This window comes from Anabas testudineus, chromosome 18 (genome assembly GCF_900324465.2).
Source record: "Anabas testudineus chromosome 18, fAnaTes1.2, whole genome shotgun sequence".
Lineage (NCBI taxonomy): Eukaryota > Metazoa > Chordata > Actinopteri > Anabantiformes > Anabantidae > Anabas > Anabas testudineus.
The window spans coordinates 3271404-3343492 of NC_046627.1; the positions used below are offsets into that span (position 1 = coordinate 3271404).

General features: G+C 39.2%; 2 protein-coding genes, 1 long non-coding RNA gene and 1 pseudogene across 5 annotated transcripts; 1 reads left to right on the plus strand and 3 right to left on the minus strand.

Annotated features, from left to right (window-relative positions):
- Nucleotides 1-9373: 9373 nt before the first annotated feature.
- Nucleotides 9374-11459, minus strand: LOC113168696 (annotated as a pseudogene).
- A 5927-nt stretch (nt 11460-17386) lies between these two features.
- Nucleotides 17387-30616, minus strand: LOC113168695 (high affinity immunoglobulin epsilon receptor subunit alpha-like). Of its 2 annotated transcripts, XR_004463470.1 has the most exons (10): nt 30580-30616; nt 30022-30057; nt 29556-29819; nt 29231-29476; nt 28860-28991; nt 28529-28597; nt 26853-26945; nt 19987-20047; nt 19432-19538; nt 17387-17860 (listed from the first exon to the last, which is right to left on the minus strand). XR_004463470.1 is itself a non-coding variant. In XM_033326688.1 (9 exons), the coding sequence occupies exons 1-9, from the start codon at nt 30608-30610 to the stop codon at nt 19526-19528; spliced, it is 945 nt and encodes a 314-aa protein (XP_033182579.1). In that variant the 5' UTR covers nt 30611-30616; the 3' UTR covers nt 18702-19525. The 2 variants fall into 2 exon arrangements, 1 of the variants encoding a protein (XP_033182579.1); XM_033326688.1 differs by lacking the exon at nt 17387-17860 and having other exon boundaries at nt 18702-19538.
- Nucleotides 30617-44815: 14199 nt separating this feature from the next.
- LOC113168464 (coxsackievirus and adenovirus receptor homolog) lies at nt 44816-52967 on the plus strand. The gene is made up of 4 exons (XM_026369480.2): nt 44816-45340; nt 46601-46960; nt 51438-51803; nt 52137-52967. The coding sequence occupies exons 1-4, from the start codon at nt 45265-45267 to the stop codon at nt 52349-52351; spliced, it is 1017 nt and encodes a 338-aa protein (XP_026225265.1). The 5' UTR covers nt 44816-45264; the 3' UTR covers nt 52352-52967.
- An 8087-nt stretch (nt 52968-61054) lies between these two features.
- LOC113168465 lies at nt 61055-65126 on the minus strand. Of its 2 annotated transcripts, XR_003299436.2 has the most exons (4): nt 65081-65126; nt 64925-64978; nt 64587-64733; nt 61055-63725 (listed from the first exon to the last, which is right to left on the minus strand). It is a non-coding gene; the product is annotated as an uncharacterized LOC113168465 (long non-coding RNA). The 2 variants fall into 2 exon arrangements; XR_004463493.1 differs by lacking the exon at nt 65081-65126 and having other exon boundaries at nt 64925-65013.
- Between the last annotated feature and the right edge of the window lie 6963 nt (nt 65127-72089).

Genomic DNA, 72089 nt, shown 5'->3' on the forward strand with positions numbered 1-72089 from the left:
AGCATGAATCTTTTAAGAACCGAGTGCAGCTGAAGGACAGTGAGATGAGAGATGGAGAAATGTCTGTGATTCTGAGAAATGTGAACTTTTCTGACACTGGAATATATAGTTGTCATGCCTATTATGGACACACAAGTTCACATCAGCTCATCAGCATCATCCACCTGGAGGTTCATCCACCAGGTGAGTTAGTGTGTGTGGATTAGAGTTGAAGCTGCTGTTGAGGTCATCAGGACCAGGACTTGTTCTAGCTTTACAGTACGTGAAAGTCTGCACACCTGTTGTTTCTCAAAGATAGAGCTTACATGATAAGAATTATTCATTCTATTTTCAACAGTGGTTGAAGTCTCCAATTAAAAAAATATAAAGTTTTAATGACTATAATGACTTTATCTGTACTAAGAACTAAAGCAGAAAGTCTGAAACTTAGTCTGGAGTGTTACTTTGAACCTTTAACCTCTCTCCTCTGTTTTTCTTCTCTCCTTCAGCCCAGATCATCACAGCAGAACCTGGTGACACTGTCACTCTGCCATGTGAACAGCCTGGGAACACCAACATCTCTGCTGTTCACTGGATCAGACCTGACCTGGGAAGAAGGGCAGAAAATATATTTTTCTTCCCAACCGACCCATACTTAAAGTCTTATGTTGGCTATGGTCCAGATTATCAGCATATATCTTTTAAGAACCGAGTGCAGCTGGAGGACAGTGAGATGAGAGATGGTGAAATGTCTCTGATTCTGAGAAATGTGAACTTTTTTGACACTGGAACATATGGGTGTGAAGCCTACTATGGACACACAAGTTCACATCAGCTCATCAGCATCATCCACCTGGAGGTTCGTCCACCAGGTGAGTTAGTGTGTGTGGATTAGAGTTGAAGCTGCTGTTGAGGTCATCAGGACCAGGACTTGTTTCAGCATAGTCTGCAAACCTGTTGTTACTCAAAGACAGAGCTTACATCATCCAGACTATGTTTAATCCGGAGAGCAGTGTTTGAAGTCTCCCATAACACAAGTTAATACACAGCAACATGAGCTTCTGAACTGTCTGTAGGATAAGAGTTAAGGCAGCGCTTACATTTTACCTTTGGGTGTCTATAAACCACAGGTAGATAAAATGGCAGCAGAAGAAGGAAAGAGACAGTGATTCTGCACAATGTGACTGTTAATGACACTGGGACATTCAAGTGTCGTGTTGTTTAGATTGAAACAAAACACAGACACATCATTTACCTGGATGTTAACTGCTAACAGGCTAACATGCGCTGACTCTACTTTGCGACACTGTAAATTAACAAATCTGACGAACCCCAAATCTTCCAGTTGGTCTGTAGTTCAGTGTTTACAGGAAGAGGCGTCGAACCAGCTGCTTATATTACACAGAGTGAATGTAAATCAAGTTAGAAGACTCTGATTTTAGTCATTATCTAACCAAGTGTGTTTCTTTTCTTTGCTTCCAATGTCGTAACTCCAGCTGATCCAAATCTGTCTGTGGTGAGAATCGTCCTCCACCTGGTGGTGTTCTGTCCATTCGTCATCTCCACTTTCCTCATGGTGTCTTTATATGAGTGCAGATCTACAGGTAACACTCTGAATCAGTCACTGACTCTCATCAAAGTTTACACGTAATGAGTCACAATACGTTTCCTGTTTTAAACTCTCTGTCCAGGTTGAAACAGCACGTTTCCATGACGATGTCTCATGGATGATGTCACCATGGAGCATCATTTCTGATATCAAGTGTAAAAATTTTCTGTGTTTTATGTTTTGCCTCCTTTTCTACTCTTCATTCTGTTTTTTGTGTAACATGTTAAAATATGAACTTTCATCATGTGCAGATTTGTTCAGATTTCTGAACCTGATACTTCAGCAGCATAAATACTATTGTTAGATGATGAATCACACTTCAAAAGTAACTGTGTGATAAAAGTAGATAATTAAATTACTGCTTTCACATTTGATCATTTAGAATCAAATTAATTCAATCAATAATCAACATCCTTGATCTGTGTTTTAAAGTAGTGACTGCATGCTAAAGTTAAAAACATTAAGCAAATTAATCTCATGTAAAATATTAATTAATTAAATTAAAGTTAAAGAGTCAGTTGAATGTTACAAACCAAAGGCCTGAACATTAAAAACGTTTATTTAAGTTGATCTTTTTTCTGCTTACTCTTGATATTTTGTATAATCTGCTTTTGGTTCTTGTCCAGCTCGTGTCTTTGGAAGACGGAGGAATTTACTCCCCATCAACAGTTAGCTTAGCATCAGCCCTGCTATTTCTCCACTGCAGAACAGAAATCACAACAACCCAAATAAAGCTGCTTGACTCCTGAATGTAGTCCAGGGTGGAAAGTGATTCTCCTCTGTGGTGTGTATGTACACAGCTTGTGTTTCTGTAAATCTGACGACATTTTTAAAGTTTGATGTTTCAAAAGTGAATAAACCAGAGTTTGAGTTGAAGCTCCCACCTTTGTCACATGATGTAGCTGCTGACTCACAGACGTTTGTATTGTTGAACGACGGTGAGGATGTGTGGCCTCCTGTTGGCAGCTTCCTGTCACTGCTCATCCTGAAAAACTACATGAACAACTGTGTCAGGATCGGCTCTCTGACCCACACTTTTCCACAGACCATTTGTTCTTGTGTAATTAATTTCCTTATTGTCTACTTCATATTAGTAATATTAACACCATCCATCATCCAACCACTTGTCATTTGAAGGGTCGCAGGAATGCTGGAACCTATCCCAGCTGTCACAGGGCGAGAGGCAGGTTACACCTGGACAGGTAACAAGTCTAGCGCAAGGCAGAAATATAGAATCACCAATTAATCAAACATGCATGTAAGAGGAAGCCAGAGTACCCGGAGAGAACCAACACAGACACAGGGAGAACAGACACGGGAGAAATTATGAGAAGTATCTTATAATAAAAATGTAAGAAAATAGTGGAAGTTTCTTATTGTTGACTATAGAGACCATGAACCAGGTGTTTATCTCCGGTTGTGCATCTGTAACACCTCACTGTGACACGGTCGTGGGTTTAAATTTACTGACTTCCTTTTACTGATGAAGTAAAGACAATAATTCAGGGGGCTCAGGTTCTGTCCTGGTTAAACCTTAGAAGACATTTAACCCCTAAAGCTGTGGCTTAAACTGCATCTGTGGTTTAGTGTGAACCTGCTTTACTGCATTGTCCTGTAGAAGTCTCTAGAGGTCACTGTAGCTGCAGTTGACCTTATTGTTTCACCACGTTCAGGGAATTATAGGAAATTATATGTTACTTGAATTCACTACCACACCTTTTCTAAATGATTACAGACTCTATTATATAAAAGTTCTACACTATTTTAACAAAGTGTAGAAGAAACAATTTTAAATAAATTAAAATAAAATAAATAAGGTACAAATATCTTATTAGAACATGTACTGTTTGCTGACCATGTTAGGAGCAGAGTTAATTAATTAACGTGATCTGCACTAAAAATGAATTGAACTGTAATGCTGTCAGTTTTTTAAAACTAAAGATGTTAATCTTAAACCAAAAAGTCTTTTTTTTTTGTTTGTTTTTCCCATTTTCTGACAGTGTGATGATACAGTTCAATTACAGCTTCAACGTCTAGTAGAAATAGACGTGGACACAGACCTGCTGTTTATTTCTTTACTAGACGTGATGAGTGAGTTTTAAGACTCTTAAGAGAATTGGAGTACTAAGTTTGCTCCACATTAGTTTTATTTATATGCGAGGTTTTTTATGTCAACTTGATCATAAATCAAAGACATTTAAAGTACAATTTATTTAAAACTGTCTAAATATATCTACCCAGTGGTTTGTTGCATTTAAGTCCAGCAGAGGGCAGCACAGACCTACAGTAGGAACCACAGTGTCACTGTGTTTACATTTAACAGCCTGTAGTAAATCACACAGTGACAACTATGGGTCACCTCCAGGTATTAGATCTGTGTAAAAGACTTTTATAAAAAACATAAAATAAGCAGTCAGTACCACAACACCATGATCTACAGCAACAGAACTGATGTATGTGACAAGAGTTTTATTTTTCTTTCCACATTCTAACTTTGAGAAACACACGACCTTGATAACAAGAAAAACAGAAAAGACAGGAAATGACATTGTTGTTTAATTGTTCTCTTTTCTTCAGAAATGTGTAATAGTTCCTTTTTATCCGCCCTAGTCTTGTTTTGTTCTGCTGTTTCTTTATTTGAGTGTCAGTAGATATATTTTATTTCAATTGAAATATTTGTGAGAATATTTTTATGACGCAGTGAACAGTGGTAGGAAGCCGGAGTACACAAGACTTTCAGTCCAGCATAAAACCCTTCAGCCTCGTGTCATGTCTTTGTAATGTCATTTTTTTTTTAAACTCTAATACATTTATTTAGTGCCTAAACCCAACTCAGGTGCGTTTCTGCTTAATTCAAACCAAATCCTTTGTGAGCACAGCTATTATTTAGTGTCTTGACTGTTTAGGGTGAAAATAAATTGTTGTACCAGGTGTCATTTTGCTGATGGTAAAACGGGACATGCACAACAAATGCTGATATGGCCTACATGAGAGTAAGTATTCTTCTAATAAATGTCCATCCTCTATTTTATTTTTTTCCACTTTCTCAACCCAAACTACAAATAAACTCCACCCACTGTCAGAGGAGGTACTGGACTTCATAAACTACTGCTCTTCATAAACTTTTGGGAAGGAAGGTGTAATGTTTCTCTGTTACCTGCGAGTTATCCGTGCTCAGACTATCATCCATCGGCCGGATTAACGGGATCAGACGGTAGAAGATGGCTTCTGCGTCGCTGTGTTGGATTTTACTGACCGTGTTTTGCACATGTTTGCTGCTGAAATGCTCAAATGGGATTGTTGGGTTTTCTCTATAATTTATTTTGTATAAATATTTTCTTTAAGGTCTTAAACCTTAAACACTGTAAAGTGCCTTGAGATAACTTCTGTTGTAAATTGGCACTATACAAATAAAACTGAATTGAATTGAATTGAATTGATTAAGAGTGAGAGTGAAGCAAAATGCAGAAAGAGAAATATTGATGAGAACACTGATCCTATCAACTGCATCAACCTGACAGTTGAACCAAGTGAGTTAGTGTGTGTGTGTGTGTGTGTGTGTGTGTGTGTGTGTATTATAAACAGCTGATTTATAATTCAGTTTACTAGCTACTTGTTATGTAAGTAAACATACACCACCCCCACTATTTCTGGTCTGAGTCAGCAAATGGTTTCAACACTGAACTGACTTCCTCTTATTTTTAATAGTAAATGTTACAGAACGAAATTGAAAACTCAGCACTTTACTCACAAACTCTAATAAGGAACACATTTCATAACGGTGACATTTGTCTCTGTAAATGTGAATAAAATGATGATGATGAATTTGTCAGATTTCCAGTTTGATAGTCACCACTTTAATATGAATGTTTATCTTCTAAAATAACTTAATCTAGATAAACTACAGTAATATGGATCTGTCTGTGCTTAAAATAAATATGAAACATGTACATTTTAATTTAAAACACGTTCTCTAATAACCACTTTGATTTATGTTGATTCTTCTCTCCTTCAGACATCTCAGCCCAACCTGGAGACACTGTTATTCTATCGTGTCAAGCTCCTTGTAACACAGACATTAGCTAAGTATTTCTTACATGTTCCACATTAGTGCAGATGTGTATGTTTCATTGATCAGATACAAGCAGTTGAACCCATTAACGTCTCTGCTTTGTTGATTCTTCTCTACTTTAAACCTTTTAGCTAAGTTTGGAGACACTGTTATTCTACCGTGTCAAGCTCCCAGTAACACGGAAATAAGCTCTGTGGAGTGGAAGAGAGTGGAAGACATTTTGTGTCTTAACTGGAATCCTGACCAGACAGACCAGTGTGAGGAAGAGGAGCTCCCTCTGTCTTTTGTGGGCCGAGTGCAGTTGAATCAGAGCTGGATGAAGAAAGGAAACGTGTCTTTGATTCTGAAGAATGTGATGATTAGTGATAGTGGAACATATGAGTGTCAAGTTAAACAAAATGGTTCAAACCATCACCATCATCAAGCTGACTGTTAAATCAGGTGAGTTAGTGTGTGTGTGTGTGTGTGTGTGTGTGTGTGTGTGGATCAGAGTTGAAGCTGCTTCCTGGTTGTTGATGTGAGAGTGAAACATCACAGATCAGATGTTGGTGTTGATGAGACTTTGTAGAAAACAGCTGGTATGAGTGATGGGATCAAAGTGCAGTAGATAATGTCTGACAGGAGTTTGAAGAGGAAATGGATTCTGTTGTGTTCTTCACTCATCACCTACCTGACACCTGCTGACTCACTGCTGCTTCTCATCTGCAGGTGATGCTGCTGGACGCAAGGGGGATGAAGAAAACTCTGAAACTATTGTTGGTCTGATAGTTGGTCTGTCTGTTGTTGTTTTTGTTTTTTTGGTCTTTAGAAAGATTAAAGGACAGAAATACCAAACTCCTGCTGATACAACAGAAGAATATTAGCAGGTCTGAAACATTTCTGATCTCTTACTCCCTAATGTTTGTTTCCTACTGCTGGATTTTACAATGGGATCAGTATCTGCTTCAATATAATTAACAGCTCCAGTTCACAGTGTAGATGATTTTACCAGATGACTAAATATAAATAAAAACTCGGTAAAGTAGAGTCTATAAATAGTTGTCAACCAATTACAGGAAATTACACAGAACTAATTTTGTATAAATCCTGTAAAGAAATGTTTGTCTGAAAGTTTGTCTTTGCACCAATTGTGCTTTATGTGGATTTGGAGCCAATTTAATCTATAGCAAAGCATTATGTATAATAAGCATGTACAATAGTTACCTGCAGAGTGACATGTAACTGAGGCTGTTAGATGAATGTAATGCAGTAAACATAATAATGAGGAAGTTAAAGAACCTTAAAATTGTGTTTAAAGTATAACTTTGGTCAACTTTACCTGTGAGTAGAGGCAACGTTAGTGTCTGTTTGTGGATTGTTGAAAACACTGTTAATTTAGGAAATGACAGAAAGTAAAGTGTTAATATTAAATATTCATTTGGCAAAAGCTGTTTATCAGGAAGTATCTGCATGGAGGAAATGGAACTTAGGGCAAGTTTTGTTGTCTTTTTTTGGTCATTTAGCAGCTTTTAACTGAAATCTGTGACTTTCTAATGAGAAATATCAATAGTTGCTTTGACTGCTCAGTTGCCCTGTTCATTAATTCATCTAACTATCTGAGCTGTTCAACCTTTTATTTGACCGCTTTTTCTGTTTGTGTAAAAAATGTACCACAACAATAACGGTATACACCTCCCCCAATATTTCAATCTGAGTCAGGAAATGGTTTCAACACTGAACTGACTTCCTTCTCTTATTCACAGTAAATGTTGTAGGACATGTATATCACAGGACAGAGTTCAGATCACAAGTTAGAGTTGATGGCGTAATCAACTTGATCTAACTTGATCTATCTAAGGGACATTATCTAATTGTAAGTAACACCATGTTGTTTTCTCTACCTGTAACTTGGGTTTTTACCGAGAAGGGAAGGAAGAGGCTCATGTTTTGAAAAAGATTTGTGTGGGATGTAAGAAATTAAGTAAATGTTGTACCCCCAGTAAGTACAGTACATCCATATAATGTTGTTCAGGTATTTCTCTCAAAACTACAAAACTGAACATCATGGTGAGACTGCAGAAACAATTAGATCATGGATCATATGGATTCATTCTGAGGGGACACAAATGTCAGTGTTAGATTACATTTCCCTCCGCAGAGCTGCTGCTGGTGTGACTGACAGAGTAACAGTTTCTATTACAACTTTAATTAAGTCTGATTTGTTTCGTGTTGTAGCCCAATGACTAAAAGATTACAAATTCCAATCAGCTCCAGCTCCACCCCAAGTACTTAAAGATTCAAAAGTGAAAATGTTCACTATGGCATGTCCCAGTTTATTCAATAAATTCAATTCATTGGAATTTTTTTTTGTATAGCACCAAATCAAAACAGAAGCCATCTCAAGGCATTTCACCTTCAGCAGAACCAGGCTCATGGTGGGCATGGTGAAATGTACAGCTCCAGTTCGAGGATACCTGCAGAAAAGTACAGAGAGAGGGAGACAGAGAGGAGGAAACACAACTAAAAGAGAGAGAAGACACAGAGTTAATGACACGAAATGGTAGAATTAGAATGGATAGAGGAGAAAGGAGAGAGGAGAGGAGCTCAGTTTATCAGAAGAGGTCCCCTAGCAGACTAAGCTATAGCAGCATAACTAAGAGATAGTTCAGAGTCACCTGATCCATCTCTAACTATAAGCTTTATAAAAAAGGAAAGTTTTAAGTCTAGTCTTAAATGTAGAGAAGGTGTCTGCCTCCAGAACCTGAACTGGGAGCTGGTTCCACAGGAGAGGGGCTTGGTAGCTAAAGGCTCTGCCTCCCATTCTACATTTGGAAACTCTAGGAACCACAAGTAAACCTGCAGCCTGAGAACGTAGAGTTCTGCTGGGAAAATATGGAACTATGAGGTCTTTGCTTTCACATCTACAGGATTAAATAGGACTCAAGTTCATTTTCCCTCCTAGTGTGGTTCGTTTTGTTTGGTGTGAACACGTCAATCACAAAAACAACTGCACCGAGACCCCCAAAATGAGGTGGTCTCGATCCGAATCATCTATTGAACTCTGGTGTGGTCCTCCTGGTGAGAACGTGCACCCAACCAAAACGGGACCAATGACTTGAGGACTTGGGGTAGTGTGTAGATTATCCTCTTATTTGTTTGTCCAACAAAAACATGCTGTCTGATTAATGGAGGACAAACGTAGAGACGTGAGGAGGTGAAGTGTCTCACAGACACCAGGTCTGATGACTCTGCAGGTGATGTAACGTAATAAACAATAATGAACGGGATGATCGATCTGCATTAACATTTATAGTTAAAAATCACCTCTCTCCTGTCACACAAACAACACTTTATCTTCTTCCTGTATTTACCTTTTTATTTCCGCGGCAGAAACAATCTGACCAATAAGAGGAGAGGACATTCTCACGTAGTTTGAAGTGACGTGTTTTGGTTTGTTTGGATTTTTCTTGGTGTGAAATGAAACCGAACCGAAGAGAAATTGATACAATGTTAGAAAGTCATCAGCTGATTCGGACCAAAGCAAAAGAATTAAGGTGTGAAAGCAACAAATGTCTATTAAAAGTCTGACAGTGCTGCTCTTTGGACACATTTTTGCATCCAAAATTGTTTTTCCATCAAAGTTGTTTTTCCTTCAGACAGAGATGAAGAAAAATATGAAACAAGTTTCTATTAACAGGTGCACATCCGGGCTGTGACTGCTGACTCTGCGAGCTGTGGATAAAATGACAGCGACATTGTGCTGTCCTCACAACACGTGACTTGGTGTATCTAGACAGCCAGCTAACAAAAAGTAGGAGACTCCAAACAAGGCTTGCTTTTCTCGTCTTTACTGGAGTTGTGTATGGAGCGGTACATTGCTCTTAAATACACGTTATCCTATCTTTACCTTATATTTTTGTAACTGAAATAAAACAGAAAGAAAATAAATTAACAATAATACACATCATTACACACTTCATATGTTACACTCGCACACGCTAGCTTGACATAAATTAAGCTAATTACAATAACACGCACACGCAACCTACCACATACACAGGTAACAACCAACATACTTCTAATGACAATAAACATGTTCACACTTACAAAGACAAATGTTTTCCGAGGCACAAACGTAAAAAGCACATTCAGCATGGACATGAACTACTTCGCTTTACCGTCGAAACTAGCTTAGTGCACCGACGGCGAAAATACGTCAAAGATATGTTATTGAACAGAGAGTGGGAAGAGCGCTCACTCTGCAACTAATTATATTAACAAAGCTCCACTAAAATACACCACTCTCACTCTGACTAATTTCTAGAACAATACCAAAATACTTTTTAGCTGCCTCATTACCTATGAACTAATTATGAACTGAAAGGCATGACACTCCCCGCTTGATATAATCACATTATATCACTACAAATAACACTTTCAAAGAATTTTACTTAACATCAAAGTATACTTAGGGAGTCTGTTAAAAAAGAACAACAATTTCTGAGATTGGTCTTAAGAACAGTTTGGCAGTCCCTTCTTTTACAATCCGCACTTCTACCTTGCGGACTTTGTTGTCATTGCTAGGGAGGGCTTTCACAACCACTCCCATAGGCCATTCATTCCTGTTGACCTGGGCGTCTTTTAACAGGACTACATCTCCTTCTTGAACATTCTGTCTGTTTTCAGTCCACTTTGTGCGATTCTGTAAGGTAGACAAATATTCTCCTCGCCACCTTTTCCAAAAGGTGTCTGCGAGGTTCTGAACATATTTCCACTGCTTTCCAACAACTGTCCTGAGGAAAAGTTCCCAGAAGGGGCGGAAACTGTGTCCATCTTCTGAGTGAGTAACATAGCTGGGGTGAGTACTACAGGACATTCTGGGTCAGTGGATACTGGAACAAGAGGTCTTGCATTAATAATTGCCATTACCTCTGCCATAAAGGTGCTTAAGACTTCATGAGTGAGATGTGTCGATACATGTTGTACCAGCATTGCATCCAGAATGCGCCTGGCCACTCCAATCAAACGCTCCCAGGATCCTCCCATGTAAGAAGCGTGAGGAGGGTTAAACATCCAAGTGCAGCCTCTCTCCTTTAGGTATTTTCCTACGACGCTGTTATCTGTGTGTAACCCTAATTCCTTACAAGCTCCCACGAAATTGGTTCCTCTGTCTGAACGCAGAAGCTTTGCTGGTCCGCGAATAGAAAAGAACCTTCGTAGAGCATTGATGAAACTGTCTGTTGACATGGTTTCAATCAGTTCGATGTGTACAGCCCTAGTAGACATGCATGTAAAAAGTACAGCCCATCGTTTGCTCTGAGCACAACCTCCTCTTGTGCGACGAGTAACAACTGTCCATGGTCCAAAAACATCTAGACCAACAGTAGTGAAAGGAGGTTCAGGAGTGACTCTGTCTGCAGGAAGGTCTGCCATTTTCTGAGCCTCCACCTTGCCTCTGAGTTTGCGGCAAGTAACACACTTATGAATGACTGAAGACACAAGACGCTTACCTCCAAGTATCCAGTATCCAGCACTACGGACTGCCCCTTCAGTAATGTGACGTCCTTGATGAGCCACTTGCTCATGGAAGTGTCTTACAAGCAATGTGGCGACGTGATTGGTAGATGGGATGATTAGAGGATGTTTTTCATTTTCTGTGAGGTCGGCAGAAGAGAGACGACCACCAACTCGTAGGAGACCATTCTTATCCATAATCGGATTGAGCTTTGCAAGAGTGTCGTGTTTTGTTTTTGTCTGTTTTCCTCCTTCAATGTTTTTGAATGTCTCTTTCATTGTATCCTAACCACTCTCACTCTGACTAATTTCTAGAACAATACCAAAATACTTTTTAGCTGCCTCATTACCTATGAACTAATTACTTATGAACTGAAAGGCATGACAGACATGAGTTTGTAAAAAAAAATGTTCAGACCATTGCAAACATTGTTTTATTATCTCGGGTCCAGTTTGATCTGGATCCTGATCTGAGAGACAGGTTTAGTTAGTTAGGTTACAGCAGGTTTTTCTTTGACATTCAGAGATTTGCAGATTTGTTAAATCATAACAAATAAAAACTTTGATACAACTCAACAAGGCTCTGTGGTCACATGATGTGGTTTCCTGTTTCTCGTTGTTGTTTCACACTGACTCTGTGTTAAGTTAAAGTACAGCGTTGTAAAATCACTCACAATAAATACTAAACTGTGACCTCTTAGGGACTCAAAGGCTTTTGCTGGCTACAGATTTGAAGTTTGAATTAAACACATGAAACTGGGTCTGTACTGTAAAGAAGCAGTAGGTGTCAAAGTGCCATGGGTTGTTGGAGAAACTGGAGAAGCTCCTCTGCTGCCCCCTGCTGGATCCCTGCTGTCACTGTTCAGTCTGTTTTTATCTGAAAAGAAACTTCATAATTGAAAAAAAGGCCAATTCATAGAGTTGTTTTGCACATAACAGCATCACTGGGTCAACAGCTGACAACATGTATTAAATATTGATACTAACAATTAAAGAAAATTCTGTTCACATATAAGTGTCTTTAGTTTCTTATCTAAATAAATATGTCAACACTTGATGGTGTTGAAACGCATCTGATCTCACCTGAAAACCTGCTGAACCCCGTCCCACAGAAAACACAACACAGACCTCCCAACAGAGCCCATCAGTTAATCTTCTGTGTGCATTCTGACTTCTTACTCTATATAACATATAAAAGAAGACCATAAACCAGACTTCACTTCAGTTTTATTTGTTTGTCCTGCTTAAACAGATCTAACCAATCAGTCAACATGACAAGTGTGATTCTCCTAAATCCAGACAAGACAGAGGTTATACTGTTTGGGCCTAAAAATCTCAGAGACACTATGTCTAATCACATTCTCACCGTTGATGACTTAGTATTGGCCTCAAGTAATATTGTAAGAAATCTCGGAGTTATCTTTGATCAGGATATCTCCTTCACTTCATACATCAAAGAAATCTCTAGAACTGCCTTTTTTCATCTGAGAAACATTAAAGTTAAAATTAGGAGCATCCTGTCCCAAAGTGATGCTGAAAAACTAGTCCATGCATTTGTTACTTCCAGACTGGACTATTGTAATTCATTATTAATAGTTTGTCCCAATGACTCATTAAAAAGCCTCCAGTTAATCCAAAATGCTGCAGCCAGAGTTCTGACTGGAATTAGTAAGAGAGATCATATTTCCCCTACGTTCGCTTCTCTCCATTGGCTCCCTGTTAAATCCAGAATTGAATTTAAAATTCTTCTCCTAACTTATAAATCCCTTACTAATCAGGCTCCATCTTATCTTAAAGACCTCATAGTTCTATATCTTCCAAGCAGAACTCTCCGTTCTCAGGCTGCAGGTTTACTTGTGGTTCCTAGAGTTTCCAAATGTAGAATGGGAGGCAGAGCCTTTAGATATCAAGCCCCTCTCCTGTGGAACCAGCTCCCAGTTCAGGTTCTGGAGGCAGACACCCTCTCCACATTTAAGACTAGACTTAAAACTTTCCTTTTTTATAAAGCTTATAGTTAGAGATGGATCAGGTGACTCTGAACCATCTCTTAGTTATGCTGATATAGGTTAGTCTGCTGGGGGACCTCTACTGATACACTGAGCTCCTCTCCTCTCTCCTTTCTCCTCTATCCATTCAAATTCTACCATTTCGTGTCATTAACTTTGTGTCTTCTCTCTCCTTTAGTTGTGTTTCCTCCTCTCTGTCTCCCTCTCTCTGTACTTTTCTGCAGGCATCCTCGGCCTGGAGCTGTACATCTCCAGAATCCAGTTGACCTGCCCAATGTTCTTGCTGCTTGTTGTTGTCTTTATTGCCTGCTGTTCTTTTCTCTCTTCTCTTTCCACCCCAACCGGTCGAGGCAGATGGCCGCCCACTATGAGCCTGGTTCTGCTGGAGGTTTCTTCCTCTAAAGGGAGTTTTTCCTCTCCACTGTTGCCTAAAGCTTGTTTAAATGGGATTGTTGGGTTTTCTCTATAATTTTTGTATAAATATTTTCTGTAAGGTCTTAAACCTTACACTGTAAAGTGCCTTGAGATAACTTCTGTTGTAAATTGGCGCTATACAAATAAAAAATTTAAAAAAATTGAATTGACAAAGGCTCTGATCTGGATCACACGTTCAGATACCGTCTGTGTGGGCCTGTTTGTGTATTTACAGACAAAAACATGGAGGAATTGCAGTTTGAAGCTTCTGTAAATTCCAGCATTGTCACACCTTCCTCACTATTTTTGTATAAATGATGATGTTGAGACCGACTTAGTCTTCTAAACTGTTCTGTAGTTTAAACATATGTTGGCTGATGTGAACTCCACACTAATACACTGAAATTTCATCAACATGTGCTGACAAATGGAAAAGTCACGTTTCACACTGCACTTTTTGTCTTCATACTTATTAATGTGTTCATTTATTGTTTATTTAATTGATATTTAGTGGATCTGCTGTAACATTCACACTGCAGGAATGATTTCTAGTTGCTTACTATAACAGCAAGTATCATATTTATAGTTTTCTGCTCTTGAATGGTTAAAGGTCAAAGGGGAAATCATGCAGTCTCTAGATGTTTGTTCCTCTGCTTCCTCCTGCTGGTTACTTCCTGTCACTGTTAAGTTTGAAAATCCTCACCTACAACGTCACTGCACAAACAGCATGTAGTTGTAATACTGTATATGAACAAATAGTACATTAGGTGAAGAAGCCCACACAGTCCACAAAACAGACACGACACTTTGCTAACTGTTGCACTCATGAAAAACACTTAAACAGGGACCTGTACACCAGTGTACAATGTCCATTAATATTGTTATCACAATTGGTTTTGGTTGGGGCTAAAAATTGTCTAGTGTTTCATTTCAATCAATGTTTTATCTGTAAGTTTTTAATTCAGCACCACTGTCAGTTCCTCATAAACTAGACATTTAACTACTTGCAGCATTTCACCATCAACTAACATCTTCTAAATGTTACTGCAGCCTTGATATACCTGCAGCAGCTCACTTTAGCAATGACTCATATGATGAGACCACTGTAGTCATGCTCTACGTCATGTCTGTTTATTCTGGTTTTCTTTATTCCATGGTTTTGCGCTACTTTCTGCCTCTGCTTCATACTCACCTGGACACAACCCTGCTGCCTGCCCCCTACCCTCTTCTCATTTCCTCCTGTGCCACAAACCTTCCCATTACCAGCTACAGCAACTGGCAGATTGTCTATTGTATTTCTTATGGTCACACGATCCTTGACTAGTTTCATGCCCTTGATGCCTTAGACATTTTAATATGTCTGGTTGTCTCATTTAGACCATGAAGACAAAAGAACACTCCCAGCGATTCAGAGAACAGGTCATTGAAAAGCATAAGTCAGGGGATGGCTCCAAAAAAAATTCCAAGGCACTGAACATACCCCAGAGTTTAGTGAAATCCATCATCAAGATACAATAGGAATAAGAAACACGTCTCAATCTGCCTAGATGAGGCTGTCCACACATACTGAGTGACACGACTCCATGGTCCAGTGAAACACAGTGGTGGCAGCATCATGCTGTGGGGATGCTTCTTGGCAGCCGGCCCTGGAACACTTGTTAAGGTAGAGGGTAAGATAAATGCAGCAAAATATAGGACAGTCCTTGAGAACAATCTTATTGATTCGTCAAGACTACTACGGGTTGGGAGCAGACTTGTTGTCCAGCAAGACAACGACCTGAAGCATTCAGAGAAAACTGCAAAGAAATGATTTACAGACAACAAGGTAAATGTTCTAAAGTGGCCGAGTCAAAGTCCAGACCTCAATCCAATAGAGAATTAGTGGATGGACTTGAAAAGGGCTGTTCACACCTGATCTCCACACAACCTGACAGAGCTTGAGCAAAATTCCAGTGTCCAGATGTGCAAGTGTAATTGAGACCTATTCACACAGACTCCATGCTGTGATTGCAGCCAAAGGTGCATCAATTAAATACTGACCTGAAGGAGGTGAATATTAATGCACACTAACTTTACCTTAAATATTTTTGTTCAATTGACATTACTTTGTAGAAACCTGTTTTCCCATTGAAATTTATGAGTTTATTTCTGAATTTTGTCACTGACTTTTATTGACCATAATTGATTTACAATGTAAATAAAAGGGTGAAACTGAAGATGTTAATGTTAAACCAAAAAATCCTAGTTTTTACAAATTTTCCGATAGTGTGATGATATAGTTGGATGTTTCATCAATTACACCAACATCAGGGAAGCCTGCTAAGTAAGGTTTGAACATCTTGTGGAAAGAAACGAGGACACAGACCTGCTGTTCATTTTTTTACCGGAAGTGATAAGTGACATTTTAAAACATGACCAACAGTATTTGAGTACTAAGTTTGCTCCACATTAGTTTTATTTATATATACGTTATTTTTTATGTCAACTTGATCATAAATCAAAGACATTTAAAGTACAATTTGTTTAAAACAGTCTAAATATTTCTCTACAGTGGTTTGTTGCATTTCAGTCCAACAGAGAGCAGCACAGACCTACAGCAGGAACCACAGTGTCACTGTGTTTACATTAAATAGCCTGTAGTAAATCACACAGTGACATCTATGGGTCACCTCCAGGTATTAGATTTGTGTAAAAGACTTTTATAAAAACCAGAAAATATGCAGTCAGTACCACAACAACACCATGATCTACAGCAACAGAACTGTTGTATGTGACAGGAATTGTATTTTTCTTGGCACATTCTAACTTTGAGAAACACACGACCCTGACGTCTTAATGCGCACGTGTCCTGTTGACTTCCTGATTAACAGTGGAGAAAACAGACCCGGAAACAGATGTATCCAGCAGTAAATCATCAACCTGCCTGCTCAGATACGCCTGTTCCTCCTATGATGGTGACGGATACTGATGGTTATCTCAGGACGTTGCTGCAGAAATGCCAACATGACTGAAAAAAACCGAGGCAACGGGTTTAACTTTTAAAAATGACCATATACCCTAAATTATTACTTCCTCTGTAAGAGTCACAACTTTATAGACAGTAACAGAATGAAAACTAGTTGTACCATCAACACTGGTTGGTACAAAATGGATTCTGGGGATGCAACAAGTTCACAGTATCCTGAAACAAGTTGAACAGGTCATTGGAGCTGAACTTGATTAAACATGAACTTCTAATGTGAACAGAAGAGGTAATTTTATCCCACATAGTCTTGTTTTGTTCTGCTGTTTTTTTAGTGTAAAGATATACATTTTAATTAAATTTAAATATTTATGTGAATATTCATCTGACGCAGTAAACATCAATGAGCCACCAGGTGGCGTTAATGTACATTTACGAGTAACATGATAGAGATGGTGGAGTTTACAGCAGGTGTAGATTAGGACTACAGAACAGCCCTGGAGCTTTGTTCCATAAAAAACATCGAAAACTACAGTGAGTTCATCTAGTGGATCTAAACACTTCAGTTTTGTTACTATCATGATCAAACAGTCCCACTCTGCACTCACTCAATTTGTTCCTTTTCTTTTTTCACCTTATCCTTTTTATCCATCAGAACCTCTCTTCTAACTCAGACTAACAGATCAACTTTGGAACATATTACAACATAAAACGATCACTGTCAATCGTCTCCTCCATCACTGATATTTGTAGCAGGTTCAGAAGGTGGAAAAGGAAGAATAATTACAGCAGGAAAAACAGTTTCAACTTCAGAGGAACCTTAATGGATGATAAAAATGTGAATTCCTCCAGAATCACTTCATGATGTAGCTGCAATTCTGAGCTTCACCTTAAAGAGGGTGTCACGTTGAGAACAAAACTTTATTGGATCATTTATTTAAATCATCATGAATCGTCTCAATAGTTCACTGACTAATACAAAAACATAGACACTGTGCCAATGCTTTTTCTGTGAAGTGTTTTCAGTTGCTGAGTTGTTTTTACTGTCTGCAGTTGCTTTGTTTGTACATTTGAGATGTTAATCAGTTCGCTACACCCAAAAAAGAAGAAGTCAAATTTTCCATCTAATAAATTTGTGAAACCCACAGAAGCACATTAGTCACTGAGTTTTTTCATCACCACTGCAGCAAAAAGAGGAAGTTCAACAGCAATGAAGTCCATGATCACATTAGCCACAAACATTTATTATTAGATTTAGCAAGTTAGTCGTGTACAAAACATGGATAAACATGTCAAATGAAGCTGTTGTGCACTGCATTCAAACACTGCAAAGAAAGAACAAGATACTTTAAGAAATGATGAAGAATGCCAGTTACAGGCAGCAGGTGGACGTCAGTGATTTGACTGCTGTAAAGACTAATTCAGTGAGGAGCAGATGATCTGCTTCAGGTGGAACCTGTGACCACAAATAGACACAGTTCAATACTGCACAGGACAAGTACTGTCTCATGGAACAGCAGCTATATTTTGTAGGTTATGTGAAGCCAGTTAGATCAAATTTAGTGAATGTTGTTATTAATGGAAAATCATTCTATAGTATCTGCCTATGGTAACTCCACTGTGGTTCAGTTTTTATAGATTGTACTTATATATTTTATTGCAGGTTTTACGGGACCTGAACTCTCGTGTCCTATCTGACATGGAACACATTCATCTACTATTTCGACCAGCACTTACTTATGGAATGAACACACTTCCTGCAGATCCTCTGGATGTACAGTAATCTCTAAGAGACCAGGCCAGTCTGTATGTTTAGTATGTTGTATTTTAGCTGTTTGTTTTCAGTATATTTGGACAATGAGACAGTTTTCATCGTTTAGTTGGATCAACTTTTTAGGAATTACAGTCATTTATGTACACAGACATATCATTTTGGGGCTTTAAAGTATCTGAACATCTGTTCTCTGGAGATTTCCGTTTTATTGCTATGTCAGTAATTTGCAATAAAGCTGATAAAAGGCTATCAGTTGATTTAATGTTAAATGGTTTGAATTTATATGTCCTGTAACTCAAAGCCTCTCATTCATTTTGGTTCATCTAATGCCGCCAGGATGCACCTCAGACTGTCTGGAAGATCAGTGATGTCTCACTCCAGATCTGGGAGGAGATACACCTGGGCATTATCTGTCGTCTCATTAAGAGCATCTCTCAACGTTGTCCGACATACCAAACTACTGAGGACCATTTTGAGTTACTGAAATGAAATTTCAATAAAATGGACTAAACTGCTATTTGTCACATCTGAATTACTATGTATGCCATGTAAAAATATAATCAGGGGGAAATAGAAAATAGAAAAATGGGATAGAGAGTTTTATCCTTTTTAATCCTTTTGATTCTTGTTTATCTCATGAATAAGAACCCGAATTCTTATCTTAGGAAGTCTGACAGAATGTTCCAGCATGGAAATCACCTAAAAGAAATTAATTGCAATTATAATGCCACAGCTGCCAGCTGATAAAGGGCTATGCCTTTTTCATGCAAACACAACACATCTACCTCCCATCTGAAATCTATAAGAACAGCTGTATGAGAAACCTTAAGTGTGCCCCTGTCAGCTGGTACTCCAAGGACCGCATGTTCCCTTGCTCAAGAGAAAATAAAGTACTGCCTTATTAAATCTTATCAGTGGTTCTGAGAAGTTATTTTCCTATCAGGTATAAAGAAAGTTCATGAATGCAAAAACACCTGAATGCTATCATTAAATCAAATTAAATGTATAAATAAAAATATATCAAAACCAGTCAAATGTAGTTTCAACTTAAACAAGTTTCTAACCTCATATTTTCCAAAGCCACTGTTTTTACACTAAAAACATCTTTAAAAAATGCCCTACATTGAAGTTTTTGTCTCCCTGTAGACCCAGCAGGTGGTTGGACTGTTGTGTCTGTCTTAAGGTCTACTTCAGTGAAAAGTAGACAACTTCTGTTTCAGTTGTAAGATCTAAACATAAAACATATAGTTCAACACTGCACAGAACCAGAACTGTCTGGTGGACATAACATTTATATACTGTACTACTAAATTACAAATAAATTACTCATTCTAATACAATATGAAAGAACGACAAACATCAACAAAACTGATGATGTCAGAACATGTTCAGTTTACAGTGACACACAGAAAACATGAAAACAAATAAATGAATTAATAGTGTATGATTAATTGATTATCAAAGTGGTATTTATTTTCTGTCAATCAACCAACTGATTGGTCCAGGGAATGTAGAGACCAACTGAATAATATTAATAATAAGTTCTGCTTTCTAAAATATCCGTATGAGAACACAAAAACACACAGCTCAGTTAACAACAAGCTTTATCTGTGAATATTAAATATATAATACTAATATATAATATATAATAAATATAATAGTAAATTGGACCTGTACCTCTGTCCATAACTGATGTCTCCTGTTCTCACTGCTGAGTAGATTGAAGCTGGATCAGTCTCTGTAAAATAAAACACATACCGGTTACATGACTGCAAGTGCTAGAAACAATATTATATTGCAAAAAAATTACTGATAATATTTTCTATCTACTATAGCTGTAATTTTTATTATTTATAATGTATAGCACCATTGTAATTATATTTAACCCCATCTGTACCCAGATGCCAAAGGTACTGTACCATTTGTTTATCTGTGAGACACCAGTGATGTCATTGGAATCAGTTGTACTATTTCATTTCAGTTAAATATATGAATGATAAACAAATTATTGAATTGTGTGAATTGTGTTTGAAAAAATGTAATTTGTTAATCAAAGAAACACTTCTCTAAATGAACACGAATATGATTAAAAACAGACACTGAGCATTTTAATAATAATAATAATAATAATATATACTTTATTGATCCCCTTGGGGAAATTCGTTTTGGACAGCTGCCAGACTGAGTCGGCGCTACTACGGGGTTTTGGTGTCTCGTCCAAGGACACCTCAGCAGGTAGCCAGGAGGATTCACCAGTCAAGGGGGAGTCATGGTTTTATTGTGTAACACTATATGGTTCCCCATGTAAGACAGAGGCTGTGTCCGATATCACTCCCTGTTCATCATTCACTGCTCTCCTCGCATTTGAAGAAAAGGTAAGTAAATCAATTGTTTTGTTTTGCACAAATTGATGATGAAATGTGATCTGACCAATTATCAACAAACAATATTTCAGTCATGAACCTTTATGTCTTTATTGAACACACCAATTTAACAAACAGAGTGATCGTGGAAAAAGTAGGTGAAAAACTGGTTGAACCACTTTTGGCAGCAGTAACTTCCAATGGGTTCTTATTGTAGCTGTGGATTAGACTTTTACAAAACGTTGGACCATTCCTTCTCACAGAACTGCTTCAACTCAGACATTTTCCTGCAATACCTGGTGTGAATAGCTTCACTGAGGTCACTTGACAGTATTTATTTCATGTCTACAAAGTCATTCTGGAGTAGATTTACTTTGATGATTAGGGTCATCGTCCTGCTGCATCAACCTAGCTTCTTTTAAACTTCATTTTGTAGACAGCCACCCTGACATTGCAGCAAAGCAGCACCAAATAATACTCCTTCCACCATAGCTAGGATGATGTTTTGAGATAATTCTGTAACTCTTTCCAGCTACAGTACATGCAAATCAACAGCTCTTAGATCTTCCCAGATCCCTTTTTTACAGAAGCATGGCTTATATCAGCTGATGTTGCTTTTAAATAGCACACTGACACTGTTTTGGGTTTTCAAAGTAAATCAAAGTAACTCCAAACCACACTTCCATTCTAGTTACAATAATGAAACTACAGATCTGCTTCAGTTGGTATTTAAGATATGTTTTCAGCTATATTACTGGGCAGTAATGTTTCAGAAGTCTTCCATAGCTGATAAAGTTTAAAGTTTTTCTTTAGTTAGCATGGCCAGTGAGGTATGTAATACTATCTGTCTTCTATTCATTATGCTTCTAGCGTCTAGATGCCAGTAGAGTTTACTCATGAACTTTGTCAATGCAGGCTTTTATGTTTTATGTTTTTTCTTGTTTGTTAGTTTTTTCTGTGTAATCACCTCAAATGTGACACTGAAAGACCAAATAGACATGAAGAGGATTAATCAGATAAACAAGGAACTTGACACATTTCAAACCAATGTACAAAGCAGGCATACATTATCACACTATACTCTGTACCATTAGCAAAAGCACTGACTGACAGAACCATACCCCTCAGCTCTGTGGAATTAACAAGAGGAAGTTGCTGCTGTTTTCAAAATAACAAACCCTACAAATTAATGAATTTTATGGCCATTTTCAGATGCAGACAACACATCAACAATAAGGACCATTTGTCACAAGTATGGGAAAGGGACGAGGCAGGTATGAACTGAAACAGGATTTATTTACAGAAAACCACACAAAACAGGGAACTAAAGGGGGGATGTCAACAGACACTACAAAAGCAGGCAAAAACACGAGGACAAATTAACAACATAAAACTACCAGTGAGGTGGGGAACGAAGTAACAAAACAAGAAACCAAAGTACAACAGAAAACCACTGCTCAATGGCAGGAAAACAACTCACTAAAAAACAGGTAACTAATGTCCAAAGCTCAGAGTGGGAAAGTCCAGAGTATTGAGAGGGGGAGACAACAGGGCTGATAGCAGGCTGGGAGCAGGTTTGGAAGCAGGCTGGAAACAGGCTGGAAACAGACTGGAAACAGGTTGATAGCAGGCTGGTAGCTGATTGGGAAACGACAACGATCTGACAGAGGGGAGAGGACTGAGGAGAGTTTTTGTAGGGAGAGGGGGACACAGGTGGAGCCAATGTGCAATTAATGACTGGGAGAGCAGAGAGAGAAGTGGCTGGTGGGTGGAGACTAGAGGGAGAGGAAGAACTGGGGAAAATCCAAAGCTGGCCGGTCGCCAGGCTGAAACGGTGACATCATTGGTCCTTTTTTATTCTGCTATAAATCTTTTTTTTAACAAAATTTAATTGGATGGAGTGCACTAATTACTGGCTTAATGCACAGAGTTTAATTATTAGAATAAACTGGACTCTATTAAGTAAATTAACGTTAAACTAACCTTTATCAAAATAAATCAATATGTTCATCACATGCCTTTTTTTTTTTTGATATGTGTGTTGGCCGAGGTGACTGACAGCACTGTGAGAGAGACAAAGATAGTCATAGCTTTCATTTTTGTAGAGCAAACTGTCCAAATTAAAGAAATATCCTCTGAAAACGGACTTATTTAGATGTCAATTGGTTTCAGTTTTAGTTATATTTTGGCACATGTCCCAGCTTGCAAACACTGGCAGTTTACAGTATTAGCAGTTTAAGTATTGTTGTTTTTCTAAAAATGTCAATACATTCCCAAATTCTTGGAATATTTTTTCTTCATATTTGTATTTTTTTTATCATTTTCAAATACTAACCTCTTTACTTTAGGCAAGATACATTTTAAAAGTTTCACAGTTTTACTACTTTCCAACAAAGTCTATACCCAAAAATGTTTCCCCATTATAAACTATATCCCCAACCCAAATAATACACATATTTTGTATCTATGGCTCTTATTTTAAAATGTCAAATATGTTTATTCAACATTTAAGTAAGGTTAAAGCTTGATCAATCTACAGTATCAACAGATCGCTAATGTGAAATCAGACCAGAAATCTTGATGAGAAGTGCAAACAGCTGCTGAAATGGTTTTAATGTTTTACTAAATAAATAGTCACAAATTAAATACACTTTATAAATATCAAATTTATCCAGAGCCTTTGGAATCTAAATGTTGTTCACAGAATGCAGTTGCAGTTATTGACTGCTGTGCACTGAGTAGAGCTGTGAATTGGTCACAGCCACAACCGCACCGAAGCAATGTCAAATTTTCCACCCACAGAACCACACAGGAAAAACAACAAATAAGACCAAAGTTTACTGACCCTGCAGACAAGAAAGATCCCTGCAGCAGCAACAGGATAAAAAATAAAATTAACATATAATTAACAGTAAAGTTAATGATGACAATAAACAGCTTGAAGTTATTCAATACGGTTGAAACTGGTTTTGCTTGTTTCATTTTGTTTCATTTTGTTTCATTTTCTGTGTAAACCATCAAATTATGAACAATTGGAATACCGATAGTACAAGGCTGTTTGGGTAAAGTGTCAATGCTGCAGCCAGAGTTGTGACTTGCAAGACAGATCATATATCTCCTACACCAGCTTCTTTCTACAGGCATTGCCATTCTTAGAGATGGATGTTTCCAGCATGTGCATACTGGCCTAACCAACTTGCCCAGTGTTTTGTCTGCTGTTGTTGTTATTTTCTCTCTCCTCTATAATAATAATAACCTCAGTAGGTTGATAATTTAAATTTTAATGATGTTGCATCCTTTAATCCCAGACACATGACCCAGTTCATATCAGTATAGCTATCCACCATGATTTGTTCCCATTTGATCAATCAAAGTGTTCCTTTAACATCCATATTAGATAGAGATTGAGATATTAGCTCAATATGTTTTTATTAACAGGCTACATGCAACAGGTTTTTAAGGTTTCTGCTGTTGAATCCTACTCTTGAAACAGATGTTTTAGTCAGGTTTTAGTTAGGTCCTTTATTTTACATTTGTTTAAAGTAGTTGCAAAGCAATTATGTAAACACCTGCACAGGAATAAGCAGTGTGAAGAGTTCCAGTCAGGATTTAAAGTACATCGTAGTAAAGGAACAGCACTAATGAAACTCACTATTTTCAGACAACATACTGTACGTCTCTGTACTCATCCTGTTGGGACCATGTCACAAAGTCAACATTTGGCCAGTGTCGACCATTAACAATACAGTATGTCACCAAGATCTATGGGGGACATACTGTCTAAGTGAGCCTAAGCTTTTATAAACAAAAGTCAAGGTATTACACATGAGGATCAATCTATGAAGGCTGTGTCCTGGGTCTTCTGTTTTTCTTTATTGAATGTCAAATACAGACTGCCATTTGTTGGTATGGAAGGTTATTCATTCTGACACTTTTGGTGGCAGAATCTGTGTATTCTTAAGTAACTCATCATTGTCTACTATATGTGCTCAATTCAAAGATATTCAGGAGCTACTTATTACCAATTCATTAACTGTTCATTCCTCCTAAAAAACAACCCAGTTTGACAAATAATCTGTATTTAATAACCAGTGAATGAGAACAAGTTGGAACTTTGACTTACTGTCAGCAGGTTTTTTTGTCCTGATACAGTACTTTAACTGTGAATAACTTGAGGATAACAAGCAGAAATAGGGAAGTAGACAACCACAAAGCTGCTTTAATTAATTAAAATAAACTGACACAAAATAAACATGCTGTCACACTTGCCACATCATTGATGGAACACTCTGTACTGAAATGTCCACCCACAATTCACAGGAACCAACAAGAGGAAGTTGCTGTTTTTAATTTATGCCGAGTTGACAAAACCTACACATTTAGCTGCTCCGGTTATGACCAGTTTCAGATGCTGAGAATAAACAGACAGATCTTTGAGTCTGCCATTTTTTAATCTAGCTTCAAATCTGCAAAGGTTCTGTGTTTTCTCAGTGTTTCTTATATATTTAACAATATACAGTAATATAACATTTTATTTCAAAACTTAAAATTAATATGTAAATAAACCAATAGCTTAATGTAGTTCTTTGGGTTAAACATGCATTATTCATCTAAAGAGATTACAGTGATTATTGATTTAAGGGAGCCTGTCAGACTCTACTGGACTCTACTCTGATCTAATCTTTATTGTGGTCCAAACATTACATTAGTGCTAGACTGAATCAGAATTTAGAATTTAGCTTAGGTGAATTTTCAATAAGTCATAAAAAGTCATCGATTTAGTGTGGAGTTATGTGTGTGTTGTTTTTGATCAGTGATGACGCTTAGAATTGTGAAACCTGGTTAAATGAACCCATTATGTTCCTGATTGTTTCCAGCTGGTGAGGGCAGACTGACAAGCGACGTAAGAAGCATTGAAGGGGCTTGGCATAATTTGTGAATGAACGGTGGTGCAACCCAAGACAAATCACTATTAGACAACAACTCTACACAAGACACATTGTACTGTAAATGTTCTGTAACCACATCATCAGAGAGTTGTAATGTTTTAACAAAGTATGTTTGTATTGTGATACCCTCCATGTCACATCTTCCACAGAGATATCATCTCTCTGTGGAAGATGTGAAGTGTATCACACACAAAGATTAAGTTAGTGGGTCCCAAACCTGTTTTTGACGTCTTAAAAATATTGCATGCCTATACAGATGCTGACCTCTTTAACCACAACATTAAAACCAGCCGGTGGTTCTTGGGTTGTAGCTGAATGGTGTATTTATAATAAAGCAGTTAAAGCTAGTGTTATGCTGCACAGCTACAACTGTAAAATAATGTTTAAATGGTGATGCATAAGTCTTCTTCTCTTTGGGCTTTTCCCATCAGGGGTCGCCACAGCGAATCATTCTTTTCCACCTCACTCTATCATGAACATCTTCTACCCTAACACTAGCCAACCTCATGTCCTCTGTTATAACATCCATATATCTCCTCTTTGGCCGTCCTCTTGTCCTCCTGCCTGGCAGCTCCATCTCCAACATCCTTCTACCAATATATTCACTATCCCTCCTCTGAACATGTCCGAACCATCTCAGTCTGGCCTCTCTGACTTTGTCGCTAACACAGGCAACGTGAGCCGTCCCTCTGATGTACTCGTTCCTTATTCTGTCTAACCTGGTCACTCCTAAGGAGAACCTCAACATCTTCATCTCTGCTACCTCCATCTCAGCCTCTTGTCTCTGTCTCACTGCTACCGTCTCTAACCCATAGAGCAGAGCTGGTCTCACCACTGTCTTGTCCACCAAATGGTGATGCATAAGTATTTATTATTAATGACCTGGTAAAGTCAAAGAGAATAACATATGCAACTACAGTTGCAGTACAACATGTACTTTTAGTACTTGTACAAAAGTAAACTGTGTTTATCATACATTTACTTATTTTGACTTTCAATTGTATTTATTAGAGTATTTACTTTATCTTAATTTAATTTACCACTAAACTAATTAGCTCACACAATAAATGATTAATAAAGACAGTTAAAACATACGCTCTAGTTATAAAGCATGTTTGCACTGTGAAAATATTAGCATGTTGATGTTAGCATTTAGCTCAAACCACAGCCACTAAAGTCCTAATTGGGACTAGTATTGGATCATGAAGGAGACAAAGAAAAGCAGCTGTACCTCTTGTCTTTGGTTTGGTGTTGTTGAAGACAATTTGTCCATAACTGACATCTTCTCTTTTCACTGCTGAGTAGATTACAGCTGGATCACTCTCTGCAAATACAACACATGCTATTTATTAATCACTAACAATAAACTGTTCTTTTTAAAATGATATATTTATATTTAGATATATCATAATGGTTTAGACAGATAGATAGACAGATAGATAGATAACAGATAGATAGATAGATAACAGATAGATAGATAGATAGATAGATAGATAGATAGATAGATAGATAGATAGACAGACAGACAGACAGACAGATAGATAGATAGATAGATAGATAGACAGACAGACAGACAGACAGACAGATAGATAGATAGATAGATAGATAGATAGATAGATAGATAGATAGATAGATAGATAGATAGATAGATAGATAGATAGATAGATAGATAGATAGACAGACAGATAGATAGATAGATAGATAGATAGATAGATAGATAGATAGATAGATAGATAGATAGATAGATAGATAGATAGATAGATAGATAGATAGATAGATAGATAGATAGATAGATAGACAGACAGACAGACAGACAGACAGATAGATAGATAGATAGATAGATAGATAGATAGATAGATAGATAGATAGATAGATAGATAGATAGATAGATAGATAGACAGACAGACAGACAGACAGACAGATAGATAGATAGATAGATAGATAGATAGATAGATAGATAGATAGATAGATAGATAGATAGACAGACAGAGAGACAGACAGATAGATAGATAGATAGATAACAGATAGATAGATAGATAGATAGATAGATAGATAGATAGATAGATAGATAGACAGACAGAGAGACAGACAGACAGACAGATAGATAGATAGATAGATAGATAGATAGATAGATAGATAGATAGATAGATAGATAGATAGACAGACAGAGAGACAGACAGAGAGACAGACAGATAGACAGATAGATAGATAGATAGATAGATAGATAGATAGACAGACAGATAGATAGATAACAGATAGATAGATAGACAGATAGATAGATAGATAACAGATAGATAGATAGATAGATAGATAGATAGATAGATAGATAGATAGATAGATAGATAGATAGATAGATAGATAGATAGATAGATAGATAGATAGATAGATAGATAGATAGATAGATAGATAGACAGATAGATAGATAGATAGATAGATAGATAGATAGATAGATAGACAGACAGACAGACAGACAGACAGACAGACAGACAGACAGACAGACAGACAGATAGATAGATAGATAGATAGATAGATAGATAGATAGATAGATAGATAGACAGACAGAGAGACAGACAGACAGACAGATAGATAGACAGATAGATAGATAGATAGATAGATAGATAGATAGCAGCAGAGCAGTTCCACATTCAGCTGTGTTTTTCTGTTAAACAGGAAACTGGCGACCACAGAGCTGTTAGCTTCAGTTGAGAAACTGACCGCAGGAACCAAAACTGTTTTTTTTTTAAGGTTCAACGTTATAATTGTGTTGCTGACAAAATGCAAATGCTTACAGGTTTAAATATAACATACGCTGGTTCTCATTGCCACTCTGTTGTAAAGAATCTGCACTGAGAGATGTTAATTAAATGGGTCCTCACAAGGATAAAACCACAGAAAACACATTATTACCTCTGGTCTGTTGTGGGTGACGTGAGATTTTCACTTCAGCATATTTAACATCTTCTCCTACTTCATCAGCTGCAATAAACAAAAATGAATAGAAATATAAGTTACTCTTCTATATAAATCTGATACAGATTTAATTTGATAAACGCCATTGGAATTGCATACATGTAAAAGTACATACAGTCAATAAGCATCAACATCAAGAATATATAGAATATAGATAGAACCAAATGAAAATCATAAAATAAAGAACTGCAGAACTTGAGTGTAAATATTAACATGATAAACATCATGTTTAAAATTTAAATGTAAATTATAGAAATGTGTGTCTTACTTTTAGATTTCTTCTGACCACATCGTCTCACCAGTAGAACCAGAAACACCAGAAAACAGATAAATACAAAGATAGAAACAGGCAGCCCCACAGGAAGAGGGGTTGAAAGGCCAGGTGTGGTGGTGGGCTTCTCTATAATGAACAATTATTAAATTCACTAAAAGATATTGACTCATCATGCTCTTAATAAATTTACATGACATTTTTAGTTTCTTATGTTTTGTGCTTTTTCACCACCCATTTTTAAAGTTTGGAGCTTATTTGATTGGTGATTACAATTAGAAATGTCTCATTATAATCATCATTGACTAATTGATTATTTTAGTGCCGAAACCTGCTGAACAAAGTAATGTCAGCTTCACCCTCCTGACCTGTGACAGAGATCCAGCTGGGTGGAGACTCTCCATGACTGCTGATGTGACACTTGTAGAGGCCTTCATCAGACTTGGTAACATGGTGGATGGTCATGTGACCTGTAGGCTCAGTCCTGATGAGGGAGCCATCTTTATAGAAATCAGCTGGGAGCTTGGAGGGAGGGCTCTTTGTTTGACAGTGCAGAGTGACATCATGTCCCTCCATCACAGGGAGGACAGGACTCTGCAGGATCACTGATCCACCTCAACACAGAGACAAACTACAGCATTTCATCCATTTCCACACAGACTCATCAACACTAACTCCACAGTCTGATCTTACCAGAGACAGTGATGTTGATGATGCTACTGGTTGATCCCTCTCTGGACTCACACCAGTAAACTCCACTGTCCCACGTGGTGATATAACCGATGTTACAGGAGGAACCAGCTGGTTTTCCCCAACCATCTCCACACTGAGTCATCTGTCGTTTGGTTGTGTTCCTCCTCAGTGTCCATCCAGCAGAGCTGTCGTCCTCCTCACAGCTCAGAGACACAGATTCACCTTTAAACAGCTGAGAGCTGCTGGGACTCACAGTCAGACGAACTGGAGGGTTTAAATGACCTCAGTTAATCCATGTTGTTGTCAAATGTATGGAAATATCAAATTTTGTCAATTGAAAGTAAAATTAAATCTGGGATAAACATCTGATAAAAGTTTATGCTGTGAATAACATTGCGTCATGATCTATGTTAGTAAATAATAATAATAACCATCATGATTATAATCATGACAGTAGTTTACTGACCTTGGTTTGTTGTGCACCACAGCAGTGAGATCACAACTAAAGAGAAATAAACAGGTGAGTTTAAACTTTACACAAGACAATTGTACCAGAAAAGCTTCTGACAGTTGTTGACAGTGTGTTCCTGTGACCACATCTGCTAAGATCAATGGGACCACGCAAAAATCAACAACAACTGAACAGATTGAACAGAAGGAAAATGTTGAATGATAGAACTAAAGGAAATGTCAAAATAAATACAAGATTACTAAGGAGTTTGTTTAAACGCATGTCAACAGGTCACAATGTTCTTTAGACAAATCAAACTAAATGTTAGAAACAATAAAATCTGAATCATTCAATCAGCTTTGTCTCTGCTCAGGTCACAGTTTCTCCAACAAAACAATGACCTAAAACCTGTACAGATAAATTATGATCAAGAACGGATGAGAAGAAAACTCTGTCATGGCTCCACCTGATCTTATATGGATCCAGTTTTATATTAATTTCAATTATGTTTCATTGAGAAACAGAAGCAACGTGTCTGTTCTATAACAGACAAACACAGGTTTTTCTACTTACAGAGCAGACACAGCAGAGACGTTCCCTCCATTGTCCTGTTCACTGATTTTTGTGTGTGACTTGTTAGTGACACCAAGTGAAGCCCGCCCTCTTCCTCTGTGTCTGCAACTTTACGATTTTCTCACTTATTGTTGCAGAGAAGCTTTTGTGTAACTGTAACTATTTTGTGGTACATTAAGATACACACAACAGTATGCTTTTCTCTCTTAAAGCTCTCTCTACCTGCTTTGATGATGGAAGGTCATTTACAAATAAACCTTCTTTTCCTACATATAGAAATCAGTAATAGTGATGTGGTCATCCCAAAGTCAACACCAAGTTCATAATAGCACCTAACAGGCTGTAATCGTACAGTAATAGTGTGAGGTTTGGACATGTTTTCTCATACCTGGGTCTGATAAAGTATTTCAAAGCCTTAACCAAGACAATGAATGTAGCTTTTAAACCATGTTTTTATCACAGATATTTAAATGTCAGTTTCTTTGTGGCCAGTAGAGGGAGATGTTTCCTGGAGAATCGTTTAAATGCTATGTTCAAGCTCCAAGAGCCAAGATAAAAATAAAAAAATAAAAAAAACTTTATTAAATGTAAGAGGGAAATTGTTTAGCCCTGTTACAGTTGCTGTAAGTTCAGACAGAAAGAAAAGAAACCACAACCAGAAAGGATCCACAAATACAAAATAACATTAGTACAGAAAATGCAGAATATGTAAGGATCATGGATAAAAAGGTCAATAGGTCAAAAATAATTTTCCACGGTGGCATGATAACAAATATATGACATAAATAATGATTCTAATGATTGTCAGTTCCCCCACCCCTTCCCAAGGTGGAGGAATTTACAGTTTGATGACCTCAGGTTGAAAGGATCTCCTGTGGTTCTCTGTGGAGCATTTAATATTAGTTAGTCTTTGGCTGAATGTGCTCCTCTGTCCAACCAACACACTGTGCAGTGGGTGGGAGGGGTTGTTAAGAATTGAGAGGAATTTAGACAACATCCTCCTCTCAGCTACAACATGTAGAGCAGGGGTCTCAAACTCAATTTGCCTGGGGGCCGCGGCAAGCAGAGTCTGGGTGAGGCTGGGCCGCAGCATCCCATGTTCTCAAATCTATTTATTTTTATTTTTTAATACAAAATAATATGAAAAAATACATTACATTACACATTAAAAAGTAATAAGAAAATAAATCAGTAATAAATAAATAAAATAATAATAATGATTAGATTCCTCTAGTCAGCAACTATATGTGGTTTATTCAGTCTTCTATATCTGCTGTATACAGTTTCAAATGTCTGTATTAACAGTTCTTTAACCTTTAACCTTCTTCTGAACATGACTTGAACATTGAAGAACATCAACTGTTCTTCTTCTCTTGTCTACTCCTTGCTGCTACAGACCTGACAGCTCTTCCTCTAACAGTCGACCCACATTTGTCTTGTGGGAGGAAGCAGCTAAGACCTTCAGTATGGCATCACTATGACTTATAATGTCCCGCTGGGCAGAAACTTAAAAAAACTTTTTTTTGAAGTCTTGTGAACGCAGCGCTGGGACAAATGTCCACGTGAGCTTCATAGAAACGAGGCCGCTAGCCAGACTGAAAACTCTCCATGGCAACGGAGCTGTCACTCATTGAGAAATGTTTCTCTGATTGGATTAATCCCGGCTGATGTCCTGCCCAGAGACCTATATACACCCCACCGTGATTGGTTGGTTCGTTAAGCTCCGCACACAACACAGTGAAGTGTCAAACATCAAACTCGAGGGGGGGGGAGGGCACTAACATTAAACTATCATATGAAGGTGGGGGCCACAAATTATCGTCCAGCGGGCCACAATTGAATGGGTCATATGTTGTGGGCAATCTACTCCTATGCACTCTGTCTGGAGAGACAGCACCATTATATTTAGTTAATTAGCTTAGGCTAGGGCTTCAACATTTCGAGCTAAAAACACACAAAATGGTTCATAAGCCAAACAAAATCACGACAAAAACAATTAAACCGCTACCATCAGCCTAAAAGTGCTGGTAAAAAAAAAAAAAAAAAAACGTATCTTTTATCAAGTACGGCATATACCAAGGAGATGCTCTGTCCCCACTGCTGTTCTACATAGGCCTGAACCCCCTCAGCCAGATCATCACCAAGACTGGCTACGAATACCAACTACGGAATGCCACAAACATCAGCCACCTCCTCTATATGGAGGACATCAAGCTGTTTGCCAAGAGCGAACGAGACATCGACTTGCTGATACAGACCACCAGGATATACAGCCAAGACATCGGTATGACATTCAGACTGGATAAGTGTGGTTGGATGGTAGCAAAGAGAGGAAAGGTAGTCAGAACTGAGGGGACAGAACTGCCAGAAGGCAAGATAGCAGATGTTGGGATTGCTACAAATACCTTGGAATCCCACAGGCAAATGGTAACCAGGAGGGGTTACTAACTTGGATGCCAAGTTGATATTTCTATATTTCTATAGTCTGAGGAAGCTTAATCAACTTTTTTTATTGTGGTAGGAAAGCAGCCAATATGTAATGAATTAAGGGAAGGGGACGAGGCAGGCAAGGACTGAGAACAGGATTTATTAGAGAAAACTACAAAAACCGGGAAACTAAGGGGGGTGTCAACAGACACTACAGAAACAGTCAGAAACTCGAGGACAAAGTAACAACATAAAACTACCAAAATGGCGTGGAACAAAGTACCAGGAACCAAAGTACAAAAGAAAACCACTGCTCAATGGCAGGTAAACACTCACATGAAACCAGGTAACAATGTCCAAAGTTCAGAGGGACAAAGTCCTGATAATATAGGGGGAAAGCAGACAGGGGTGAGGAGGACAAGCAGGAGCAGGCCTGAGAACAACAAGGTTGTAGCAGGCAGGGTTAGCGGCAGGCATGTAGCAGACAGGGGAATGACGCTGGCATAACCCTGGAAACACCCTGGAAACAGGTTGAGAGCTGGCTGGTAACTGGTTGGGGAACAACGACTATACGACAGGGGGAAAAGGGCTGAGGAGAATTTTTGTAGACTGAGGGGAACACAGGTGGAGTCAATGTGCAGGTGATTACTGGGAGCAGAGGGAGAGAAGTGGCTGGTGGGCTGAGTCCAAAGGGAGAGGGAGAGAGGAAAATCCAAGGCTGGCCGGGTGCCAGACCGAAACGGTGACTCAATAAAACACTTTTTGTGATTCCAGTTGTTCTAATGGAAAAAAACTGAGAAATAAGTAAATATTGTCATCATTTATATTCGTAAAAAAAAACAAAGCTAATGGTTAGAGCTCTGGGTCTAGATCTTTCTATCCCTGACAAACAATCTCACAAAGTCTGACTGTCTATCTGTCCTTGAAACCAGTCCTTTTGTACAAAACAAGTGTTTGCATAGACATTTGAGCTATCTTCATCCTGGTTGGTCCAAAGATCTGACTCCCTCGACTTTCTCATCCATTGTAGCGTTATCTGGCTCCGTGACCTTCACCATCATCCGTTACTAGTCCAACTCCTGCTCTCCCATCCATTGTTATTGGATTCCTTGTAGCTTTAGCCTTTCATTCTCAGCTGCCAGTTCCCGCGATAAACCCTGGACTTTGAAAACACAATACAAAAGACATAACTTGTTCATAGGCCCCTCGTGACCACGTCACTCCCAAACCTTGTAGCTTAATTATAACCATCCCTCTTGTAACATTCATCATATGCTTATCAGTTGTTTTTCACATGGTGGTTGTCTCTGCCCATCAACACTGATGTGTCCTAAGTGCTTTTTCATTAACTCTGCAGTAAATAATGATAAACAGTAAATTAAATTTTTTAAATTGAATTTTTAAATTCAATTAAATTTATTTGTAGAGCGCTTTTTACAATTGACATTGTCACAAAGCAGCTTTACACAAGCAAAGAACAGTACATGAACAGTGAATGTGTAAGAATCATAATAATCAGATTGTCCCTGATGAGCAAGCCGAGGGCGACGGTGGCAAGAAAAACTCCCTGAGAAGGCAACAGGATAAAACCTTGAGAGGAACCAGACTCATATGGGTGATTACATGCTACACATGCTGTGTAGGCAAATCTAGCCACAGGGGTTGCAAGCCAGTGATTTCTGTGCCGGTCCCAAGCCCGGATAAATAGAGAGGGTTGCGTCAGGAAGGGCATCCGGCGTAAAAATTGCCAAAATAACCATGCGAATCATTCACAAGACTTTCATACCGGATCGGTCGAGGCCCGGGTTAACAACGACCGCCACCGATGCTGTTAACCTACAGGGTGTTGGTGGTGCTGTAGACAATATCATCAAGATATGCACATGCAAATGCAGTTACGCCACTGAGTACCTGGTCCATCAGTCTCTGAAAAGTTGCTGGAGCCCCATGTAGCCCAAATGGCAAAACTGAGAATTGGAAGAGCCCCCAGGGTGTTCGAAAAGCTGTCAGCTCTTGGGACTGGGCTGTTAGGGGCACTTGCCAGTATCCTTTGCAGAGATCAATAGTGGTCAAATATTTTGCTTTTCCCAAACGTTCAATGAGATCATCAATCTGTGGTGTTGGATGAGTCAAACTTAGAAATAGAGTTAAGATACCTGAAATCAATACAAAATCGGATTGTTCCATCCTTCTTGGGCACTAAAACAATCGGATTACACCACTCACTTTTTGAAGGCTTGATAATCCCTAGCGACAGCATAAGGTCCACCTCCTTTTTCAGTGACACAAGAAGACGCTCTGGTATCCGATAACTCATGCATCGTACAGCTGCATTGTCCTTTAACACAATCTCATGTTCCACAAGCTCTGTACGGCCGGGGTATTCTTGAAATATTTCTGGATTTAGCAACATTTTCACCTGAGCTTACCTTTCTTCAGAAAGATGACTCACATCCAACTCTGAAGATTCTGGTGAGGGCAGGTATTGATCATCCATTTCCTCCTCCTCTTTCACACTTTGGATCAGCAACACCTCAGCACCCTCCTTCACTCTTGGAATCCATTCTTTCAGAAGGTTCACATGAAGAACACGGCTGGATTGCTTACGCCCTGGAGTAGAGATTTTATAAGTGGTGGGTCCAAGTTTCTTCTCCACCACAAAAGGCCCCTGCCACTTTGCCAGCAACTTACTGTCACTGGTAGGTAGCATAACCAGAACCTTCTGACCTGGTTCAAAGCTTCTCTGGCGGGCTGACTTGTCATACCAGGTTTTCTGGCATTTCTGGGCCTCCTTCATGTGTGCCTGGGCCAATTCGCTCATTTTCTGTAGTTTTTCTCTCATCTCATGCCCATAGAGCAGTTCAAAAGGGGAGAAGCCAGTGGAGGCCTGAGGTACCTCCCTGTAGGCAAAGAGAACATAAGGAAGCCACTGATCCCAGTCAGATCCAGTCTCATTCACAAACTTACGGAGCATTTGTTTAAGAGTCTGGTTGAAGCGCTCTGTCAGTCCATCTGTCTGTGGATGATAAGGAGTGGTCCGTACACTCACAATGCCCAGCAGCTTGTAAACCTGCTTCAGAAGTGTAGACATGAAGTTAGTACCTTGGTCTGTCAAGATCTCACGGGGAAAACCCACTCTTGAGAAGAACTGAACTAATGAGAATGCTACAGCTTTTGCTTTAACAGATTTTAGTGGGAATACTTCTGGGTATTTAGTAGCATAATCTGTTATAACCAGCATGTAACGATTTCCTGCTTTGCTTTTCTCCACTGGACCAACAATGTCCATCCCCAGGCGTTCAAACGGGGTCCCAATGATTGTGAGGGGGTGCAATGGAGCTCTGGAAGGAACTCTAGCAAAAGTCTTCTGACACTGAGGGTAGCTCTTACAGAACTGGGCAACATCTCTATGCAAGCCTGGCCAGTAAAAATGGCGCCTAATTCGAGCAGTGGTCTTGTGTTTCCCCAGGTGGCCAGCTCAAGGAATAGAATGTTCCAAGTTAAGTATAATATCCCGGGCTTCTTGAGGGACCACTAGCTGCTTCGTCTGGCCCTGCTGATGATAAAGAATCCCATTCTGCAGAAAGTATTCCTCTTTGTTATCAGGCTCAGTCCCTAGCCCCGTCTCCCACGCAGTCAATAAACAGGTGGACAAAGTCGGATCATTCTGCTGCATTTCAATTATATTGGTAGGTAACGGGAAGCCCACAGGCATGTCTGGAGCAGTCTCAACCGATGAATCTACAGCAGTGCGTTTAAGTTTTTCTGTTCTCCTTTGGCTACGTGACTTGCGAGACTTCCCGGGCTGCGTCTCCAGCTCAGCAGCGTAAAAAGGCAACGCACTAAGAGTTGGAGAATGCTCCTGCACATGCTTTGCTTGTGCTCTGGTAACTGCAACATTACAGTGGTGTTCTGTGCCTAATAAATCAACAAGAACTGGCAGATCATGGCCCAAAACCACTGGAAAGGGCAAATTATCAGCAACTCCCACGTTCAGTAGATAAGTCTGCCCTTGCACTTCAACATAGAGATCAGCAGTGGGGTATGGCTTCTCATCACCATGTACACAACAGATTGGAATGGTCTCAAGAGTACAAATAACATTTGGTGGTACATACTGCCTGTGTACAAGAGTCTGAGTACTGCCTGTATCAATCAGGGCTCTGAGTTTTCCCCCATTGATCTTTACAGTTATCATTTTCATAAACTGGTTACCCTTACATTCGACATTCTGACGTGGAACAAAACACATTTGAGTGAGCTTGGTTGGATTCTTTGGACATAATGGTTTGATGTGACCTTCCTGTCTACACAAATAACAGATTGGTGCTTTGCCAGAAAGTTTTGCTGGTTCATTGGCCTGCTGATTCTCCTTTACTGGAGTCTTACCCGCTCCTGACATTGGCCTTGGTGGTGGATATAGGCCTGCGAGTGTCTTTAGATGTCTTCCAAGCGATGTTGCTCCATGGTTGGTTCCTTTTCCGTGCAGCCACAAACACTTCAGCCAAATTGGCTGCCTCAGCAGCTGACTTAGGTCCATGTTCCTTAATCCAAACCTGCAGCTCAGGGCATAACATTCTCAAATATTGTTCCAGTATAATGAGTTCACCGATTTCTTGGAGTGTTTTACCTTTGGGTTGGATCCATTTTCCATACATCTCTTTCAGCCTCACATACAACTCCTTGGGACTCTCACTGGATCCAACATCTAGGGAGCGAAATCTCTGCCTGTAACACTCAGGATTAATGTCATATTTTTGCAAAATGGCAGTTTTCACCTTATAATCCAGAGAGTCATCCACATCCATGTTGACGTAGGCACCTCTGGCCCTACCAGTGAGCAGTGGTATTAGGCGAAAGACCCACCGACATGCTGTCGCAATTCTTTCAAACGTAATCAGGAAGTGTTCAACATCATCACTTTCTGTTAATTTTTCTAATCTTGGATCAACAGAAAATCGAGACTGACCTGAGGCCGCATGGGGTTGGCAAACATTTTCTGGGGAAGGTGTGGCTTGGGCCTGTGAAGCATGGTCATCCACACTGGAAGTCTCCAAGGGATCCAGCACGGTTGGAGAGATTGCTGGAATGAGAGACGTACGCACCTGCACCTCCATTTGCAAGAGCTGGAACTGATGTTGTAGTGTCTTAAGCCGATGCTCCTGTCGCATGGCTTCCTCTTTCAGTCGTAACTCACGGGCCTCCTGCTGCCCCATGAAGGCCTGGAGGATGCCAGCCAAGTCTTTCAGTGATGGCTCTCCAGCTCCTTCACCTTTAGTAGTAGAAGCCACTCCACAACCTTCAGTCTCCGTCTCATCTTCCTGATCCACGTGATTTCCCTGTCCACTGTGTGGGTCTCTGTTCTCTGCTTGACTTCTTGTTCTTCCTCCACGCTGCATGGCTCACAGCAAAATTGTCGAGTCATGATGAGAAAAGAGGGAGAAAAGAAGAAAAAAAAAAAAACACCTGTATCCTCAACCAGTTGATCCCCCCGCTGCCACCATATGTAAGGGACCAAGTAGCCAGGCAAGAGGAAACACAGGTGGATTGCCAAAAAAAAGAGTTTATTTATCCAAAAATGTGAAAGGAAAATTACACAAAATACTTAAGAACTCTTAGGGCCCATAAAAGAGGTCAACAAAAGAAACCACATATAACGAAATAGACTAGACAAACCTAACTTTAACTGAATAAACAGACTAACAAAAACCAACTGACCTACCTAAAGGAACACACGAGGGAACATATATAATGGCTGATCAGACCATTTAACACACACAGGGGGTAACTACAAACAACTAGTACTACCAAAAACCCCCAAACCCACTAACGTAATAGTAAGTCTTTTCAGTTGTAAATAATTAAACAATTAATCAAAAGCAACTCCCTCAACAAAGGACTAATATTCACATAGACCAACATAGTATACAACATGCCAACCTAAATCCCCCTCACAGGTGGTAGGCTATGGTACAGTCCAATTAGTTTCTTCCTGTATAAAACAGGTCGGTATTCAGGGCCGCGTCCTTTGCCCTCGGCCTGAGAAGATGACGAGCAGCAGCAGCAACAGCAACTAGCCTCAGCAATCTCTACACTTGTAACTCAAAATAATATAAATTAACACAGGCAAGAATTGTTAAACATAAAGATGACAGTACAGAAGATAACTAAATGTGCGCACTACAAATAGAAACTAATGTACTGGCAACAAACTAAATAAAGTATATTAAACAAACTTTGACTGTTGTCCTTATTTACCTTCTATGTGTATAAACTTAATCTTTCTAAAAGGTATAAACTGAATATGATGGTTAAAGTATATAAATCTAAACCAATACCTGAAGTTACCCACAGTTCAATTGTGTGGCAGCAAGTGCGGCCATCACACAGGGTGATGAGCCTAAAGCTAGAAATTGAAGGGGTGATGATGAATGTAGTCAGTGGGTATGCGCCACAGGTTGGCTGTGAGTTAGAAGAGAAGGAGAGATTCTGGAGTGAGTTTGATGAGGTCATAGAGAGTATCCCCAGAGGAGAGAGAGAGTTGTTGTTGGAGCAGACTTCAATGGGCATGTTGGTGAGGGCAACAGAGGTGATGAGGAGGTGATGGGCAGGTTTGGTGTGAAGGAAAGGAATCTGGAAGGACAGATGGTGGTGGACTTTGCTAAGAGGATGGAAATGGCTGTAGTCAACACTTACTTCCAGAAGCGAGAGGAACATAGAGTGACATACAAGAGTGGAGGTAGGAGTACACAGGTGGACTACATCCTATGTAGACGAGGTCATTTGAGAGAGGTTAGTGACTGCAAAGTGGTGGTAGGAGAGAGTGTAGCCAGACAGCACCGCATGGTGGTGTGTAAGATGACTCTGGAAGTGAGGAAGAAGAAGAGAGGGAAGACAGAAAAGAAGACCAAGTGGTGGAAGTTAAAGAATGAAGAAACTTGTGAGGAATTCAGACAGAAGTTGAGACAGGTTCTGGGTGGTCAGGATGAGCTTCCAGATGACTGGGAAACTACAGCAGAGGTTATCAGGGAAAAAGGTAGGAAGGTGCTAGGTGTGTCATCTGGAAAGAGGAAAGAAGGTAAAGACACTTGGTGGTGGAATGAGGAAGCACAGGAATGCGTCCAGAGGAAAAGGTTAGCTAGAAGGAAGTGGGATGTAGAAATGACTGAGGAAAGTAGACAGGAGTACAAGGAAGCACAGCGTAGAGTGAAGAGGGAGGTGGCAAAGGCCAAACAGAAAGCTTACGATGAGCTGTATGACAGGTTAGACACAAAGGAAGGAGAGAAGGACTTGTACAGGCTAGCCAGACAGAGAGATAGAGATGGGAAGGATGTGCAACAGATAAGGGTGATTAAGGACAGAGATGGAAAGGTGCTAACAACCCAGGAGAGTGTGCAGAAAAGATGGAAGGAGTATTTTGAGGAGCTGATGAACGAGGAAAATGACAGGGAAAGAAGGGAGGAAGATGTGGATGTTGTGGAGCAGGAAATAGCAGAGATTGGAAAGGATGAAGTTAGGAAGGCTCTGAAAAGGATGAAGAGTGGAAAGGCTGTTGGTCCTGATGACATACCTGTGGAGGTGTGGAAGTGCTTAGGAGAGACAGCAGTGGAGTTTCTAACCAGTTTGTTCAATAGGATTCTAGAGAGTGAGAAGATGCCTGAGGAATGGAGGAGAAGTGTTCTGGTTCCGATCTTTAAGAACAAGGGTGACACGCAGAACTGCAGCAACTATAGAGGAATAAAGTTGATGAGCCACACAGTGAAACTGTGGGAAAGAGTAGTGGAAGCCAGGCTTAGGAAGAAGGTGGAGATTTGTGAGCAGCAGTATGGTTTCATGCCCCGTAAGAGCACCACTGATGCCATTTTTGCTTTGAGAATGTTGATGGAAAAGTACAGAGATGGTCAGAAGGAGCTGCATTGTGTCTTTGTAGATTTAGAGAAGGCGTATGACAGGGTGCCGAGGGAGGAGCTGTGGTACTGTATGAGGTCGTCGGGAGTGGCAGAGAAGTACGTCAGAGTAGTTCAGGACATGTATGAGAGAAGTATGACGGTGGTGAGATGTGCTGTAGGTCAGACAGAGGAGTTCAAGGTAGAGGTGGGACTACACCAAGGATCAGCTTTGAGTCCCTTCTTGTTTGCTATGTTGATGGACAGGCTGACAGATGAGGTCAGACAGGAATCTCCCTGGACAATGATGTTTGCGGATGACATTGTGATTTGCAGTGAGAGTAGAGAGCAGGTGGAGGAACAGCTAGAGAGGTGGAGGTTTGCTCTGGAAAGAAGAGGCATGAAGGTCAGTCGTAGTAAGACAGAATACATGTGTCTGAACGAGAGGGATCCAGGTAGAAGCGTTAGGTTACAGGGGGCTGAGGTGAAGAAGGTGCAGGAGTTTAAGTACTTGGGGTCAACAGTTCAGTGTGATGGAGAGTGTGGAAAAGAGGTGAAGAGGCGAGTGCAGGCAGTATGGAGCGGGTGGAGGAAAGTGTCAGGAGTGTTGTGACAAAAGAGTGTCAGCAAGGCTCAAAGGAAAGGTCTACAAGACAGTGGTGAGACCAGCTCTGCTCTATGGGTTAGAGACTGTAGCAGTGAGACAGAGACAAGAGGCTGAGATGGAGGTAGCAGAGATGAAGATGTTGAGGTTCTCCTTAGGAGTGACCAGGTTAGACAGAATAAGGAACGAGTACATCAGAGGGACGGCTCACGTTGCCTGTGTTAGCGACAAAGTCAGAGAGGCCAGACTGAGATGGTTCGGACATGTTCAGAGGAGGGATAGTGAATATATTGGTAGAAGGATGTTGGAGATGGAGCTGCCAGGCAGGAGGGCAAGAGGACGACCAAAGAGGAGATATATGGATGTCTTAACAGAGGACATGAGGTTGGCCACTGTTAGGGTAGAAGATGTTCATGATAGAGTGAGGTGGAAAAGGATGATTCGCTGTGGCGACCCCTGATGGGAAAAGCCGAAAGAGAAGAAGACATGCTGTGTAGGCAGCAGTCCAGTATAACAGTTAATGTCTTTAAGTTAATGTGGAGTCCAGTTAGTTAATTGCAGGCAGACTTGTTCCATTCCTGGACTATAGAGTGATCTCCGAGAAACAGCTGCCGAGGTCCGCTGAGGACAGGACCATCTTCATGGCAGAAGGCAAAGGGTGGAACGACGTGTAGCTCAACAGAGAGACAGGAAGAGGGAAAAGAGAGAAGAGAAGAGAAGAGAAGAGAAGAGAAGAGAAGAGATAACAGTTAGTTATGATCACAGTCAGATAATGTATTACAGTAGTCCAACCTAGAGGTGATGAAAGCATGGACTAATTTTTCTGCATCGTTTAGTGACAATATATTCCTTATCTTACCAATATTTCTGAGATGAAAGAAAGCTGTCCTGGTGACATTATCTACATGAGCTTCAAATGAAATACTGGAATCTAGAATCACACCAAGGTCTTTTACTGTTGCACTAGATGTAACAGAAAGGCCATCTAGAGTTACGCCGTGATCTAAAAACTGAACCCTGTGGAACACCAAACTCCACTGGAGAGCATGTGGAGTAATCGCCATTTAGATCTACATACTGATAATGATCAGTCAAATAGGATCTAAGCCAGGAGAGGGCCGTTCCCTTAATTCCAACAACATTTTCTAGTCTGTGAAGGAGAATACTATGGTCAATGGTGTCAAAAGCTGCACTGAGGTCGAGTAGCACAAGCATAGAGACACTACCCTGATCAGAGGCCAATAGGAGGTAATTTACTACTTTAACAAGTGCCGTCTCTGTGCTGTGATGAGGCCTAAATCCTGACTGATAGAGTTCGTGTATGTTATTTCTATGAAGATACGAGGATAGCTGCCCAGCTACTATCTTTTCGAGAATGTTAGAGATAAAGGGGAGGTTTGATATCGGCCTGTAATTTGACAGCTGACAAGGGTCGAGATCAGGTTTCTTGATTAGCGGTTTAATAATTGCTAATTTAAAACACTTTGGGACATACCCACAGCTGAGTGAGGAATTTATGATTGTCAGCAGGGGTTCTATTATTTCTGGCACTCTCTGTTTTAGAAAGTGTGTCGGTATAGGGTCTAATGTACAGGTTGAAGATTTTGCAGAAGAGATGAGTGAAATTAGTTCATTCTCTTCAAGAGGAGTAAAGTAATCTAGGTACTGATCTGCTGTGGTTAGCTCATCACCTGCGTCAACTATATTGTCTGGTTTCAAAGCTTGAATTTTCTGCCTTATATTTACAATTTTGTTATTGAAAAAGTTCATGAAGTCCTCACTACTGCACAACGTTGTTGTGGAGATATCTGCAGTGGTTTTCTTTCTAGTTAATTTGGCTACTGTATTAAATAAAAATCTAGGGTTATTTTTGTTGTTTTCTTTGAGAGTGGAGAGATACGTTGATCTAGCTGCACTAAGAGCTTTTTTATAGTTCAGGATGCTCTCCTTCCACGCTATCTGGAATACTTACAATTTAGTTTGGCTCCATTTACGTTCTAACTTTCGAGTAGTCTGTTTTAAGGCACGCGTGTCATCGTTATACCAGGGAGCGAGTTTCTTATCTCTAATGACATTTCTTTTAACTGGAGCTACATTATCTAAGGTATAACGTAATGACGACTCGAGATATTCAGTCGCCTGGTCTAGTTCTGTGGTGTCAGACGGTGATCCAATCAAAGTTGATAACTCTGGGAGATTACTAATAAAGCTCTGTGCCGTAGTTGATGTAAATGTACGTTTAATGCGATGCGCGGTGCTTATAAAGCATACTATTCAACTATTAATGCTAGATGAATACAGGTTAAACAAAGTTAAAACATTGGTTAAACATCACATTATATCATATATTTACACTTAAAATAAAAAATAAAAATAAATAGTACTTCTACTTAGTGGGGGAGTAGATTCCTAGGCAATTTGTTAGGAAAATTGTACAGACACTTATCATTTTATCTTTGTTTCTGCCATTTGTTAGAACTTAAAGTGACTCTTGTGAAACTTGACTCTTGCCCTTGTTAGATAGTGCACCATACTTGTATCAAATGGAGTCAGAAAGGATGTTCTGCCATGAAATTCAACTCAAGATGAGAACTAACTGCAATGTCACAACTGCCATTTTTATGTCTTTACTTAATAAACAGAAAAACATCTCACTCCCATCTGCAATCTACAAAAATAACTGTGTGTGTTAGATTCCTTGAGTTTTCCCAATGTCAGTGCATCCTTCCTTGCGTAAGAGAAAATAAACCACTGAATTATTAATCTCATCAGTGGTTCTGAGAAGCTTGTTACAGAAATTTTCACAAATCACAAATGTTTGCACTTTTACTTGACAATTGATTGTGTGTACTTGATGTACATCCTCAACTTAACGAGGTCTGAACATTTCTGATCTCAACACAATCCTTATAAGTCTGTGGAGCACATCCAGACTTTTACATTTATGGTATTAAAAGCATTTAGTTTAATTATTTTAAATACTTGATATCAGAAACTCAATTGGTTTAATTCACAGAGAAGTCACATTCTTAGCCGAGTACTTGTGCGTTATTTGAAACACACGTTTTAGTACATATTTAGTAGCTAATTTCAAGTAGTACTTTTACTTGCGTTTTGAGGTGGTGTATTTTGTGCAGTGTGTGTGTGTGTGTGTGTGTGTGTGTGTGTTTGTTGGTCACGTGATTTACAAGAAACTGCAGCAGCCATAACAAAGGAGGGGCCTGTTGTTTCCTCATTCACTGAGTATATAGCTCGCTGGATCTATGGAAATGTGGAAGCTGTGCGCTGTGCACACTGTGAGGATTTTAATGAAATGATTTTTGTTGTTGACAGTGCTTTAAAGACAAATGACCAAAGTCACTATTAATAATAAAATGTCGTAGGTCCGTTCACAAAATCACAGTTTAATGCATATTTCTGTGCATTTTAATAATTCTGAAGCCTTTTGTGTGGTTACTGCATCGTAAACGTTGTTAACAGATAATATATCGGCGCACAGAGCGTTATTAAATATTTAATTTCAGTGATATCTAAAAGAAGGGGCGCTGCCTGTGTTCAAGTTCAACCCACACTACTTCACTGATCCACACCCTCTCTGACGAACACACAGTCGCTGCACTCTGCAGATCCAGGAGCGTCTTTTCCCTCTCCTTGGTTTCTGAATAACTACAGTATAACTCCCAACACTGACGTTTCCTGAATCTAAATAGAGAACATCAACGTTTTCATTTCTAGTAGGTCTACATTAACGTTGGATTAACATCGGAAATGGCTGCTACAACATCGGATTCACTCTGTTACGCGCTGATTCTCTCTTCGTGTTTCCTGGTTTCTGCTGCTGTAGGTGAGTTCTGAGTTTATGTTTATATTCAAGTGTCTGGTGACACCAGATTATTATAAATTATATATATTTTATATACCCCGTCGTATATAGTTTTATTATTGCACTGAGCTGTTCAGACACCCAAAACATAAATTTGTTTCTGAAACGCCGTAAAGTTTTGTGTGATGTTTTAGGAGCTTTTTAAATATAGAAACATAAATAAATATGGTGGAGATTAAAGTTAAATAGGGTTTCAGACATATTACGCTGCTGCTTAGTCTACTAGGGTTAAATTAAAATATACCATATCTTAGTACGTATTTGCTGCTTACAATAACAGAATATGATCACAGTTCATATTTAATGGTTTACTGTCCTAAACGTTTGTCAACTCAGATCTTAAGTGTTTCAGAACATTTAACTTCTCAGTAGAGTTAATACAGAAAATGCGGAAACGTGTTGCTTTGTGTGTGATTCCTTAGACCAAACAAGGACCGTCTTGTTATTTGGATGAGGCAGAATGTCCGACAAGTTTAAACAGAAACCTCTAGTTCTCAATTCTCAGTGTCAGTACCAAGATGGATTAGTTGCTGTGGTTTTATTACTGTACCAACAAAGGTACACTTCAACTTAGACTGGTCTTGTCTGGGGGAAAATAATAACTTTGTTCAGAGAGAAATAACTCATTCTGTGTTAAGAGGAAGTTCAGTAAGGGAGTATAACCTATGAGACTGTGCCACAATCAGGAACTGCTAACAGGTGTAAAGGATCACAGAGAAACTGCCAAATTATACTGAGAAAATGTCTCCTAGAGATGTTGCAATCAGACAGTTTGGTCACATTACTGTAGTTTGGACACATCAAGAGTAGCAGGTCTAGCAGAGAGATGGCAGTAAATGAGGTGTGCAACCAGACATGTGGCAATAATAAGCCAGCTGCTCCTGCGTCTTTCTAACACAGCAGCATGCAAGGAACCCATTTTGTTTGGCTGATTTATTAAATAGTCAAATCAGTGGAAACTTCACAACCTGCCTGTGATTCCAAGCTGCTTGGTATGTTTCTATTTTTTTTTTTTTGGTCAGCACGAATAAATATTATATTATATATGGAGGATTTGATATTGGCTTACAACACAAAACTGATGCATTGCCTTTTATGTTCTATTACCAGCAAATGTACATTTTATTTTTAAATGCAAAGACAGGAAAACTCTGTTCTAGTAGTGGAAAGTTGTACTTTAATCTTCTTGCTCTGTTTTTCTTCTTTTTTTTTTACACTCAGAAACCATCATTGCTAACCCTGGTCAGAGTGTCATTCTGCCATGTCAAATTCAAGTTTCCGAGAAAACCGCTGTCAAAGCCATAGAGTGGACCAGGCCTGACCTGGAGGAAGAATATGTCTTATTTTACAGAGACGGGCAGCTTGATACAGATCACCAGTATCCAACTTTTAAGAATCGGGTAGAGCTGAAGGAGGAACAGGTGAAGGATGGAGATTTATCTTTGAATCTGAAAAATGTGAGGATCAGTGACACTGGAACGTATGAGTGTCGTGTCGTCCAGAGAAGAACAAACCACAGGAAGAGATCCATTTTAGAAAGTGACCCTATCAACACCACCAACCTGACAGTTGTTGAACCAGGTGAGTGTGTGTGTGTGTGTGTGTGTGTGTGTGTGTGTGTGTGTGTGTGTGTGTGTGTGTGTGTGTGTGTGTGTGTGTGTGGATCAGAGTTGAAGCTGCTTCCTGGTTGTTGATGTGAGAGTGAAACATCACAGATCAGATGTTGGTGTTGATGAGACTTTGTAGAAAACAGCTGGTATGAGTGATGGGATCAAAGTGCAGTAGATAATGTCTGACAGGAGTTTGAAGAGGAAATGGATTCTGTTGTGTTCTTCACTCATCACCTACCTGTCACCTGCTACAGGTGCTGGTCATATAATTAGAATATCATCAAAAAGTTGATTTATTTCACTAATTCTGTTCAAAAAGTGAAACTTGTATAATATATTCATGTATTAAACACAGACTCATATACTCCAATTGTTTTTTTTTTACTGATTAGAACTGACAACTAATGAAAAACCCAAATTCAGTATCTCAGAAAATTTAAATATTACTTAAGACCAATACAAAGAAAGTCTGCAGCACTGCTCAGGTGTTATGAGAGCCCAGGTTGCTCTGATAGTGGCCTTTAGCTCTTCTGCATTGTTGGGTCTGGCATATCACATCGTCCTCTTCACAATATCCCATAGATTTCCTATGGGGTTAAGGTCAGGCAAGTTTGCTGGCCAGTTAAGAACAGGAATACCATGGTCCTTAAACTAGGTACTGGTAGATTTGGCAAAAAAAAACCTGTTGGAAAATGAAATCTGAATCTCCCTAAAGTTGGTCATCAGCAGGAAGCAGGAAGTGCTCTAAGACTTCCTGGTATACAGCTGCTTTGACCTTGGACCTCAGAAAACACAGTGGAGCAACACCAGCAGATGACATGGCACCCAAACCATCACTGACTGTGGAAACTTTACACTGGACCTCAAGCAACGTGGATTCTGTGCCTCTCCTCTCTTCCTCCAGACTCTGGGACCCTGATTTCCAAAGGAAATTTACTTTGGACCACTCTGCAGTCCAGTCCTTTTTGTCCCAGGTGAGATGCTTCAGACGCTGTCTGTTGTTCAACAGTGGCTTGACACAAGGACTGCGACAGCTGAAACCCATGTCTTGCATACGTCTGTGTGTAGGGGGTTTTTGAAGCACTGACTCCAGCTGCAGTCCACTCTTTGTGAATCTCCCCCACATTTTTGAATGGGTTTCGTATCACAATTCTCTCCAGGGTGCGGTTGTGCCTATTGCTTGTACACTTTTTTCTCCCACATCTTTTCCTTCCCTTCACCTCTCTGTTAATGTGCTTGGACACAGAGCTCTGTGAACAGCCAGCCTCTTTTGCAATGACCTTTTGTTTCTTGCCCTCCTTGTGCAAGGTGTCAATGGTTGTCTTTTGGACAACTGTCTTCCCCATGATTGTATAGCCTACAGAACTAGACTGAGAGACCATTTATAGGCCTTTGCAGGTGTTTTGAGTTAATTAGCTGATTATAGTGTGGAAAAATCCTTTCTTTGTATTGATCTAAAGTAATATTCAAATTTTCTGAGATACTGAATTTGGGTTTTTAATTAGTTGTCAGTTCTAATCATCAAAAAAAAAAAAAAAACTTGAAGTATATGTATCTGTGTGTAATGCATTAATATATATTAAACAAGTTTCTCTTTTTGAACAGAATTAGTGAAATAAATCAACTTGTACACCTGTATACTTTACTTGTATTTCAATAATGTAGTAAAACCACAAATATGTAAACAGTAAAACCAAACTAAATGTACCTTAATGTAAAGGTTTATGATTCAACAGACAAACAGACATTAGTGTCTGAGAAAAAAAAAAACAAATCATAAAAGTCATGCTGAAACAGGTTTAACTTGACTTAACTGAACATTGAACAGGAAACTGGTTAAAAACAGGTTTCAGGATAATTTCTTTTCACTTGATTTAAAAAAAACTCTGACTGCTGAAGCCTCATGTCATCTCTAGATGAGATTTAGAAAAATAACATCTGTGCTACTGACAGAGTAAAGGAAGAGTAAAAAACAGGCAACAGCTCATGTAACTTCTTTATAGAAATAAATGTTGCTGCAAATAATACAAATAGATGAACTGTCTGTGGACACTGCTCTTAAAATAAGGACCTGAAATTGAAAAACTGTGTTGTTTTGATTAGTCGTTTCAGCTCTTAGTGGCTGTAAATGTTGAATTAAAAGATCTCTACATGACAAACATCAGCTTGTGTGTGTTCACTTAGTAAAAATATTCTAATAAGTTTAAAACTACAAACAGCTGCTGTAACTCGCTGCTGTTAAAACATGCAAATGTTAATTTCAATGTAGTGATTCTGGTGAGTGGTTTGTAAAACAGACAGTAATTCATAAAAATATTTAACAGAACAGAATCAGCCCCGTGTTCAGTGTCTTGTTGACACATACCTTTCTTTTCTTTGAAGAAAATTATAGTGAGAGCGGCCAGAGCACCGTGTTAGGTCTGATTCCCTAATGTGGCCAGCAGTGACAAACGCAACTTTCTTTTACTTCCCTCAGTGGATTCAAAAGTTTTTCATTGTCCAGGCAGTTCGTGGAGAGTTTAGATCAGGGGTCTCAAACTCGCAGCCCGCGGGCCATTTGCTGCCGAACCAACCAATCACGGTGGGGTATATGGCTCTGTGGGCGGGACATCGGCCGGGCTTAATCCAATCAGAGAAACATTTCTCGATGAGTGACAGCTCCGTTGCCATGGAGAGTTTTCAGCCTCGTTTCTATGAAGCTCACGCGGACATTTGTCCCTGTGCTGCGTTCACAACACTTCAAAAAAAAGTTTTTTTAAGTTGCTGCCCAGCGGGACATTATAAGTCAAAGTGATGCGTTCACGGCGGGTTAAAAGAAAAGTAAGGAACTCAATGCAGCCTGATGTAGTCTGCAGTCACATAGCGCCACCTGTCCATCAGTAATAACAGTCCCCGGTAACCCGGACCAATTATAGGGTCGCACTGTTATTTGTGGGTTATTGTTTTTTGTTTGCAGTTTCAGAGAGAACTGACCCTCAGCTTCCCTGAGCTGGACTTCAATAAGTCCAAGTACAGGTCCAGACTTACTGATGATCCTCTTTAAACCATACTGAGGGTCTCAGCTGCTTCCTCCCTCAAGACAAATGTGTCTCGACTATGGGAGAGGAAACGCTGCCAGGTCTGTAGCAGCAAAGAATAGACAAGAGAAGAAGAACAGTTGATGTTCTTCAATGTTCAATTCATGTTCAGAAGAAGGTTAAAGAACTGTTAATACAGACATTTAAATCTGTATAGAGCAGATATAGATGACTGAAGAAACCACATATAATCACTGACTAGAGGAATCTAATTATTATTATTTTCATTATTATTATTATTTTATTTATTTACTACTGATTTTTTTTCTTATTACTTTTTAATGTGTTTATTTATTTTTTCATATTATTTTGTATTCAAAAATAAAAATAAAGAGATTTGAGAAGATAGGATTTTTTTTTTTTACAAAGCTTTTCTTGTGGAAAACCTGATGTGGCCCAGCCCCACCCAGACTCTGCTTCCCATGGCCCCCAGGTAAATTGAGTTTGAGACCCCTGGTTTAGATTTTTCTCACAGTGAGATGAACTATATATAGTATTATATCTGTTTAACTTTGTGTGATTTATTTTATTCAGATCATTTTGTTTTTGTTGGGATATAATTTGGTAACTGTGATGGTTTTGTTCTCAGACTGGTTCTGAGGCTGAACACTGTTTGAACTGGTCAGTGATCATCACGGCCAGTTGAATGAGGTGACTTTTTCTTTTTCCCATTTCATGGCTCAGCTGGGCCTTTTAGTAGTAAGAGTGAGGGTCACTTCATATTAGATGAAGCCAATGTTTAATTGATTGTTCCTGTATTTTGATTAGTAGTGGAATTCAGCTCTTCAGGTTTTGTTAGCTGTTGTTCTGTGGACTTGCAGGATGTTTTTACAAAATGCAGTGTTCAAAATGTGTCTTTAAAATGAACAGTTGTCCCACTGGTCAAAAGTAAGATTTGTTTTTGGCCTCACACTTCACAACAGTAAAGCAGAATAGGTTTTATCGATTGGATGAATTTGACTTTAATTAAAGTTAAAATTTGTTTTGACTTCTCTCTGTTTATTGACTGCTGGATTAAAACTTCCTGTGCTTTGGCCTAAATTATTTATTATTATAAATTATTATTATCCAGTTCATCAGAGACCAGCATCTTTCACTCTGAAGGATGTTCAGAGTAAAGTTGTACTTTAACCTTTAACCTCTCTGTTCTATGTTTATTTGTCTTTACTTCAGATGTAAAAAACATCTCATATTATGTCATGTAGATTTCTCTCAGCTGTTAATGGAAATTGATACATTTCATTTTTAAATATATTGCACAGTAATGTATATGTATTTATCTTTCAGATTAACAGAGACCAGTGTTCACTCTTTGTCACTTCTTCACTTTAACCTTTAACCTCTCTGCTCTGTGTTTATTCTTCTCTTCAGATGTGAAAAACATCACAGCTAAACCTGGAGACACTGTTATTCTGCCATGTAACGTTACTAGAAACACCAACATCAGAGTAGTGGAGTGGAGCAGAGATAATAAAACTCTCTGTTTTAACCGGAACCCTGAGATCAATGACCTGTGTCGGATAGATGTTGACCTTCTATCTTTTAAGGACCGAGTGCAGTTGAATCACGCATGGATGGCAGAAGGAAACATGTCTTTGATTCTGAAGAATGTGACGATTAGAGATAGTGGAAGATATGAGTGTCGTGTTGATCAGAGTGGAACTAAACACACAAAGAGACAGGTTCGTGTGGAAGGTCCGTGCATCAGCATCGTCTATCTGACACTTTCAGACTCAGGTGAGTTTGTGTGTGTGTGTGTGTGTGTGTGTGTGTGTGTGTGTGTGTGTGTGTGTGTGTGTGTGTGTGTGTGTGTGTGTGTGTGTGTGTATGTGTGTGTGTGTGTGTGGATCAGAGTTGAAGCTGCTTCCTGGTTGTTGATGTGAGAGTGAAACATCACAGATCAGATGTTGGTGTTGATGAGACTTTGTAGAAAACAGCTGGTATGAGTGATGGGATCAAAGTGCAGTAGATAATGTCTGACAGGAGTTTGAAGAGGAAATGGATTCTGTTGTGTTCTTCACTCATCACCTACCTGACACCTGCTGACTCACTGCTGCTTCTCATCTGCAGGTTATAAAAAGGCTGGAGGAGACAAGAATACAAATCCTGGTGTTGGTGTTGCTGTTGGTGTTGGTGTTGCTTTTGCTTTTGCTGTTGGTGCTGCTGCTCTTTGGTTGTTCTATAAAAACATTAAAGGACAGAAACACATACCTCATTCTGTTACAGCTGGCGTCCACATCTACAGTCCGGCAGATGTCCAACCACTTCCCCAAGGGGATCAATAAAGTATTCATTACTATTATTATTAAAGAACTCTTAAAATGTTGTTTAAAGGATAACTTTAGTCAAGCTGATCCTGTTGAATATTACCTTTAAGTAGAGGGAACATCAGTGTCTGTATGAGGATTGTTGAAAACGCAGTTAATTTAGAAAATGACAATAGTGTACAGTGTTAATGTTAAATAATCATTTGCCACAAGCTGTTTATCAGGAACTATCTGCATGGAGGAAATGGAACTTAGGGCAAGTTTTGTGGTTTGACTTTTTGGCTTTTTTATGTTTTCTGGTCATTTAACAGCTTTTAACTGAAATCTGTGCCTTTCTAAAAAGAAATATCAACAGTTGCTTTTGACTCAGTTTTCATTAATTCATCCAACTATCTGAGCTGTTACACCTTTTATTTGCTCACTTTTTGTGCTTGTTTTAAAAATTTAACCACAATAAAAGTAAATAAAGTTGAAAATAATATTATGTCATTGTTTTTAATTGTAGATCTGTAATTGAGGAATGAAAAGTAAATGTATTTTCTGTTTCTGTAATAAGAGTCAACAAAACAGAGGAACACAGAGTACATCATTGGGGTGTGCAGATGTAAACACCTCCCCCACTATTTCAGTCTGAGTCAGTAAATTGTTTCAATAATGAATTGACTTCCTCTTCTTTTTAACAGTAAATATTGTAGAGTGAAAACAGCCCCTCTTCATGTATACCACAGGACGGAGTTCAGATCATATGTTTTTATTACACTGAATCAAACTCAACACTTCACAAACTCCATAATCATCAACAACAACATGGAAATACATTTTCTAACTGTGACGTTTGTGTCGTAGATGTGGAGAAAATAATGATGAATGTGTCACATTTACAGTTCATCTTTTAAAAATACCTTAAACAATTGATCTGTCTTAAAAAGTACAAGCAGAATTAAACTGTCAGTGTCACAGTGTCTTTACTCAAGTTTACTGTTACTGTTTAGAGTCGATATCAGTCAATATCAGAGCTGATTCAACTTTCAGGGTTCCCTTTTCCTGTAAGTTGGGTTTTTAACCCCTGTGTCTTTCCTACAGAGTGGTTAACTCCACAGCTCCATCTTATCTCAGTTCAATCGTTCAGGTCTACATCCCCTACCGTCCACTGCGCTCAACCAGGGAACGTCGTCTGGTGGTACCAGCACCACACAGTCGACACCAAGGAAAACTGTTCAGCTCAGTGATCCCAAGATGGTGGAATGAGCTGCAGAACTCTGCACGCTCAGCCACCTCAATTTAATATTTAAAACACTGATGAACACAGAACTCTTCATCATCTTCCTTTGCACCAAAAAAAAAAAAAAAAAAAACTTTTCTACTCTTTCGTTCTCACATCTCTTAAAACAGAAACACTTTTTGATAGCACTTTGCTTTGATGTTTTTTCTCCTTGACTTAGATTTTGTTTGCTTGCCTTGTTCCTCACTTGTAAGTCGCTTTGGATAAAAGCGACTGATAAATGACTAAATGTAAATGTAATGTAAATGTAAACCCAGAAGGGAAGAAAGAGGCTGATGCTTTGAAATAGATTTTGTGGTATGTAAGTAACGTAATGTAATGTACTTACCCAGTAAGTAGGGTACTTGAGTTTTTTCACATCCGTGTGATGTTGTTCAGCTATTTCTCTCAATACTACAAAGGTGAACATCATTGTGAGACTAGAGGAACAATCAGGATTTATCCTAAGGAAACACAAATGTCTGTGTTAGATTAACATTTTCCTCCACAGAGCTGCTGCTGGTGTAACTGACTGAGTAAAAGTTTTTATTGAACTTTAATTCTGTCCAATTCGTGATTTCCTGCTGCAGCAGTGTGATAAAATTGTTACAAATTCCAAATGTGGAAGCTGGGATCAGCTCCAGTCCCACCATGTCCCTAAAGAGGGTAAGTGGCAACAGATAAAGGATGGCTTGGGGTTTGACTGGTGATGTGGTCTAAATAAATAAGTAAATAAAAATTGATAATATTCATGATGGCATGTGCCAGTTTATTAGGTTTATAACACTGGATTTGTTATGTTGTTGCTGATATTTACAAATATGACATACGGATTCATGTTTTCTAAGCTGATCAAAACTTTGTGCAGTTGGTAAATTAACAGTTGTAATGATTCCAATAAAACAGACAAACAGTAGCGTCTTCAGGCAACAGCAGTAAAAACTGTTTGACCTCTCCGGCTATTAATGTAAGGGTTCAGACAACTACCAGGCACAAGAGCACAGGATTATGAGTGTTTTTTTAAAGCTTTATTTAAGAAGCTAGAAAGAGAATGGGGGAGATCCAGAACTGAAGGGATGTAACGGACTGGAAACTCATGATCACAGACTTGTGAATAGTGCAGTCAAAACCCAGAAGATGGCAAGGAAGGTAATGGAGAGAGGAGTTGATTGCAGGGGAATGGAGGCCTGGGAGGCACACTGCCACAGGTTTAACAACTTTGGTAATGGTAAATGAACTGAGGAACTGAGGAGAGAGTTTCTTGTAGATCACCTTGAGAGGGATGTCCTTGGAGGAGAGCAAAACCTGTTGACCTGGTTAATAGATTAGATAGTTTGTTAGACCATTGTTAGGCTGGTTCAACAAATTCCAGGGAGATATGGGACCAAGGATGATGAGGAACAGGAAGAGAATGCTGTAGACCTGCTGGTCGTTGTCGTGAGTTTTTAACACAGGTGGGACAGGTGGAGACGAACTCCTTAACGTCCTACCTCCAAGTGGGCCACCAGACGCGTTGCTGTATAACAAAGGGAACTTTGAACTTGGAACCTTGAACTGAAGGTGATCTGGAACATAAAGGTGGTCAGGCAGGCAGGCAGAGAGTGCAGGAGCATGGGCCTGAAGGACTGATCTCTAGGTTGGTGACTGCCATGCGAATGGAAGCAGGTGGTAGGTTATTACTCTTTCATCTGATACCAAAGAAGCTTGTAAATTTGCATAATTTCAGGATGAAAAGGGTCCTGCTCAAACAGATGTTAATACAATTGTAGTCAATTAAACTCATAGACTGTATAATCAAACCTAATAGAAGATCTGATCTGTATAACTAAGAAGTACAGATAGCTCTGTGTGGAAACAAAAGGGAGGAACTACGGTTTGAAGCAGCTAAAAATGTAAACACTGTCACACCTCTCTCACCATTTCCGTTTAAGTAATGTCGTTTCAGCAAAGACCAACGTACTTCCTCTTTAAATTTCAACAAATGTCTGTTAAAAGTCAGACAGTGCTGCTCTTTGGATACATTTTTGCATCTGAAATAGTTTTTCTGTTTGACAAATGTGAAGAAACATATGATTTTTTACTAACAGTTGAACATCAGCATGAGTCACCACTCAGGACAACCTGTCAGGATACACTAAATAAAGACACAAAACACACAGTGCTGGTATTTGGGAGGTTTCACTGAATTTGTCATTTTACCTTGAAGCAGCACACTGATAAATCAGGAAGTCTTGGCCCGCGGGCCAATTGTGGCCCGCCGGACGATAATTTGTGGCCCCCCCTCGAGTTTGATGTTTGACACTTTATAGTGTTGGTGTGAAGCTGATCAAACCAACCAATCACGGTGGGGTATATGGCTCTCGGGGATGGGACATCGGCCGGGCTTAATCCAATCAGAGAAACATTTCTCAATGAGTGACAGCAGCGTTGCCATGGAGAGTTTCTATGAAGCTCACGCAGACATTTGTCCCAGCGCGCTGCGTTCACAACACTTCAAAAAAAAAGTTTTTTTAAGTTTCTGCAGCGGGACATTATAAGTCAAAGTGATGCGTTCACGGCGGGTTAAAAGAAAAGTAAGGAACTTAATGCAGCCTAATGTAGTCTGCAGTTACATAGCGACACCTCTCCATTGGCAATAACAGTCTCCGGACCAATTATAGGGTCGCACCGTTGTTTGTGGCTCATTGTTTTTATTTTCAACTCATTTGCAGTTTCAATGAGAACTGACCCCCCATCTACCCTGAGCTGAACTTCAATAAGTCCAAGTACAGGTCCAGACTTACTGATGATCCTCTTTAAACCATACTGAGGGTCTCAGCTGCTTCCTCCCTCAAGACAAATGTGGCTCGACTATATCTCTAGCAGCAAGGAGTTGGCAAGAGAAGCCATGTTCAGAAGAACAGTTCATGTTCTTCAATGTTAAAGAACTGTTAATACAGACATTTGAATCTGAATACAGCAGATATAGAAACCACATTTAGTCGCTGACTAGACTAATTTTTTATGTTTTTATTGTATTAAAAAATAAAAATAAAGAGATTTGAGAAGATGGGTTTTTTATTTTACAAAGCTTTTCTTGTCGAAAACCTGATGCGGCCCAGCCTCACCCAGACTCTGCTTCCCTCGGCCCCCAGGTAAATTGAGTTTGAGACCCATGGTCTAGATGTTTGTTCCTCTGCTCCCTCCTGCTGGTTACATCCCGTCATTGTTAAGTTTGTAGTAGTACATTAGGTGGAGACACCCACACAATGCACAAACCAAACACTCACCTCTGTTTGCTAACTGTTGCACTGATAAAAACACTGTACAATGTGTATTAATTATCACAAATTACTTTGGTTGGCTTTGTTTAATCTTTCATTTTAATCAGTGTTTTATGTATAGTATTTTAATTGAGAACCACTGTCATTTCCTCCTAGACATTTAACTACTTGCAGCATTTCACTATTAACTAATATCATCTGAATGTTACTACAGCCTTGATATACCTACAGCAGCTCACATTAGTAATGCCTCATATGACGAGACCACTGCAGTTGTGCTCTATGTCATGTCTGTTTATTTTGGTTTTCTTTATTCCATGGTTTGGCACTATTTCTGCCTCTGCTTCATGCTCACCTGGACACAACCCTGCTGCCTGTCTTACAAATGTAGCATGTGCATTAAGGTGTTTTATATTTCACCAATTATTCATCCATTGTTTTTGGTCTGTTATATGTTTGTATTATGTTCATGGTATATGTGATTTTTATTTTGAGGGAATTTTTATTTTCTGAATTTATTTTCTTTATGTGACCTCTGACCTTTTAGCGATGTAATTTCCTGTTAAGTCGCACTACTTTCCTCAGTTGGCTTGAAGCCTCGCTGAGGTGAGGTGAAGTTATGTGGGTGCTCCCATAAATGTGTTAAAACATGTGAGAGAAGATGAAATTGCTGTACTGTTTGTATTTTATTTTATACAGAGCTCGGATATGTGATAATAAAACCAGTCAGCAAGGCAGCAGTCATCCTGTTCTCCCTAACAAGAAACACAACGCAGACTATCTTTTCAGCCCAGAGACAAAGAGTTAGGACAGGCCGGCTACAGAAACACACATCCTAGTTGCCCCCACACCCTTCTCAATCCCACCTGTGCCACAAGCCTAGCGGTTACCAGCTACTATGGTTTGTTTTTTTGTCAGGTGTTTAACATTACTTGCCTTGTCCTTTTGCCCAGGTGAAATTTTTCCAGGCCATGTTCTTGTCATTTCAAGTTTAGCTCCCCATTGACTAGTTGTTTTGTTTCATGTTAGTTAATTAGCTTTCTCTTGTTTACTCTGTGTGGTTCTGTATGTTTGCCATGTTTTACTTCAAAATCCCTTTAATCCTGTTGTCCTGGTATGCATTTGGATCGGCCATATTACAGATCTTTGCTGATTAGTGGACTTCTGTAAAGATTCACCCACTAGTATGTAGTGGGGGTTCATGCTATTATGATGGTTAGCACTTATATGGACATTAATTTGGATTGCTCCAGTAGTTGGAGTGTCTCAGCCACCATTGTTTCTAACTGGTCAAATAAGTCTTTGGGGATAAAGGAATGGCTGAATTAAATAATATCTATTGGACTATTTTCACTTTATATATGTCCCCCTTAAGCATTATTATTAGAAAACACTCAAAACACACATTTCCATTGTTATGCAGATGATACCTAGCTATATTTATCTATGCAACCAGAAGAAACTAATCAATTATTCAAACTTTAAGCATGTTTAAAAGACATAAAGACCTGGATGTCCTCTAATTTCCTTCTGTTAAATTCAGACAACACAGAAGTAATTTTGTTTGGTCCTAAAAATCTCAGAGAAACTATGTCTAATCACATTCTCACCCTTGATGACATAGCTAAAACAATTACTTCTGTACCGATGGCGCTGATGCCTAGAAAAGCTACGTGGTGTGAACATTGACAGTGACTGTTAAAAAGGCCAATGCCACTTGGACTATTCTGCCCCCATCTCAGAATGGTATGTCCCAAGTTCCATTTGTTATTAATATGACTGATTTACTGGTTTAGCAGACTGACATTTTACTTTAGCTAAGACAATTTAGTAGAAAGAATTGTTGTGATGTAAGAGCTCCCTTTTGTGGCAGTGATATGGATAACATGTAAATTCAGTCATACTGAATGTTAAGGGAAAAATGTCTTGATAACAAGATGTCATTGTTCTGCTTATCGTTGATTTTGTATTTTGTATTTATTTCAGAAACCACACACACAAACACGTGAACATGATTGTTATGAGGAATGCTGGAACAAAGCTTTCCTAAAGGAACTCCAAGTTTTTGATTGATCTAACAGTCACTTCAGAGGTGGGCTGTAAAGCATCTGAACCCAAGTACATGGGAGAACCCAGTGTCAGCCATCTCCATTTATTCATGGTCCTTCGAGATGAATTACTTGTTCACCACTGATAAGGATGTCTAAGATATTGGAAAAACAACGTAGTGTGCGTGTCAGGAGGCAGTCATACCTTCATGCACACTTTAAAGACTATGATCTCTCTGGATTTCATCAGAGGAGCCATCGCTCACAGGTGCATCCTACTCCTGTTCACCAGAATGAAGAGGATACTGTGGAACATGAGGGTGCAGTGGGTGGTGAACGCTCAGTATCACCCATCAGTCAGGACAATTGTCTCTCATCACAGTGGGTCATAAAGGAACAGTGGCCACTCAAGGGAGCGTTTGAAGACAGCGACAAGCGGGAAGTAGATGTGGAAAAAGTCACTCTGCTTAAAGAATTAATTGAGCTAAGACAGCAGAATGACAGACTACGCTATCAAAATGAGCACAGTCAGTTAAAGTTGGAGAAACTCACCCATCAGAGTTCCATGGATATTTAGCAGATTCACAAACAGGTAGAGCATCTGGGAGTTCTAGTCCAGCAAGTGCAAGTGATTAGTTCACCTGTACAGTCCACATCAGCCATGAAAGAGCTGCAGTTATCAGTTAAGCCAAAGCTCTCTTTTCCACTAAAGGATCCTAGTCTCTCACATAGCAGTCATGCAGGTCACCAAACAACGAGGGAATCGTCTGAGACATCCCATAATAGCCCATCTGAGAGTGATCCCGATGAGTACACAGTATTACAGGTTAGGTTCACACAGACATCAATCTCCTTATACCATGCTTATGGATTATGTTGCCCAGAGGAAGCATGTAGATGTAAAAAAGCAGTGGGCCTAAAACTGAACCCTGTGGAACACCAAACTCCACTGGAGAGCATGTGGAGTAATCGCCATTTAGATCTACATACTGATAATGATCAGTCAAATAGGACCTAAGCCAGGAGAGGGCCGTTCCCTTAATTCCAACAACATTTTCTAGTCTGTGAAGGAGAATACTATGGTCAATGGCGTCAAAAGCTGCACTGAGGTCGAGTAGCACAAGCATAGTGACACTACCCTGATCAGAGGCCAATAGGAGGTCATTTACTACTTTAACAAGTGCCGTCTCTGTGCTGTGATGAGGCCTAAAACCTGACTGATAGAGTTCGTGTATGTTATTTCTATGAAGATACAAGGATAGCTGCCCAGCTACTATCTTTTCGAGAATCTTGTAGATAAAGGGGAGGTTTGATATCGGCCTGTAATTGGACAGCTGATCAGGTTTCTTGATTAGCGGTTTAATAACTGCTAATTTAAAACACTTTGGGACATACCCACAGCTGAGTGAAGAATTTATGATTGTCAGCAGGGGTTCTATTATTTCTGGCACTATCTGTTTTAGAAAGTGTGTCGGTATAGGGTCTAATGTACAGGTTGAAGATTTTGCAGAAGAGATGAGTGAAATTAGTTCATTCTCTTCAAGAGGAGTAAAGTAATCTAGGTACTGATCTGCTGAGGTTAGCTCGTCACCTGTGTCAACTAAATTGTCTGGTTTTAAAGCTTGAATTTTCTGCCTTATATTTACAATTTTGTTATTGAAAAAGTTCATGAAGTCCTCACTACTGCACAACGTTGTTGTGGAGATATCTGCAGTGGTCTTCTTTCTAGTTAATTTGGCTATTGTATTAAATAAAAACCTAGGGTTATTTTTGTTGTTTTCTTCTTTGCAAAACTATTCAAGCTCTGGATCGGGTGTGAACAGCCCTTTTCAAGTCCATCCACAAAATCTCTATTGGAGTGAGGTCTGGGCTTTGACTCGGCCACTCCAGGACATTCACCTTGTTGTCTGTAAACTATTTCTGTGTAGCTTTCACTGTATCCTTTGGGTCATTGTCTTGTTGGAAAACAAATCTTCTCCCAAGCCGTAGTTGTCTTGCTGACTGAATAAGATTGTCCTCCAGGATTGTCCTATATTTTGCTGCATTCATCTTACCCTCTACCTTAACAAGCCTTCCAGGGACAGCTGCAGAGAAGCATCCCCACAGCATGATGCTGCCACCACAGTGTTTCACAGTGGGGATGGTGTGTTTGTGGGGATGTGCAGTGTTTGGTGTGCGCCAAACATAGCGTCTTGTTTGATGGAGAAAAAGCACCATTTTAGTCTCATCAGACTAAAGAAACCCTCTTCCACTGGACCATAGAATCTTTTGCATTCCTATTGGTGAATTCAGTTCATGATTTAAAGGGAGTTATCTTCAACAGTGTCTTTCTCCTTGCCACTCTCCCATAAAACTTTGACTGGTGAAGAACTCGGTTAACAGTTGTTGTCTGTACAGTCTCTTCAGTTGAGGAACAGAAGTATTTGAACACCTGAGAAACAGCAAGAATTCTGGCTCTCAAATACCTGTTACTGTGCCTTGAAAAAGTTCACCTCTACTCCACTCATTAATCTAAATTAGTAGCAGCTGTCTGAGCTCTTTAAAGACACCTGTCCACCCCACAGTCAGTCAAATGCCAGCTACTACCATGGGGAAGACCAAAGAGCTGTCAAAAGACACCTGAGACAAAATTGTGGACCTTCACAAGGCTGGAAAGGGCTACGGGGCAATTGTCAAGCAGCTTGGTGAAAATAGAATAACTGTTGGAGCAATTGTAAGAAAATGGAAAAGGCTCCCTCGGACTGGGGCGCTGGGGTATCACTGATGATGAAGGGTGATGAAAGGTGAGGAATCAGCCCAGAACTACAAGGGCGGAGCTGGTCAATGACATGAAGAGAGCTGGGACGACAGTTTCAAAGGTCACTGTTCAAGTCATCACATGTCCAGGCCCGTCTGAAGTTTGCCAAAGACCATCAGAATGATCCAGAGGTCAGATGAGACCAAAGTAGAACTTTTTGGTCTAAACTTCACTCGTCGTGTTTGGAAGAAAAAGAAGGATGAGTTGCATCCCAAGAACACCATCCCTACTGTGAAGCATGAGGGTGGTAACATCATGCTTTGGGGGGCACTTTTCTGCGAAGGGGACAAGACGTGTGCACTGTATTAAGGAGAGGATGAATGGGGCTATTTACTGTGAGGTCCAGAGCAACAACCTCCTCCCCTCAGTCAGAGCATAAAAGATGGGTCGTGGCTGGGTCTTCCAACATAACAATGTCCCAAAGCACACAGCCAGGATAACCAAGGAGTGGCTCTGTAAGAAGCATATCAAGGTTCAGGAGTGGCCTAGCCAGTCTCCAGACCTCAATCCAATAGAACATCTTTGGAGGGAGCTAAAACGCTACGTCGCTCAGAGCCGGCCCCGAAACCTGATCTAGAGGAGGTCTGTGTGGAGCAGTGGGCCAAAATCCCTGTTGCAGTTTGTGCAAACCTGGTCAGGAACTACAGAAAATGTTTGACCTCAGTAATTGCAAACAAAGGTTTCTGTACCAAATATTAACACTGATTTTCTCAGGTGTTGAAATACTTATGTTCAGCAGTGCAAGACAAATAAATTCTTTAAAAATCATACAGTGTGATTTCCTGAAATTTTCCTTTTCATTCTGTCTCTCAGAGTGGGGATGCACCTTCAATGTGAATTTCAGACCCCTCTATGATTTCTAAGTGGGAGAACTTGCGAAATCGCAGGGTGTTTAAATATGGACAACTATCAGTCATGCACCTGTAAATTGAGTTTAGAATATTTTGAATTTTCTCACCATCGTATGTTCTGCTTTGTCTAATTATACTGTGTATATGATGTGACACGTGTTTTGTAGCATTGGTTGAAATGTGTCAAATTATTTAAATTAATACAGAAAGCTTCTGATCATGTAGTTCCTCATTTCTGATAAGTACCATCTATTTATCTCACTCACATTCACAGCAGAAATGTTAAGATAAAAAACGTAAAAACTATTTTTAAAAAAGAAAAGTTCCAACTGGTATCAGTGTCTGGTTGTTTAATACTGACCCTTTCTCAAACCTTTTGGTGTCTCATAGATGGGCACAAGATACCTTTGTCTTCTGAATATGGACACACAGGGTTAAATCTCTGTATGTACAGTGGCTCACATTCACAGTCCTCTGTGTATGTGAGTGTGTGGCACAAATCTGGGCTTTATGGAAGAGTGGCGAGAAGAAAGCCATTGTTAAAAGAAAACCACAAGAAGTCCCTTTTGCAGTTTGCCAGAAGCCACGTGAGTGACCCAGCAAACGTGTGGAAGAAGGTGCTCTGGGCAGATGAGACCAAAAACTTTTTGGTCTAAATGCAAAACGCTATGTGTGGCTGAAACTAAATTTACAGGAACAAGAGGAAGTTGCTGGAGAATTTCTAAAGAGTCCACAAGTCCACTTTCTGGTAGATTGGGTGCTGATGGGGAATATTTTACTGCTTCCTGTTTTGAAGCTTTCTTGTCTATCTCTTGTACAAGGCAATGGAAGTTTAAGGAGGTCTTGCCTAAGGACCCCTACTGGAGGTAGGCCACAAACAAGATTTCCCACATGGAAGACGGTGATCTTACCATCACACTATCCAGCTGGATCATTAATATAAACAATGATTCATCTCAATAATTCATAGTTCATAACCGACTAATGTACTGAAAAACATACAGACTCTGTGCCACTAATTTCTTAGCAGCTGAACTGTGTTGAATGTGTGCAGTTGCACGTTTGGTCAAGGTTAACCACATCCAAACCATAGATGTCAGTGGTTGGACTGATGTGAAGGTCTGAGAGTCTGATTCAGTGAAGAGTAAACGACCTCTGCTTCAGGTTAGAACCTGTGAATACAAATACTCACAGTTCAATACTGCACAGTACAAGTACTGTATGTGAGAAATAACATTCATCACTGTTCTACTAAATTACAACAGCAACTATAGTTGGTTTGGACAGTTTGTTAATTAATGTTTAGTAAGTTGTAAAACTGTTGATGTCCAAACATGTTGAGTTTACAGAGAGAAAATCTGAAAACACTCATAACTGAGATGAAACAGTGAATTAATTGTTTAATAAGTAGATTATCAAAGTAGTTAAATGTAGTAAGATGTGTGAATATTGTAGCATTTAGCTCCAACCTCAAACCTCAGTCGTACAGTAAATGGCTATAAAACCTATGTAGTGTTAAATCATGATGGAGGCAAAAAGGAGTTGCATCTTTAAACCAGTAAAATCCAAAAGTGATTCTAAAACTTTAATACAACTGAACATTTTCAAATGAAATGTATAATAGTGAAATAAGTTCACTTAATGTTAATATTCTATTGTGTGCAGACTCTTTAACCACATGCAGCTAACTATTTAGAATCCCTCTTTCTTAGTATTAACAACTCTTCAGTGAAACATGAGCAGGTGAAGTTTTTTTAAATGAAAAACAGGAAACTGGTCGACCACAGAGCTGTTAGCTTCAGTTATCAGGCTGACCTACAAAACAGTCTATAACACCACACACACTGATATCTACCAAAATAGATTATAGTATGAAACTTAACTTAAGAAAGTTCAATTTGATTAAGTTTCTACATTTTGGAACAATTTATCAAAACAAAAATATATGAATATTTATGTAAATTTAATAGGTGTGATCATAGAGTCTATTTCAACTGAGTCATGTGAATAAAATCTACAAATGTGTGTCTCACCTTTAGATTTCTTCTGACCTCTGCATCTCACCAGTAGAACCAGTAACATCAGAACCAGACCACAGATAGATTTAACAGGCAACCAAACACAGAGAGGACAGGAGGAGGAAGAAGAGGTTGAAGGGTGAGGTGTGGTGGAGGGTTTCACTGAAATGAAACAAATAGAAATCATTAAAAAAACATTCACTTATTTTACACTTTGTAGTTTTACATTATGTAAATAATAAAGTTAATAAGTAAGAAAGTTTATCTTTTGTTCCTCTCTAAGACATTTCTGGATATAATACTTGTTGATGAAATATTAAAATGATCCCAGCTGATTCTATTAGTGCAGAAACCTTCAGAAGAAGAACCAGGAGTGACTGTAGGTGGAGGTGTGGTGGTGGGTTTTTCTAAAATGAAACAAAAATAATTTGTACATTTCTGTCACATTATGTTCAACAACTTCTGCCTTTACTTCTGTTAGTGCAAAAACCTTTCAGGAAACTCCTGACCTGTGACAGAGATCCAGCTGGGTGGAGACTCTCCATGACTGCTGATGTGACACTTGTAGAGGCCTTCATCAGACTTGGTAACATGGTGGATGGTCATGTGACCTGTAGGCTCAGTCCTGATGAGGGAGCCATCTTTATAGAAATCAGCTGGGAGCTTGGAGGGAGGGCTCTTTGTTTGACAGTGCAGAGTGACATCATGTCCCTCCATCACAGGGAGGACAGGACTCTGCAGGATCACTGATCCACCTCAACACAGAGACAAACTACAGCATTTCATCCATTTCCACACAGACTCATCAACACTAACTCCACAGTCTGATCTTACCAGAGACAGTGATGTTGATGATGCTACTGGTTGATCCCTCTCTGGACTCACACCAGTAAACTCCACTGTCATCTCTGACTGTGTAAGTTAAGTTACAAGAAGAAACTTTTGATCTTCCACAGTCATTTGAATCAGTGGTCATCTTGGTGGTTGTGTTCCTCCTCAGTGTCCATCCAGCAGAGCTGTCGTCCTCCTCACAGCTCAGAGACACAAACGCACCTTTAAAAACCTGAGAGCTGTTGGGACTCACAGTCAGACGAACTGTGGGGGTTAAATAAAGAACTACTGATCATTCTATTGTTGTCAAAACTAATAAAACCTCCCAAATATTAAAATACAACACAAATTTAAACCTGAAACATAATATGTGACTATTTTGACAGTTTGTTGACAGAAATATCACAAATATATTTTTGCAGAGTTTCCAGCTCCACTTTCTTTTGACATGAACAACATGAATGAAAGATTAAGTTTACCCACAGAAGATGATTGTGATTATACAGAATTTTATTTTTAGAAGAAAAGGTTCAAAATCAACAAACAGACTTAATGTGTGACAGGAGACGTTCACTGACCTTCGTTTGTTGTGCAGCAGAGCAGCGAGGTCACAACTACAGAGAAATTACTCTGATGTTATTTTAAGGTTCACAATAAGACAGTTCATCTATTATTATAATTTTCAGCCTTAGTGCAGAGTTTTAAGCTGTAAACACTCAGACAACCTCCATCATGAACATCTGTTTTTATGTGTGTAGCTGATCCAGGTCATGTCATGTGATAGAAGTACGTTACATGACAATAGTTTTTCACCTTGTCCCTTGTCAACAGGAATTTGTCCTGCTTCTCTGAATCTTTTTCTGATATTATGAACTGTAGATGATGAAATAATCAAAGTCTTTGTCATGTTATGTTGAGAACATGTCATCTCTAACCAGACACACACTTCTGTCACAGAACGATGAACCTAGCTCAGTGTTTGTTCTTTGTTTTCTTATATTATTTTGCTTTTTGTAGTTTTCACCTGAAACACTTTACTGTTACTGACTTTATTTTCATATCATGTCCTTCAATCATCCTTCAATAACACAAACACACTGATTCTCTACTTACACAGCAGACGGTGTAGAGACGTTCCCTCCATTCCCCTGCACAGTTATTGGTGATCAGCTTGTTGAGTCTTCTGTTGCTGACAGTAAATCCCGCCTTCTTCCTCTGTGTATGTGAGTGTGTGGTTATCACCTATTTGTCATGAAACACTGTCCTGCATCACGCTGCTCTGTCTTCTACCTCTGTTAACAGTGTCTCTCTTTCTCTGGTCTTAAAGATTATTTCTATACCATAAAAAAAAAGACGAAGATGTCTGAGGGTGAAGGAGCTGGAAGAACATGTAAATGTCTCTGACATTTGTAGAATGATTACAGCAAGAAAACCTGTTACATATGAACCTGACTGGTTATATAGAGACATATCAGAGAGATCATAATCTCTACAGTTCACTGAATTAAGAACCAAAACTCTTCACACACATTAGAAGAATTTCTAGACGCTAAATGGTGTTTATAATTTACAGTTGTGGTTGAAGTTTCCTCTGCACTGATCAGAGATGTTATTCAACTACAAAAAAATCTCCATCTAATATCTTTGTGAAAACCACAGGATCACACAAAAAACAATGACAGCAAAGTTTATTAATGATACAGAGAAACAAGATCAGGAACTCATACATTGTTAAGTGCCACAAACAAAAATCAAAACATCATCAATCATTTTAACATGGCTCTCAATTGAGTTTCTGTCTCACTGTTACTGATTAAAAAGACAATGTGTACAGTAACATGCAGCAGGTGAATGTCAGGGGTTGGATTGATGTGAAGGTCTGAAGGTCAACTTCAGAGAAGAATAGACAATTTCAGGGTTTGGTTGAAGTTCTGAACACAAAACACACACAGTTGATAACAAGCATTGACTCTTATTACTATGACACTGAACCTGTATCTTTCATCCTGTTTGGCCTGATGTCCTTTTGTCCGTAACTGCTAATGGGTACGTTTCTGCAAATTAAAATAAGTACTGTAGATTCAACCCTGTGTGTCAATATTCAGAAGACAAAAGTATCTTATGTTCATCTATGAGACAAAAGGTTTGGGAAAGGGTCACTAACCCTTTTGGAACTTTTATAATAGTTTTAATTTTTTTTATCTAAACATTTACACACTTAACAGAAATAAGGAACTACATGATCAGAAGCTTCCTGCATTTATCAAAATAAGTTGACACATTCAAACTGAAGCTACAGAACTGACAACATGTGTCACACTATATACAGAGTATTAATAGCCAAAGCAGAACATATGAGGGTGAGAAAATTCACACGTGTCTAAACTCAATCTACAGGAATCAAAAAGAGGAAGTTGCTGCTGTTTTACATGCAGGAATAATAAACGTGCTGCAGAGTAGGTTGGAGATTGTTGATATGTTACCAGCTCAACAAACTCTACATGGCTTTGGATGAAACAACAAAATCCGACCTTGTCAGTTTGTGTCATGGCTGAAACTATTGAGATTTTTATAGAAGAAGCCTTGTTGATAGTAAATAATTCAGCAGGACAGTAACTCTAAACACAAGAGTCTTTTATAAAACAATGACCTTAAAAATATAGTGAAAGTTGCTCACTACATAGCAAGTCATGAGGTAACAGATCTTTGACCTTTGTCTTTTACTTTTGCATATTTATACTTTCAGCTAGAAACATCAACGAATTCATATTTATCTATATTATTGTACTTAACTTAATGTAATAATTATCATAAATTGATGAGTAAAACTCTAAATGTAGGTCTCTTATTTTGTAAATTACTTTTATACTGAGGTATTGTTACTTCAGATTACTTCTTCCAACACTGAATGAACATGTTTTTGTTTCATTAAAAGAGCTAATAATCTTGGGTTTAACAGTATGCAAAGTGTTTTCAGGCTGAGTCTGTCAGGGTTCTGGCCTCATCCCCATTCTGTTGGGTTTTTTTGTCTCCCCCTGGTGTTTTCCTCGTCTCCCTTCCTCCACTCTCCTGGACTCATTATTGACTGATTCATTTCACCTGTGTGTCCCTTTGTTTTATAAGCTCCCCTCAGTCTTCTGTTCAGTGCTGGTTTGAGTTTCACCACATACCCATTATTCCTCACTCGTTACACCCTCCATGACTCAGGTTTGTTTGTCCGGCTGTTGGTTGATTAGTAGTGGTGGACAAATGAAGCCTCATGAAGCACTTTGAGGTTTTCCTAACAATTGTGTCTAAAAAGGTTCAAAGCTTCAAGACCTCAGTGACGTCTGGTGGAAAAACTGAAGCCATAGCAACCTCTAAAGGGCACGACTGAAGCACTGGCACTGTTTCAATCCCATGACATCAATAAAAGTTCAGAGTCTGTTTGGTTCATCCAAGTGTTTTGTTCATTCATACAAAATAATGATTATATAGTCATTACAATAAAATTTGCAGATGTTCTCTCCCATACTATAAAACAAATTCCAGATTAAACCAAAGAATCAATGCAAATTATAGTAAGGGTTAAATGTTGGTTAAGGGTTTATTAGGGTTTATTATCCCTGACAGGATTAGAGATCCTTCCTACTTTGCAAATCATCACAGTGTTTGAATTCAGTGTTTTTACAGAAACCCTTTAAAGATAATAGTTTATCAGTTGAGGACTTGTATGCAGGGTTTCTCTGAAATGAAACAAATGAAATTATTAAAAAAACATGAACCTATTTTACACTTTGTAGTTTTTCATCAGATAAATAATAAAGTTAGCAAGTAAGAAAGTTTATTTATGTTTTGTTCCTCTCTAAGACATTTCTGGATATAATACTTGTTGATGAAACATTAAAAAATAGTAATATCTGTTTGACCTCCTGACCTGTGACAGAGATCCAGCTGGGTGGAGACTCTCCATGACTGCTGATGTGACACTTGTAGAGGCCTTCATCAGACTTGGTAACATGGTGGATGGTCATGTGACCTGTAGGCTCAGTCCTGATGAGGGAGCCATCTTTATAGAAATCAGCTGGGAGCTTGGAGGGAGGGCTCTTTGTTTGACAGTGCAGAGTGACATCATGTCCCTCCATCACAGGGAGGACAGGACTCTGCAGGATCACTGATCCACCTCAACACAGAGACAAACTACAGCATTTCATCCATTTCCACACAGACTCATCAACACTAACTCCACAGTCTGATCTTACCAGAGACAGTGATGTTGATGATGCTACTGGTTGATCCCTCTCTGGACTCACACCAGTAAACTCCACTGTCATCTCTGACTGTGTAAGTTAAGTTACAAGAAGAAACATTTGAACTTCCACAGTCTTTTGGATTGGTAGTCATCTGTTGTTTGGTTGTGTTCCTCCTCAGTGTCCATCCAGCAGAGCTGTCGTCATCTTCACAGCTCAGAGAGACAAACTGTCCTTTAAAAACCTGAGAGCTGTTGGGACTCACAGTCAGACGAACTGTGGGGGTTAAATAAATAACTGCTGATCATTCTATTGTTGTCAAAACTAATTAAACCTCCCAAGTTTTAAAATACAAAAGAAATTTAATTTGTTGTTCACATTTAGCAGACGCTTTTATCCAAAGCGACTTACAAGTCAGTACAAGTTACAATGGTAGGCAGGGCAGCGTGAGGAGGTCTTGCCTAAGGACCCCTACTGGTTGTAGGCCACAGCTGGGATTTGAACCCCAGTCTCCCACATTAGCAGTGATGTTACCACTACACTAACTAGCCAATTTGTTTTGACAGTTAGTTGACAGAAACATCACAAATTTGTTTCTGCAGAGTTTCCAGCTCCACTTTCTCATGAACATCATTACTAAAATATTAATTTTACCCACAGAACATGATCGTGATTAACAGAATTGTATTTTTAAGAAAACAGGTTCAAAATCAACAGACTTAATGTGTGATAGGAGAAGTTCACTAACCTTGGTTTGTTGTGCAGCAGAGCAGCGAGGTCACAACTACAGAGAAATTACTCTGATGTTATTTTAAGGTTCACAATAAGACAGTTCATCTATTATTATAATTTTCGAGTTTCAAGCTGTAAACACTCAGACAACCTCCATCAGAAACATCTGTTTTTCAGTGTGTAGCTGATCCAGGTCATGTCATGTGATAGAAGTACGTTACATGACAGCAGGAATTTCTCCGGCTTCTCTGAATCTTTTTCTGATATTATGAACTGTAGATGATGAAATAATCAAAGTCTTTGTCATGTTATATTGAGAACATGTCATCTCTAACCAAACACACACTCCTGTCACAGAACGATGAACCTAGCTCAGTGTTTGTTCTTTGTTTTCTTATATTATTTGTCTTTTTGTAGTTTTCACCTGAAACACTTTACTGTTACTGACTTTATTTTCATATCATGTCCTTCAATCGTCCTTCAACAACACAAACACACTGATTCTCTACTTACACAGCAGACGGTGTAGAGACGTTCCCTCCATTCCCCTGCACAGTTATTGGTGATCAGCTTGTTGAGTCTTCTGTTGCACTTCTTCCTCTGTGTATGTGAGTGTGTGGTTATCACCTCTTTGTCATGAAACACTGTCCTGCATCACGCTGCTCTGTCTTCTACCTCTGTTAACAGTGTCTCTCTTTCTCTGGTCTTAAAGATTCTTTCTATGAGACCAGTGTTAACAGATGTCTGACGGTGACTGAGCTGGAAGAACATGTAAATGTCTCTGACATTTGTAGAATGATTACAGCAAGAAAACCTGTTACATAGGAACCTGACTGGCTGAATAGAGACATATCAGAGAGATCGTGACCTCTACAGTTCACTGAGTTAAGAACCAAAACTCTTCAGACACATCAGACCGTCTACAGTTTTTTCTATGAAGGATTTCTAGTTGCTGAATGTTGTTATACAGTGCCACAAACAAAAATCCAAACAGCTGGAAGCTATCATTAGACTTAGTTAAAAAGGTGAAAAATGAGTCAAATGTAGTTGTGAGGGGTTTAAACAGTTTAACTTAAACTAAAATAAACGGCAAAAACATGGCTCTCAGTTTGACTTTCAGTCTCACTGTTACTGGTTTAAAAGACAATGTGTACAGTTACTGTACATGCAATAGGTGAACGTCAGTGGTTGGACTGATGAGAAGGTCTCAAGGTCGACTTCAGAGAAGAATAGACGACTTCAGGGTTTGATTGAAGCTCTGAACACAAAAAAATACCACCAGTTGATAACAAGTATTGACTGCTGTTACTATGACACTGAACCTGTATCTTTCATCCTGTTTGGCCTGATGTCTATTTGTCCGTAACTGCTAATGGGTACGTTTCTGCAAATTAAAATAAGTACTGAAGATTCAACCCTGTGTGTCAATATTCAGAAGACAAAAGTATCTTATGTTCACCTATGAGACAAAAGGTTTGAGAAAGGGTCACTAACAACCAGACACTGATAACAAGTTGGAACTTTATAAATTGTTTTTACATTTTTATCTAAACATTTACACACTTAACAGAAATAAGGAACTACATGATCAGAAGCGTCCTGCATTTATCAAAATAAGTTGACACATTCAAACTGAAGCTACAGAACTGACAACATGTGTCACACTATATACAGAGTATTAATAGCCAAAGCAGAACACACAATGGTGAGAAAATTCACACTTGTC

Excerpts from the sequence above, each read along its gene's own strand:
- LOC113168695 (XM_033326688.1), bottom strand. The coding sequence starts at position 30,610 with ATGGAGGGAACGTCTCTGCTGTGTCTGCTCT. Across the intron at positions 30,058-30,579 it reads GTCTCTGCTGTGTCTGCTCT|TTGTGATCTCACTGCTGTGG; the intron begins GTAAGTAGAAAA and ends ATTTCTCTTTAG. Across the intron at positions 29,477-29,555 it reads CATCAACATCACTGTCTCTG|GTGGATCAGTGATCCTGCAG; the intron begins GTAAGATCAGAC and ends CTCTGTGTTGAG.
- LOC113168464 (XM_026369480.2), top strand. The coding sequence starts at position 45,265 with ATGGCTGCTACAACATCGGATTCACTCTGTTACGCGCTGATTCTCTCT. Across the intron at positions 45,341-46,600 it reads CCTGGTTTCTGCTGCTGTAG|AAACCATCATTGCTAACCCT; the intron begins GTGAGTTCTGAG and ends TTTTACACTCAG. Across the intron at positions 51,804-52,136 it reads TCTGACACTTTCAGACTCAG|GTTATAAAAAGGCTGGAGGA; the intron begins GTGAGTTTGTGT and ends TCTCATCTGCAG.